Source organism: Nasonia vitripennis (genome assembly GCF_009193385.2).
Source record: "Nasonia vitripennis strain AsymCx chromosome 3 unlocalized genomic scaffold, Nvit_psr_1.1 chr3_random0005, whole genome shotgun sequence".
NCBI lineage: Eukaryota > Metazoa > Arthropoda > Insecta > Hymenoptera > Pteromalidae > Nasonia > Nasonia vitripennis.
This window is the reverse complement of record NW_022279624.1, coordinates 782,082-854,170: the sequence shown is the minus strand read 5'-3', so window position 1 is coordinate 854,170 and position 72,089 is coordinate 782,082.

The following is a 72,089-nucleotide window of genomic DNA, read 5'->3' as shown; positions in this document are numbered from 1 at the left end:
GTATCCGGTCCATATAAGGCTTATTAGATTATGAATAAATTAATAAATTTTATCAGGATATTTAGTCTAGGTCAGCTCCGTTTGTTCAAAGTTGATGTACTGTCGTTCGTATCCGGTCCTCAAGTACAACACTTGAGTAAATGCAAAATGTCGTCATTATCCGGTTAGAATTATCATATGACAATATACTATTGTAATAAGCCTAATGTTATAGTGACGACGTTGCAATTTGAGATACTAAATTGTCTTTCTTATCCCGGATTAGTTTTTTTCCGTTATAATTGAAAATGTCGTTAGTATGCGGTCCTTAAAGGGCTTATTAGATTATGAATAAATTAATAAATTTTATCAGGATATTTAGTCCAGATCATGTCCGTTTGTTCAAAGTTGATGTACTGTCGTTCGTTTCCGGTCCTCAAGTACAACACTGGAGTAAATGCAAAATGTCGTCATTATCCGGTTAGTATTATTATATGACAATATACTATTGTAATAAGCGTAAAGTTATAGTTACGACGTGCCAATTTGATATACTATATTGTCTTTCTTATCCTGGATCAGTTTTTTTCCGTCATAATTGAAAATGTCGTTAGTATCCGGTCATTAAAGGGATTATAAGATTATAAATAAAATAATAAATTTTATTAGTAGATTTAGTCTAGGTCAGCTCCGTTTGTTCAAAGTTGATGTACTGACGTTCGTTTCCGGTCCTCAAGTATAACACTTGTGTAAATGCAAAACGTCGTTATCCGGTTTGAATTATTTTACGAAAATATAGTATTGTAACACGCCTAATTTAATAGTTACGACGTTTCAATTTGAGATACTATATTGTCGTTCTTATCCTGGATCAGTTTTTTTCTGTCATAATTGAAAATGTCGTTAGTATCCGGTCCTTAAAGAGCTTATTAGATTATGAATAAATTAATAAATTTTATCAGTAGATTTAGTCTAGGTCAGCTCCGTTTGTTCAAAGTTGATGTACTGTCGTTCGTTTCCGGTCCTCAAGTACAACACTTGAATAAATGAAAAATGTCGTCATTATCTGGTTTGAATTATTTTTCGAAAATATACTATTGTAATAAGCCTAATGTTATAGTGACGACGTTGCAATTTGAGATACTATATTGTCGTTCTTATCCTGGATCAGTTTTTTTCTGTCATAATTGAAAATGTCGTTAGTATCCGGTCCTTAAAGAGCTTATTAGATTATGAATAAATTAATAAATTTTATCAGGATATTTAGTCTAGATCAGCTCCGTTTGTTCAATGTTGATGTACTGTCGTTCGTTTCCGGTCCTAAAGTACAACACTTGAGCAAATGCAAAATGTCGACATTATTCGGTTAGAATTATTATATGACAATATACTATTGTAATAAGCCTAATGTTATAGTGACGACATTGCAATTTGAGATACTATATTGTCGATCTTATCCTGGATCAGTTTTTTTCTGTCATAATTGAAAATGTCGTTAGTATCCGGTCCTTAAAGAGCTTATCAGATTATGAATAAATTAATAAAATTTATCAGTAGATTTAGTCTACGTCAGCTCCGTTTGTTGAAAGTTGATGTACTGTCGTTCGTTTCCGGTCCTCAAGTACAACACTTGTGTAAATGCAAAACATCGTTATCCGGTTTGAATTATTTTTCGAAAATATAGTATTGTAAAACGCCTAATGTTATAGTTACGTCGTTTCAATTTGAGATACTATATTGTCGTTCTTATCCTGGATCAGTTTTTTTCTGTCATAATTGAAAATGTCGTTAGTATCCGGTCCTTAAAGAGCTTATTAGATTATGAATAAATTAATAAATTTTATCAGGATATTTAGTCTAGATCAGCTCCGTTTGTTCAATGTTGATGTACTGTCGTTCGTTTCCGGTCCTAAAGTACAACACTTGAGCAAATGCAAAATGTCGTCATTATCCGGTTAGAATTATTATATGACAATATACTATTGTAATAAGCCTAATGTTATAGTGACGACATTGCAATTTGAGATACTATATTGTCGTTCTTATCCTGGATCAGTTTTTTCCTGTCATAATTGAAAATGTCGTTAGTATCCGGTCCTTAAAGAGCTTATTAGATTATGAATAAATTAATAAATTTTATCAGGATATTTAGTCCAGATCATGTCCGTTTGTTCAAAGTTGATGTACTGTCGTTCGTTTCCGGTCCTCAAGTACAACACTGGAGTAAATGCAAAATGTCGTCATTATCCGGTTAGAATTATTATATGACAATATACTATTGTAATAAGCGTAAAGTTATAGTTACGACGTGCCAATTTGATATACTATATTGTCTTTCTTATCCTGGATCAGTTTTTTTCCGTCATAATTGAAAATGTCGTTAGTATCCGGTCATTAAAGGGATTATAAGATTATAAATAAAATAATAAATTTTATTAGTAGATTTAGTCTAGGTCAGCTCCGTTTGTTCAAAGTTGATGTACTGACGTTCGTTTCCGGTCCTCAAGTATAACACTTGTGTAAATGCAAAACGTCGTTATCCGGTTTGAATTATTTTACGAAAATATAGTATTGTAACACGCCTAATTTAATAGTTACGACGTTTCAATTTGAGATACTATATTGTCGTTCTTATCCTGGATCAGTTTTTTTCTGTCATAATTGAAAATGTCTTTAGTATCCGGTCCTTAAAGAGCTTATTAGATTATGAATAAATTAATAAATTTTATCAGTAGATTTAGTCTAGGTCAGCTCCGTTTGTTCAAAGTTGATGTACTGTCGTTCGTTTCCGGTCCTCAAGTACAACACTTGAATAAATGAAAAATGTCGTCATTATCTGGTTTGAATTATTTTTCGAAAATATACTATTGTAATAAGCCTAATGTTATAGTGACGACGTTGCAATTTGAGATACTATATTGTCGTTCTTATCCTGGATCAGTTTTTTTCTGTCATAATTGAAAATGTCGTTAGTATCCGGTCCTTAAAGAGCTTATTAGATTATGAATAAATTAATAAATTTTATCAGGATATTTAGTCTAGATCAGCTCCGTTTGTTCAATGTTGATGTACTGTCGTTCGTTTCCGGTCCTAAAGTACAACACTTGAGCAAATGCAAAATGTCGACATTATTCGGTTAGAATTATTATATGACAATATACTATTGTAATAAGCCTAATGTTATAGTGACGACATTGCAATTTGAGATACTATATTGTCGTTCTTATCCTGGATCAGTTTTTTTCTGTCATAATTGAAAATGTCGTTAGTATCCGGTCCTTAAAGAGCTTATCAGATTATGAATAAATTAATAAATTTTATCAGGATATTTAGTCTATGTCAGCTCCGTTTGTTCAAAGTTGATGTACTGACGTTCGTTTCCGGTCCTCAAGTACAACACTTGTGTAAATGCAAAACGTCGTTATCCGGTTTGAATTATTTTTCGAAAATATTGTATTGTAAAACGCATAATGTTATAGTTACGTCGTTTCAATTTGAGATACTAAATTGTCGTTTTTATCCTGGATTATTTTTTTTCCATTATAATTGAAAATGTCGTTAGTGTCCGGTCCTTAAAGAGCTTATTAGATTATGAATAAATTAATAAATTATATCAGGATATTTAGTCTACGTCAGCTCCGTTTGTTGATAGTTGATGTACTGTCGTTCGTTTCCGGTCCTTAAGTACAACACTTGTGTAAATGCAAAACGTCATTATCCGGTTAGAATTATTATATGACAATATACTATTGTAATAAGCCTAATGTTTCAGTTACGACGTGCCAATTTGAGATACTATATTGTCGTTCTTATCCTGGATCAGTTTTTTTCCGTTATAACTGAAAATGTCGTTAGTATCCGGTCCTTATAGGGCTTATTAGATTATGAATAAATTAATAAATTTTATCAGGATATTTAGTCTAGGTCAGCTCCGTTTGTTCAAAGTTGATGTACTGTCGTTCGTTTCCGGTCCTCAAGTCAACACTTGAGTAAATGCAAAATGTCGTCATTATCCGGTTTGAATTATTTTAGGAAATATAGTATTGTAACACGCCTAATTTATAGTTACGACGTGCCAATTTGAGATACTATATTGTCGTTCTTATCCTGGATCAGTTTTTTCCGTTATAATGAAAATGTCGTTAGTATCCGGTCCTTAAAGGCTTATTAGATTATGAATAAATTAATAAATTTTATCAGGATATTTAGTCTAGATCAGCTCCGTTTGTTCAAAGTTGATGTACTGTCGTTCGTTTCCGGTCCTCAAGTACAACACTTGAGTAAATGCAAAATGTCGTCATTATCGGTTTGAATTATTATTGAAATATACTATTGTAATAAGCCTAATGTTATAGTGACGACGTTGCAATTTGAGATACTATATTGTCGTTCTTATCCTGGATAGTTTTCTTCTGTCATAATTGAAAATGTCGTTAGTATCCGGTCCTTAAAGAGCTTATTAGATTATGAATAAATTAATAAATTTTATCAGGATATTTAGTCCAGATCATGTCCGTTTGTTCAAAGTTGATGTACTGTCGTTCGTTTCCGGTCCTCAAGTACAACACTTGTGTAAATGCAAAACGTCATTATCCGGTTAGAATTATTATATGACAATATACTATTGTAATAAGCCTAATGTTTCAGTTACGACGTGCCAATTTGAGATACTATATTGTCGTTCTTATCCTGGATCAGTTTTTTTCCGTTATAACTGAAAATGTCGTTAGTATCCGGTCAATATAAGGCTTATTAGATTATGAATAAATTAATAAATTTTATCAGGATATTTAGTCTAGGTCAGCTCCGTTTGTTCAAAGTTGATGTACTGTCGTTCGTATCCGGTCCTCAAGTACAACACTTGAGTAAATGCAAAATGTCGTCATTATCCGGTTAGAATTATTATATGACAATATACTATTGTAATAAGCCTAATGTTATAGTGACGACGTTGCAATTTGAGATACTAAATTGTCTTTCTTATCCGGATTAGTTTTTTTTCCGTTATAATTGAAAATGTCGTTAGTATCCGGTCCTTAAAGGGCTTATTAGATTATGAATAAATTAATAAATTTTATCAGTAGATTTAGTCCAGTCAGTCCGTTTGTTCAAAGTTGATGTACTGTCGTTCGTTTCCGGTCCTCAAGTACAACACTGGAGTAAATGCAAAATGTCGTCATTATCCGGTTAGAATTATTATATGACAATATACTATTGTAATAAGCTAATGTTATAGTTACGACGTGCCAATTTGAGATACTATATTGTCTTTCTTATCCTGGATCAGTTTTTTTCCGTCATAATTGAAAATGTCGTTAGTATCCGGTCTTAAAGGATTATAGATTATAAATAAATAATAAATTTATTAGTAGATTTAGTCTAGGTCAGCTCCGTTTGTTCAAAGTTGATGTACTGACGTTCGTTTCCGGTCCTCAAGTAAACACTTGTGTAAATGCAAAACGTCGTTATCCGGTTTGAATTATTTTCGAAATATAGTATTGTAAACGCCTAATGTTAATAGTTACGACGTTTCAATTTGAGATACTATATTGTCGTTCTTATCCTGGATCAGTTTTTTCTGTCATAATTGAAAATGTCGTTAGTATCCGGTCCTTAAAGAGCTTATTAGATTGTGAATAAATTAATAAATTTTATCAGTAGATTTAGTCTAGGTCAGCTCCGTTTGTTCAAAGTTGATGTACTGTCGTTCGTTTCCGGTCCTCAAGTACAACACTTGATAAATGCAAAATGTCGTCATTATCCGGTTTGAATTATTTTCGAAATATACTATTGTAATAAGCCTAATGTTATAGTGACGACGTTGCAATTTGAGATACTATATTGTCGTTCTTATCCTGGATCAGTTTTTTTCTGTCATAATTGAAAATGTCGTTAGTATCCGGTCCTTAAAGAGCTTATTAGATTATGAATAAATTAATAAATTTTATCAGGATATTTAGTCTAGATCAGCTCCGTTTGTTCGAAGTTGATGTACTGTCGTTCGTTTCCGGTCCTCAAGTACAACACTTGAGTAAATGCAAAATGTCGCATTATCCGGTTGAATTATTTTTGACAATATATATTGTAATAAGCCTAATGTTATAGTGACGACATTGCAATTTGAGATACTATATTGTCGTTCTTATCCTGGATCAGTTTTTTTCCTGTCATAATTGAAAATGTCGTTAGTATCCGGTCCTTAAAGAGCTTATCAGATTATGAATAAATTAATAAATTTATCAGTAGATTTAGTCTACGTCAGCTCCGTTTGTTGAAAGTTGATGTACTGTCGTTCGTTTCCGGTCCTCAAGTACAACACTTGTGTAAATGCAAAACGTCGTTATCCGGTTTGAATTATTTTTCGAAAATATAGTATTGTAAAACGCCTAATGTTATAGTTACGTCGTTTCAATTTGAGATACTAAATTGTAGTTCTTATCCTGGATCAGTTTTTTTCTGTCATAATTGAAAATGTCGTTAATATCCGGTCATTAAAGGGATTATTAGATTATAATAAAATAATAAATTTTATCAGTAGATTTAGTCCACGTCAGCTCCGTTTGTTCAAAGTTGATGTACTGTCGTTCGTTTCCGGTCCTCAAGTACAACACTTGAGTAAATGCAAAATGTCGTCATTATCCGGTTAGAATTATTATATGACAATATACTATTGTAATAAGCCTAATGTTATAGTGACGACTTGCAATTTGAGATACTATATTGTCGTTCTTATCCTGGATCAGTTTTTTCCGTCATAATTGAAAATGTCGTTAGTATCCGGTCCTTAAAGAGCTTATTAGATTATGAATAAATTAATAAATTTTATCAGGATATTTAGTCTAGGTCAGCTCCGTTTGTTCAAAGTTGATGTACTGTCGTTCGTTTCCGGTCCTCAAGTACAACACTTGAGTAAATGCAAAATGTCGTCATTATCCGGTTTGAATTTTTTCGAAATATAGTATTGTAACACGCCTAATTTATAGTTACGACGTTGCAATATGAGATACTATATTGTCGTTCTTATCCTGGATCAGTTTTTTTCTGTCATAATTGAAAATGTCGTTAGTATCCGATCCTTAAAGAGCTTATTAGATTATGAATAAATTAATAAATTTTATCAGATATTTAGTCTAGGTCAGCTCCGTTTGTTCAAAGTTGATGTACTGTCGTTCGTTTCCGGTCCTCAAGTACAACACTTGAGTAAATGCAAAATGTCGTCATTATCCGGTTAGAATTATTATTTGACAATATACTATTGTAATAAGCCTAATGTTATAGTGACGACGTTGCAATTTGAGATACTATATTGTCGTTCTTATCCTGGATCAGTTTTTTCCTGTCATAATTGAAAATGTCGTTAGTATCCGATCCTTAAAGAGCTTATTAGATATGAATAAATTAATAAATTTATCAGGATATTTAGTCAGTCAGCTACGTTTGTTCAAAGTTGATGTACTGTCGTTCGTTTCCGGTCCTCAAGTACAACACTTGAGTAAATGCAAAATGTCGTCATTATCCGGTTAGAATTATTATATGACAATATACTATTGTAATAAGCCTAATGTTATAGTGACGACGTTGCAATTTGAGATACTATATTGTCGTTCTTATCCTGGATCAGTTTTTTTCTGTCATAATTGAAAATGTCGTTAGTATCCGGTCTTAAAGGCTTATTAGATTATGAATAAATTAATAAATTTTATCAGTAGATTTAGTCCAGTCAGCTCCGTTTGTTCAAAGTTGATGTACTGTCGTTCTTTTCCGGTCCTCAAGTACAACACTTGAGTAAATGCAAAATGTCGTCATTATCCGGTTAGAATTATTATATGACAATATACTATTGTAATAAGCCTAATGTTATAGTGACGACGTTGCAATTTGAGATACTATATTGTCGTTCTTATCCTGGATCAGTTTTTTCTGTCATAATTGAAAATGTCGTTAGTATCCGGTCCTTAAAGAGCTTATCAGATTATGAATAAATTAATAAAATTTATCAGTAGATTTAGTCTACATCAGCTCCGTTTGTTGAAAGTTGATGTACTGTCGTTCGTTTCCGGTCCTCAAGTACAACACTTGAGTAAATGCAAAATGTCGTCATTATCCGGTTAGAATTATTATATGACAATATACTATTGTAATAAGCCTAATGTTATAGTGACGACGTTGCAATTTGAGATACTATATTGTCGTTCTTATCCTGGATCTGTTTTTTTCTGTCATAATTGAAAATGTCGTTAGTATCCGGTCCTTAAAGGGCTTATTAGATTATGAATAAATTAATAAATTTTATCAGTAGATTTAGTCCACGATCAGCTCCGTTTGTTCAAAGTTGATGTACTGTCGTTCGTTTCCGGTCCGCAAGTACAACACTTGAGTAAATGCAAAATGTCGTCATTATCCGGTTAGAATTATTATTGACAATATACTATTGTAATAAGCCTAATGTTATAGTACGACGTGCAATTTGAGATACTATATTGTCGTTCTTATCCTGGATCAGTTTTTTTCTGTCATAATTGAAAATGTCGTTAGTATCCGTCCTTAAAGAGCTTATTAGATTATGAATAAATTAATAAATTTTATCAGTAGATTTAGTCAGATCAGCTCGTTTGTTCAAAGTTGATGTACTGTCGTTCTTTCCGGTCCTCAAGTACAACACTTGAGTAAATGCAAAATGTCGTCATTATCCGGTTAGAATTATTATATGACAATATACTATTGTAATAAGCCTAATGTTATAGTGACGACGTTGCAATTTGAGATACTATATTGTCGTTCTTATCCTGGATCTGTTTTTTCTGTCATAATTGAAAATGTCGTTAGTATCCGGTCATTAAAGGGATTATTAGATTATAATAAATTAATAAATTTTATCAGTAGATTTAGTCACGTCAGCTCCGTTTGTTCAAAGTTGATGTACTGTCGTTCTTTTCCGGTCCTCAAGTACAACACTTGAGTAAATGCAAAATGTCGTCATTATCCGGTTAGAATTATTATATGACAATATACTATTGTAATAAGCCTAATGTTATAGTTACGTCGTTTCAATTTGAGATACTAAATTGTAGTTCTTATCCTGGATCAGTTTTTTTCTGTCATAATTGAAAATGTCGTTAGTATCCGGTCATTAAAGGGATTATTAGATTATAAATAAAATAATAAATTTTATCAGTAGATTTAGTCCACGTCAGCTCCGTTTGTTCAAAGTTGATGTACTGTCGTTCTTTCCGGTCCTCAAGTACAACACTTGAGTAAATGCAAAATGTCGTCATTATCCGGTTAGAATTATTATATGACAATATACTATTGTAATAAGCCTAATGTTATAGTGACGACGTTGCAATTTGAGATACTATATTGTCGTTCTTATCCTGGATCAGTTTTTTTCTGTCATAATTGAAAATGTCGTTAGTATCCGGTCCTTAAAGAGCTTATCAGATTATGAATAAATTAATAAAATTTATCAGTAGATTTAGTCTACGTCAGCTCCGTTTGTTGAAAGTTGATGTACTGTCGTTCGTTTCCGGTCCTCAAGTACAACACTTGTGTAAATGCAAAACGTCGTCATTATCCGGTTAGAATTATTATTTGACAATATACTATTGTAATAAGCCTAATGTTATAGTGACGACGTTGCAATTTGAGATACTATATTGTCGTTCTTATCCTGGATCAGTTTTTTCCTGTCATAATTGAAAATGTCGTTAGTATCCGATCCTTAAAGAGCTTATTAGATTATGAATAAATTAATAAATTTTATCAGGATATTTAGTCAAGATCAGCTACGTTTGTTCAAAGTTGATGTACTGTCGTTCGTTTCCGGTCCTCAAGTACAACACTTGAGTAAATGCAAAATGTCGTCATTATCCGGTTAGAATTATTATATGACAATATACTATTGTAATAAGCCTAATGTTATAGTGACGACGTTGCAATTTGAGATACTATATTGTCGTTCTTATCCTGGATCTGTTTTTTTCTGTCATAATTGAAAATGTCGTTAGTATCCGGTCATTAAAGGGATTATTAGATTATAAATAAAATAATAAATTTTATCAGTAGATTTAGTCCACGTCAGCTCCGTTTCTTCAAAGTTGATGTACTGTCGTTCTTTTCCGGTCCTCAAGTACAACACTTGAGTAAATGCAAAATGTCGTCATTATCCGGTTAGAATTATTATATGACAATATACTATTGTAATAAGCCTAATGTTATAGTGACGACATTGCAATTTGAGATACTATATTGTCGTTCTTATCCTGGATCAGTTTTTTTCTGTCATAATTGAAAATGTCGTTAGTATCCGGTCCTTAAAGAGCTTATCAGATTATGAATAAATTAATAAAATTTATCAGTAGATTTAGTCTACGTCAGCTCCGTTTGTTGAAAGTTGATGTACTGTCGTTCGTTTCCGGTCCTCAAGTACAACACTTGTGTAAATGCAAAACGTCGTCATTATCCGGTTAGAATTATTATTTGACAATATACTATTGTAATAAGCCTAATGTTATAGTGACGACGTTGCAATTTGAGATACTATATTGTCGTTCTTATCCTGGATCAGTTTTTTCCTGTCATAATTGAAAATGTCGTTAGTATCCGGTCCTTAAAGAGCTTATTAGATTATGAATAAATTAATAAATTTTATCAGGATATTTAGTCAAGATCAGCTACGTTTGTTCAAAGTTGATGTACTGTCGTTCGTTTCCGGTCCTCAAGTACAACACTTGAGTAAATGCAAAATGTCGTCATTATCCGGTTTGAATTATTTATGACAATATACTATTGTAATAAGCCTAATGTTATAGTGACGACGTTGCAATTTGAGATACTATATTGTCGTTCTTATCCTGGATCTGTTTTTTTCTGTCATAATTGAAAATGTCGTTAGTATCCGGTCATTAAAGGGATTATTAGATTATAAATAAATAATAAATTTTATCAGTAGATTTAGTCCACGTCAGCTCCGTTGATTCAAAGTTGATGTACTGTCGTTCTTTTCCGGTCCTCAAGTACAACACTTGAGTAAATGCAAAATGTCGTCATTATCCGGTTAGAATTATTATATGACAATATACTATTGTAATAAGCCTAATGTTATAGTGACGACGTTGCAATTTGAGATACTATATTGTCGTTCTTATCCTGGATCAGTTTTTTTCTGTCATAATTGAAAATGTCGTTAGTATCCGGTCCTTAAAGAGCTTATCAGATTATGAATAAATTAATAAAATTTATCAGTAGATTTAGTCTACATCAGCTCCGTTTGTTGAAAGTTGATGTACTGTCGTTCGTTTCCGGTCCTCAAGTACAACACTTGTGTAAATGCAAAACATCGTTATCCGGTTTGAATTATTTTTCGAAAATATAGTATTGTAAAACGCCTAATGTTATAGTTACGTCGTTTCAATTTGAGATACTAAATTGTAGTTCTTATCCTGGATCAGTTTTTTCCTGTCATAATTGAAAATGTCGTTAGTATCCGATCCTTAAAGAGCTTATTAGATTATGAATAAATTAATAAATTTTATCAGGATATTTAGTCAAGATCAGCTACGTTTGTTCAAAGTTGATGTACTGTCGTTCGTTTCCGGTCCTCAAGTACAACACTTGAGTAAATGCAAAATGTCGTCATTATCCGGTTAGAATTATTATATGACAATATACTATTGTAATAAGCCTAATGTTATAGTGACGACGTTGCAATTTGAGATACTATATTGTCGTTCTTATCCTGGATCTGTTTTTTTCTGTCATAATTGAAAATGTCGTTAGTATCCGGTCATTAAAGGGATTATTAGATTATAAATAAAATAATAAATTTTATCAGTAGATTTAGTCCACGTCAGCTCCGTTTCTTCAAAGTTGATGTACTGTCGTTCTTTTCCGGTCCTCAAGTACAACACTTGAGTAAATGCAAAATGTCGTCATTATCCGGTTAGAATTATTATATGACAATATACTATTGTAATAAGCCTAATGTTATAGTGACGACGTTGCAATTTGAGATACTATATTGTCGTTCTTATCCTGGATCAGTTTTTTTCTGTCATAATTGAAAATGTCGTTAGTATCCGGTCATTAAAGGGTTATTAGATTATAATAAATTAATAAATTTTATCAGTAGATTTAGTCACGTCAGCTCCGTTGTTCAAAGTTGATGTACTGTCGTTCTTTTCCGGTCCTCAAGTACAACACTTGAGTAAATGCAAAATGTCGTCATTATCCGGTTAGAATTATTATATGACAATATACTATTGTAAAAGCCTAATGTTATAGTGACGACGTTGCAATTTGAGATACTATATTGTCGTTCTTATCCTGGATCAGTTTTTTTCTGTCATAATTGAAAATGTCGTTAGTATCCGGTCCTTAAAGAGCTTATCAGATTATGAATAAATTAATAAAATTTATCAGTAGATTTAGTCTACATCAGCTCCGTTTGTTGAAAGTTGATGTACTGTCGTTCGTTTCCGGTACTCAAGTACAACACTTGTGTAAATGCAAAACATCGTTATCCGGTTTGAATTATTTTTCGAAAATATAGTATTGTAAAACGCCTAATGTTATAGTTACGTCGTTTCAATTTGAGATACTATATTGTCGTTCTTATCCTGGATCAGTTTTTCCTGTCATAATTGAAAATGTCGTTAGTATCCGATCCTTAAAGAGCTTATTAGATTATGAATAAATTAATAAATTTTATCAGGATATTTAGTCAAGATCAGCTACGTTTGTTCAAAGTTGATGTACTGTCGTTCGTTTCCGGTCCTCAAGTACAACACTTGAGTAAATGCAAAATGTCGTCATTATCCGGTTAGAATTATTATATGACAATATACTATTGTAATAAGCCTAATGTTATAGTGACGACGTTGCAATTTGAGATACTATATTGTCGTTCTTATCCTGGATCTGTTTTTTTCTGTCATAATTGAAAATGTCGTTAGTATCCGGTCATTAAAGGGATTATTAGATTATAAATAAAATAATAAATTTTATCAGTAGATTTAGTCCACGTCAGCTCCGTTTATTCAAAGTTGATGTACTGTCGTTCTTTTCCGGTCCTCAAGTACAACACTTGAGTAAATGCAAAATGTCGTCATTATCCGGTTAGAATTATTATATGACAATATACTATTGTAATAAGCCTAATGTTATAGTGACGACGTTGCAATTTGAGATACTATATTGTCGTTCTTATCCTGGATCAGTTTTTTTCTGTCATAATTGAAAATGTCGTTAGTATCCGGTCCTTAAAGAGCTTATCAGATTATGAATAAATTAATAAAATTTATCAGTAGATTTAGTCTACATCAGCTCCGTTTGTTGAAAGTTGATGTACTGTCGTTCGTTTCCGGTCCTCAAGTACAACACTTGTGTAAATGCAAAACATCGTTATCCGGTTTGAATTATTTTTCGAAAATATAGTATTGTAAAACGCCTAATGTTATAGTTACGTCGTTTCAATTTGAGATACTAAATTGTAGTTCTTATCCTGGATCAGTTTTTTCTGTCATAATTGAAAATGTCGTTAGTATCCGGTCATTAAGGACTTATTAGATTATAAATAAAATAATAAATTTTATCAGTAGATTTAGTCACGTCAGCTCGTTTTTCAAAGTTGATGTACTGTCGTTCGTTTCCGGTCCTCAAGTACAACACTTGAGTAAATGCAAAATGTCGTCATTATCCGGTTAGAATTATTATATGACAATATACTATTGTAATAAGCCTAATGTTATAGTGACGACGTTGCAATTTGAGATACTATATTGTCGTTCTTATCCTGGATCAGTTTTTTTCTGTCATAATTGAAAATGTCGTTAGTATCCGGTCCTTAAAGGATTATAGATTATAAATAAATTAATAAATTTTATCAGTAGATTTAGTCACGTCAGCTCCGTTTGTTCAAAGTTGATGTACTGTGTTCGTTTCCGGTCCTCAAGTACAACACTTGAGTAAATGCAAAACATCGTTATCCGGTTTGAATTATTTTTCGAAAATATAGTATTGTAAAACGCCTAATGTTATAGTTACGTCGTTTCAATTTGAGATACTAAATTGTAGTTCTTATCCTGGATCAGTTTTTTCCTGTCATAATTGAAAATGTCGTTAGTATCCGGTCTTAAAGGCTTATTAGATTATGAATAAATAATAAATTTTATCAGATATTTAGTCCAGTCAGCTCCGTTTGTTCAAAGTTGATGTACTGTCGTTCGTTTCCCGGTCCTCAAGTACAACACTTGAGTAAATGCAAAATGTCGTCATTATCCGGTTAGAATTATTATATGACAATATACTATTGTAATAAGCCTAATGTTATAGTGACGACGTTGCAATTTGAGATACTATATTGTCGTTCTTATCCTGGATCGTTTTTTCTGTCATAATTGAAAATGTCGTTAGTATCCGGTCCTTAAAGAGCTTATCAGATTATAATAAATAATAAATTTATCAGTAGATTTAGTCTACGTCAGCTCCGTTTGTTCAAAGTTGATGTACTGTCGTTCGTTTCCGGTCCTCAAGTACAACACTTGGTAAATGCAAAATGTCGTCGTTATCCGGTTTGAATTATTTTTCGAAAATATAGTATTGTAAACGCCTAATGTTATAGTTACGTCGTTTCAATTTGAGATACTAAATTGTTCTTTCTATCCTGGATTAGTTTTTTCCGTTATAATTGAAAATGTCGTTAGTATCCGGTCCTTAAAGAGCTTATTAGATTATGAATAAATTAATAAATTTTATCAGGATATTTAGTCTAGATCAGCTCGTTTGTTCAAAGTTGATGTACTGTCGTTCGTTTCCGGTCCTCAAGTACAACACTTGAGTAAATGCAAAATGTCGTCATTATCCGGTTAAATTATTTTATGACAATATACTATTGTAAAAGCCTAATGTTATAGTGACGACGTTGCAATTTGAGATACTATATTGTCGTTCTTATCCTGGATCGTTTTTTTCGTCATAATGAAAATGTCGTTAGTATCCGGTCCTTAAAGGCATTATTAGATTATAAATAAATAATAAATTTTATCAGGAATTTAGTCCAGTCAGCTCCGTTTGTTCAAAGTTGATGTACTGTCGTTCTTTTCCGGTCCTCAAGTACAACACTTGAGTAAATGCAAAATGTCGTCATTATCCGGTTTGAATTATTTTCGACAATATACTATTGTAATAACGCTTAATGTTATAGTTACGACGTTTCAATTTGGATACTAAATTTTCTTTCTATCCTGGATTAGTTTTTTTCCGTTATAATTGAAAATGTCGTTAGTATCCGGTCCTTAAAGGGCTTATTAGATTATGAATAAATTAATAAATTTTATCAGGATATTTAGTCTAGTCAGCTCCGTTTGTTCAAAGTTGATGTACTGTCGTTCGTTTCCGGTCCTCAAGTACAACACTTGAGTAAATGCAAAATGTCGTCATTATCCGGTTTGAATTTTTTTTTCGTAAAATAATGTATTGTAACGACGTTAATGATCTATAGTTATCGGACAGTTTTTTGCATATTGAAATTCGTATATCGTCAAGTTAATTAGAATAATTAATATTCAGGATATTTAGTCTAGGTCAGCTACGTTTGTTCAAAGTTGATGTACTGTCGTTCGTTTCCGGTCTCAAGTACACACTTGAGTAAATGCAAAATGTCGTCATTATCCGGTTTGAATTATTATTGACAATATACTATTGTAAAAGCCTAATGTTATAGTACGACGTTTCAATTTGAGATACTATATTGTCTTCATATCCTGGATTGTTTTTTTCCGTTATAATTGAAAATGTCGTTAGTATCCGGTCTTAAAGGGCTTATTAGATTATGAATAAAATTAATAAATTTTATCAGGATATTTAGTCTAGGTCAGCTCCGTTTGTTCAAGTTGATGTACTGTCGTTCGTTTCCGGTCCTCAAGTACAACACTTGAGTAAATGCAAAATGTCGTCATTATCCGGTTTGAATTATTTAGAAAATATACTATTGTAAAAGCCTAATTTATAGTGACGACGTTGCAATTTGAGATACTATATTGTCGTTCTTATCCTGGATCAGTTTTTTTCCGTTATAATGAAAATGTCGTTAGTATCCGGTCCTTAAAGGCTTATTAGATTATGAATAAATTAATAAATTTTATCAGTAGATTTAGTCTAGGTCAGCTCCGTTTGTTCAAAGTTGATGTACTGTCGTTCGTTTCCGGTCCTCAGTACAACACTTGAGTAAATGCAAAATGTCGTCATATCCGGTTTGAATTATTATATGACAATATACTATTGTAATAAGCCTAATGTTATAGTACGACGTTGCAATTTGAGATACTATATTGTCGTTCTTATCCTGGATCAGTTTTTTCTGTCATAATTGAAAATGTCGTTAGTATCCGGTCCTTAAAGAGCTTATTAGATTATGAATAAATTAATAAATTTATCAGTAGATTTAGTCTAGATCAGCTCCGTTTGTTCAAAGTTGATGTACTGTCGTTCGTTTCCGGTCCTCAAGTACAACACTTGAGTAAATGCAAAAATCGTTATCCGGTTTGAATTATTATTGAAAATATATATTGTAAAAGCCTAATGTTATAGTACGACGTTGCAATTTGAGATACTATATTGTCGTTCTTATCCTGGATCAGTTTTTTCCTGTCATAATTGAAAATGTCGTTAGTATCCGTCCTTAAAGAGCTTATTAGATTATGAATAAATTAATAAATTTTATCAGGATATTTAGTCTAGATCAGCTCCGTTTGTTCAAAGTTGATGTACTGTCGTTCGTTTCCGGTCCTCAAGTACAACACTTGAGTAAATGCAAAATGTCGTCATTATCCGGTTGAATTATTTATGACAATATACTATTGTAATAAGCCTAATGTTATAGTGACGACGTTGCAATTTGAGATACTATATTGTCGTTCTTATCCTGGATCAGTTTTTTTCTGTCATAATTGAAAATGTCGTTAGTATCCGGTCCTTAAAGAGCTTATTAGATTATGAATAAATTAATAAATTTATCAGTAGATTTAGTCAAGTCAGCTCCGTGTTCAAGTTGATGTACTGTCGTTCGTTTCCGGTCCTCAAGTACAACACTTGAGTAAATGCAAAATGTCGTCATTATCCGGTTAGAATTATTATATGACAATATACTATTGTAATAAGCCTAATGTTATAGTGACGACGTTGCAATTTGAGATACTATATTGTCGTTCTTATCCTGGATCTGTTTTTTCTGTCATAATTGAAAATGTCGTTAGTATCCGGTCTTAAAGGGTTATTAGATTATAAATAAAATAATAAATTTTATCAGTAGATTTAGTCCACGTCAGCTCCGTTTGTTCAAAGTTGATGTACTGTCGTTCTTTCCGGTCCTCAAGTACAACACTTGAGTAAATGCAAAATGTCGTCATTATCCGGTTAGAATTATTATATGACAATATACTATTGTAATAAGCCTAATGTTATAGTGACGACGTTGCAATTTGAGATACTATATTGTCGTTCTTATCCTGGATCAGTTTTTTCCTGTCGTAATTGAAAATGTCGTTAGTATCCTGTCCTTAAAGAGCTTATTAGATTATGAATAAATTAATAAATTTTATCAGGATATTTAGTCAAGATCAGCTCCGTTTGTTCAAAGTTGATGTACTGTCGTTCGTTTCCGGTCCGCAAGTACAACACTTGAGTAAATGCAAAATGTCGTCATTATCCGGTTTGAATTTTTTTTCGAAAATATAGTATTGTAACACGCCTAATGTTATAGTTACGACGTTGCAATTTGAGATACTATATTGTCGTTAAAATTATATCAGGATATTTAGTCTAGGTCAGCTACGTTTGTTCAAAGTTGATGTACTGTCGTTCGTTTCCGGTACTCAAGTACCACACTTGAGTAAATGCAAAATGTCGTCGTTATCCGGTTTGAATTATTTTTCGAAAATATAGTATTGTAACACGCTTAATGTTATAGTTACGTCGTTTCATTGTGATACTAAATTTTCTTTCTCATCCTGGATTAGTTTTTTTCCGTTATAATTGAAAATGTCGTTAGTATCCGGTCCTAAAGGGCTTATTAGATTATGAATAAATTAATAAATTTATCAGGATATTTAGTCTAGATCAGCTCCGTTTGTTCAAAGTTGATGTACTGTCGTTCGTTTCCGGTCCTCAAGTACAACACTTGAGTAAATGCAAAATGTCGTCATTATCCGGTTTGAATTTTTTTTCGAAAATATAGTATTGTAACACGCCTAATGTTATAGTTACGACGTTGCAATTTGAGATACTATATTGTCGTTAATAAATTATATCAGGATATTTAGTCTAGGTCAGCTACGTTTGTTCAAAGTTGATGTACTGTCGTTCGTTTCCGGTCCTCAAGTACAACACTTGAGTAAATGCAAAATGTCGTCATTATCCGGTTTGAATTATTTTTCGAAAATATAGTATTGTAACACGCTTAATGTTATAGTTACGTCGTTTTAATTTGTGATACTAAATTTTCTTTCTCATCCTGGATTAGTTTTTTTCCGTTATAATTGAAAATGTCGTTATTATCCGGTCCTTAAAGGGCTTATTAGATTATGAATAAATTAATAAATTTTATCAGGATATTTAGTCTAGATCAGCTCCGTTTGTTCAAAGTTGATGTACTGTCGTTCGTTTCCGGTCCTCAAGTACAACACTTGAGTAAATGCAAAATGTCGTCATTATCCGGTTTGAATTTTTTTTCGAAAATATAGTATTGTAACACGCCTAATGTTATAGTTACGACGTTGCAATTTGAGATACTATATTGTCGTTAATAAATTATATCAGGATATTTAGTCTAGGTCAGCTACGTTTGTTCAAAGTTGATGTACTGTCGTTCGTTTCCGGTACTGAAGTACCACACTTGAGTAAATGCAAAATGTCGTCGTTATCCGGTTTGAATTATTTTTCGAAATATAGTATTGTAACACGCTTAATGTTATAGTTACGTCGTTTCAATTTGTGATACTAAATTTTCTTTCACATCCTGGATTAGTTTTTTTCCGTTATAATTGAAAATGTCGTTAGTATCCGGTCCTTAAAGAGCTTATTAGATTATGAATAAATTAATAAATTTTATCAGGATATTTAGTCTAGGTCAGCTCCATTTGTTCAAAGTTGATGTACTGTCGTTCGTTTCCGGTCCTCAAGTACAACACTTGAGTAAATGCAAAATGTCGTCATTATCCGGTTTGAATTATTTTACGAAAATATAGTATTGTAACACGCCTAATTTAATAGTTACGACGTTTCTATTTGAGATACTATATTGTCGTTCTTATCCTGGATCAGTTTTTTTCCGTTATAACTGAAAATGTCGTTAGTATCCGGTCCTTATAAGGCTTATTAGATTATGAATAAATTAATAAATTTTATCAGGATATTTAGTCTAGGTCAGCTCCGTTTGTTCAAAGTTGATGTACTGTCGTTCGTTTCCGGTCCTCAAGTACAACACTTGAGTAAATGCAAAACGTCGTCATTATCCGGTTAGAATTATTATTTGACAATATACTATTGTAATAAGCCTAATGTTATAGTGACGACGTTGCAATTTGAGATACTATATTGTCGTTCTTATCCTGGATCAGTTTTTTCCTGTCATAATTGAAAATGTCGTTAGTATCCGGTCCTTAAAGAGCTTATTAGATTATGAATAAATTAATAAATTTTATCAGGATATTTAGTCTAGATCAACTCCGTTTGTTCAAAGTTGTTGTACTGTCGTTCGTTTCCGGTCCTCAAGTACAACACTTGAGTAAATGCAAAATGTCGTCATTATCCGGTTTGAATTTTTTTTCGAAAATATAGTATTGTAACACGCCTAATGTTATAGTTACGACGTTGCAATTTGAGATACTATATTGTCGTTCTTATCCTGGATCAGTTTTTTTCTGTCATAATTGAAAATGTCGTTAGTATCCGATCCTTAAAGAGCTTATTAGATTATGAATAAATTAATAAATTTTATCAGTAGATTTAGTCTAGGTCAGCACCGTTTGTTCAAAGTTGATGTACTGTCGTTCTTTTCCGGTCCTCAAGTACAACACTTGAGTAAATGCAAAACGTCGTCATTATCCGGTTAGAATTATTATTTGACAATATACTATTGTAATAAGCCTAATGTTATAGTGACGACGTTGCAATTTGAGATACTATATTGTCGTTCTTATCCTGGATCAGTTTTTTCCTGTCATAATTGAAAATGTCGTTAGTATCCGATCCTTAAAGAGCTTATTAGATTATGAATAAATTAATAAATTTTATCAGGATATTTAGTCAAGATCAGCTACGTTTGTTCAAAGTTGATGTACTGTCGTTCGTTTCCGGTCCTCAAGTACAACACTTGAGTAAATGCAAAATGTCGTCATTATCCGGTTAGAATTATTATATGACAATATACTATTGTAATAAGCCTAATGTTATAGTGACGACGTTGCAATTTGAGATACTATATTGTCGTTCTTATCCTGGATCTGTTTTTTTCTGTCATAATTGAAAATGTCGTTAGTATCCGGTCATTAAAGGGATTATTAGATTATAAATAAAATAATAAATTTTATCAGTAGATTTAGTCCACGTCAGCTCCGTTTGTTCAAAGTTGATGTACTGTCGTTCTTTTCCGGTCCTCAAGTACAACACTTGAGTAAATGCAAAATGTCGTCATTATCCGGTTAGAATTATTATATGACAATATACTATTGTAATAAGCCTAATGTTATAGTGACGACGTTGCAATTTGAGATACTATATTGTCGTTCTTATCCTGGATCAGTTTTTTCCTGTCATAATTGAAAATGTCGTTAGTATCCTGTCCTTAAAGAGCTAATTAGATTATGAATAAATTAATAAATTTTATCAGGATATTTAGTCAAGATCAGCTACGTTTGTTCAAAGTTGATGTACTGTCGTTCGTTTCCGGTACTCAAGTACCACACTTGAGTAAATGCAAAACGTCGTCATTATCCGATTAGAATTATTATTTGACAATATACTATTGTAATAAGCCTAATGTTATAGTGACGACGTTGCAATTTGAGATACTATATTGTCGTTCTTATCCTGGATCAGTTTTTTTCTGTCATAATTGAAAATGTCGTTAGTATCCGATCCTTAAAGAGCTTATTAGATTATGAATAAATTAATAAATTTTATCAGGATATTTAGTCAAGATCAGCTACGTTTGTTCAAAGTTGATGTACTGTCGTTCGTTTCCGGTCCTCAAGTACAACACTTGAGTAAATGCAAAATGTCGTCATTATCCGGTTAGAATTATTATATGACAATATACTATTGTAATAAGCCTAATGTTATAGTGACGACGTTGCAATTTGAGATACTATATTGTCGTTCTTATCCTGGAATAGTTTTTTTCCGTTATAATTGAAAATGTCGTTAGTATCCGGTCCTTAAAGAGCTTATCAGATTATGAATAAATTAATAAATTTTATCAGGATATTTAGTCTAGATCAGCTCCGTTTGTTCAAAGTTGATGTACTGTCGTTCGTTTCCGGTCCTCAAGTACAACACTTGAGTAAATGCAAAATGTCGTCATTATCCGGTTAGAATTATTATATGACAATATACTATTGTAATAAGCCTAATGTTATAGTGACGACGTTGCAATTTGAGATACTATATTGTCGTTCTTATCCTGGATCAGTTTTTTCCTGTCATAATTGAAAATGTCGTTAGTATCCTGTCCTTAAAGAGCTTATTAGATTATGAATAAATTAATAAATTTTATCAGGATATTTAGTCTAGATCAGCTCCGTTTGTTCAAAGTTGATGTACTGTCGTTCGTTTCCGGTCCTCAAGTACAACACTTGAGTAAATGCAAAATGTCGTCATTATCCGGTTTGAATTTTTTTTCGAAAATATAGTATTGTAACACGCCTAATGTTATAGTTACGACGTTGCAATTTGAGATACTATATTGTCGTTCTTATCCTGGATCAGTTTTTTTCTGTCATAATTGAAAATGTCGTTAGTATCCGGTCCTTAAAGAGCTTATCAGATTATGAATAAATTAATAAATTTTATCAGGATATTTAGTCTAGATCAGCTCCGTTTGTTCAAAGTTGATGTACTGTCGTTCGTTTCCGGTCCTCAAGTACAACACTTGAGTAAATGCAAAATGTCGTCATTATCCGGTTAGAATTATTATATGACAATATACTATTGTAATAAGCCTAATGTTATAGTGACGACGTTGCAATTTGAGATACTATATTGTCGTTCTTATCCTGGATCAGTTTTTTCCTGTCATAATTGAAAATGTCGTTAGTATCCTGTCCTTAAAGAGCTTATTAGATTATGAATAAATTAATAAATTTTATCAGGATATTTAGTCTAGATCAGCTCCGTTTGTTCAAAGTTGATGTACTGTCGTTCGTTTCCGGTCCTCAAGTACAACACTTGAGTAAATGCAAAATGTCGTCATTATCCGGTTTGAATTTTTTTTCGAAAATATAGTATTGTAACACGCCTAATGTTATAGTTACGACGTTGCAATTTGAGATACTATATTGTCGTTCTTATCCTGGATCAGTTTTTTTCTGTCATAATTGAAAATGTCGTTAGTATCCGATCCTTAAAGAGCTTATTAGATTATGAATAAATTAATAAATTTTATCAGTAGATTTAGTCTAGGTCAGCACCGTTTGTTCAAAGTTGATGTACTGTCGTTCTTTTCCGGTCCTCAAGTACAACACTTGAGTAAATGCAAAACGTCGTCATTATCCGGTTAGAATTATTATTTGACAATATACTATTGTAATAAGCCTAATGTTATAGTGACGACGTTGCAATTTGAGATACTATATTGTCGTTCTTATCCTGGATCAGTTTTTTCCTGTCATAATTGAAAATGTCGTTAGTATCCGATCCTTAAAGAGCTTATTAGATTATGAATAAATTAATAAATTTTATCAGGATATTTAGTCAAGATCAGCTACGTTTGTTCAAAGTTGATGTACTGTCGTTCGTTTCCGGTCCTCAAGTACAACACTTGAGTAAATGCAAAATGTCGTCATTATCCGGTTAGAATTATTATATGACAATATACTATTGTAATAAGCCTAATGTTATAGTGACGACGTTGCAATTTGAGATACTATATTGTCGTTCTTATCCTGGATCTGTTTTTTTCTGTCATAATTGAAAATGTCGTTAGTATCCGGTCATTAAAGGGATTATTAGATTATAAATAAAATAATAAATTTTATCAGTAGATTTAGTCCACGTCAGCTCCGTTTGTTCAAAGTTGATGTACTGTCGTTCTTTTCCGGTCCTCAAGTACAACACTTGAGTAAATGCAAAATGTCGTCATTATCCGGTTAGAATTATTATATGACAATATACTATTGTAATAAGCCTAATGTTATAGTGACGACGTTGCAATTTGAGATACTATATTGTCGTTCTTATCCTGGATCAGTTTTTTCCTGTCATAATTGAAAATGTCGTTAGTATCCTGTCCTTAAAGAGCTAATTAGATTATGAATAAATTAATAAATTTTATCAGGATATTTAGTCAAGATCAGCTACGTTTGTTCAAAGTTGATGTACTGTCGTTCGTTTCCGGTACTCAAGTACCACACTTGAGTAAATGCAAAACGTCGTCATTATCCGATTAGAATTATTATTTGACAATATACTATTGTAATAAGCCTAATGTTATAGTGACGACGTTGCAATTTGAGATACTATATTGTCGTTCTTATCCTGGATCAGTTTTTTTCTGTCATAATTGAAAATGTCGTTAGTATCCGATCCTTAAAGAGCTTATTAGATTATGAATAAATTAATAAATTTTATCAGGATATTTAGTCAAGATAAGCTACGTTTGTTCAAAGTTGATGTACTGTCGTTCGTTTCCGGTCCTCAAGTACAACACTTGAGTAAATGCAAAATGTCGTCATTATCCGGTTAGAATTATTATATGACAATATACTATTGTAATAAGCCTAATGTTATAGTGACGACGTTGCAATTTGAGATACTATATTGTCGTTCTTATCCTGGAATAGTTTTTTTCCGTTATAATTGAAAATGTCGTTAGTATCCGGTCCTTAAAGAGCTTATCAGATTATGAATAAATTAATAAATTTTATCAGGATATTTAGTCTAGATCAGCTCCGTTTGTTCAAAGTTGATGTACTGTCGTTCGTTTCCGGTCCTCAAGTACAACACTTGAGTAAATGCAAAATGTCGTCATTATCCGGTTAGAATTATTATATGACAATATACTATTGTAATAAGCCTAATGTTATAGTGACGACGTTGCAATTTGAGATACTATATTGTCGTTCTTATCCTGGATCTGTTTTTTTCTGTCATAATTGAAAATGTCGTTAGTATCCGGTCATTAAAGGGATTATTAGATTATAAATAAAATAATAAATTTTATCAGTAGATTTAGTCCACGTCAGCTCCGTTTCTTCAAAGTTGATGTACTGTCGTTCTTTTCCGGTCCTCAAGTACAACACTTGAGTAAATGCAAAACATCGTTATCCGGTTTGAATTATTTTTCGAAAATATAGTATTGTAAAACGCCTAATGTTATAGTTACGTCGTTTCAATTTGAGATACTAAATTGTAGTTCTTATCCTGGATCAGTTTTTTTCTGTCATGATTGAAAATGTCGTTAATATCCGGTCATTAAAGGGATTATTAGATTATAAATAAAATAATAAATTTTATCAGTAGATTTAGTCCACGTCAGCTCCGTTTCTTCAAAGTTGATGTACTGTCGTTCTTTTCCGGTCCTCAAGTACAACACTTGAGTAAATGCAAAATGTCGTCATTATCCGGTTAGAATTATTATATGACAATATACTATTGTAATAAGCCTAATGTTATAGTGACGACATTGCAATTTGAGATACTATATTGTCGTTCTTATCCTGGATCAGTTTTTTTCTGTCATAATTGAAAATGTCGTTAGTATCCGGTCCTTAAAGAGCTTATCAGATTATGAATAAATTAATCAAATTTATCAGTAGATTTAGTCTACGTCAGCTCCGTTTGTTGAAAGTTGATGTACTGTAGTTCGTTTCCGGTCCTCAAGTACAACACTTGTGTAAATGCAAAACATCGTTATCCGGTTTGAATTATTTTTCGAAAATATAGTATTGTAAAACGCCTAATGTTATAGTTACGTCGTTTCAATTTGAGATACTAAATTGTAGTTCTTATCCTGGATCAGTTTTTTCCTGTCATAATTGAAAATGTCGTTAGTATCCGATCCTTAAAGAGCTTATTAGATTATGAATAAATTAATAAATTTTATCAGGATATTTAGTCAAGATCAGCTACGTTTGTTCAAAGTTGATGTACTGTCGTTCGTTTCCGGTCCTCAAGTACAACACTTGAGTAAATGCAAAATGTCGTCATTATCCGGTTAGAATTATTATATGACAATATACTATTGTAATAAGCCTAATGTTATAGTGACGACGTTGCAATTTGAGATACTATATTGTCGTTCTTATCCTGGATCTGTTTTTTTCTGTCATAATTGAAAATGTCGTTAGTATCCGGTCATTAAAGGGATTATTAGATTATAAATAAAATAATAAATTTTATCAGTAGATTTAGTCCACGTCAGCTCCGTTTCTTCAAAGTTGATGTACTGTCGTTCTTTTCCGGTCCTCAAGTACAACACTTGAGTAAATGCAAAATGTCGTCGTTATCCGGTTTGAATTATTTTTCGAAAATATAGTATTGTAACACGCTTAATGTTATAGTTACGTCGTTTCAATTTGTGATACTAAATTTTCTTTCTCATCCTGGATTAGTTTTTTTCCGTTATAATTGAAAATGTCGTTAGTATCCGGTCCTTAAAGGGCTTATTAGATTATGAATAAATTAATAAATTTTATCAGGATATTTAGTCTAGATCAGCTCCGTTTGTTCAAAGTTGTTGTACTGTCGTTCGTTTCCGGTCCTCAAGTACAACACTTGAGTAAATGCAAAATGTCGTCATTATCCGGTTTGAATTTTTTTTCGAAAATATAGTATTGTAACACGCCTAATGTTATAGTTACGACGTTGCAATTTGAGATACTATATTGTCGTTAATAAATTATATCAGGATATTTAGTCTAGGTCAGCTACGTTTGTTCAAAGTTGATGTACTGTCGTTCGTTGCCGGTACTCAAGTACCACACTTGAGTAAATGCAAAATGTCGTCGTTATCCGGTTTGAATTATTTTTCGAAAATATAGTATTGTAACACGCTTAATGTTATAGTTACGTCGTTTCAATTTGTGATACTAAATTTTCTTTCACATCCTGGATTAGTTTTTTTCCGTTATAATTGAAAATGTCGTTAGTATCCGGTCCTTAAAGAGCTTATTAGATTATGAATAAATTAATAAATTTTATCAGGATATTTAGTCTAGGTCAGCTCCATTTGTTCACAGTTGATGTACTGTCGTTCGTTTCCGGTCCTCAAGTACAACACTTGAGTAAATGCAAAATGTCGTCATTATCCGGTTTGAATTATTTTACGAAAATATAGTATTGTAACACGCCTAATTTAATAGTTACGACGTTTCTATTTGAGATACTATATTGTCGTTCTTATCCTGGATCAGTTTTTTTCCGTTATAACTGAAAATGTCGTTAGTATCCGGTCCTTATAAGGCTTATTAGATTATGAATAAATTAATAAATTTTATCAGGATATTTAGTCTAGGTCAGCTCCGTTTGTTCAAAGTTGATGTACTGTCGTTCGTTTACGGTCCTCAAGTACAACACTTGAGTAAATGCAAAATGTCGTCATTATCCGGTTAGAATTATTATATGACAATATACTATTGTAATAAGCCTAATGTTTCAGTTACGACGTGCCAATTTGAGATACTATATTGTCGTTCTTATCCTGGATCAGTTTTTTTCTGTCATAATTGAAAATGTCGTTAGTATCCGGTCCTTAAAGAGCTTATCAGATTATGAATAAATTAATAAAATTTATCAGTAGATTTAGTCTACGTCAGCTCCGTTTGTTGAAAGTTGATGTACTGTCGTTCGTTTCCGGTCCTCAAGTACAACACTTGTGTAAATGCAAAACATCGTTATCCGGTTTGAATTATTTTTCGAAAATATAGTATTGTAAAACGCCTAATGTTATAGTTACGTCGTTTCAATTTGAGATACTATATTGTCGTTCTTATCCTGGATCAGTTTTTTCCTGTCATAATTGAAAATGTCGTTAGTATCCGGTCCTTAAAGAGCTTATTAGATTATGAATAAATTAATAAATTTTATCAGGATATTTAGTCTAGATCAGCTCCGTTTGTTCAAAGTTGTTGTACTGTCGTTCGTTTCCGGTCCTCAAGTACAACACTTGAGTAAATGCAAAATGTCGTCATTATCCGGTTTGAATTTTTTTTCGAAAATATAGTATTGTAACACGCCTAATGTTATAGTTACGACGTTGCAATATGAGATACTATATTGTCGTTCTTATCCTGGATCAGTTTTTTTCTGTCATAATTGAAAATGTCGTTAGTATCCGATCCTTAAAGAGCTTATTAGATTATGAATAAATTAATAAATTTTATCAGTAGATTTAGTCAAGATCAGCTACGTTTGTTCGATGTACTGTCGTTCGTTTCCGGTCCTCAAGTACAACACTTGAGTAAATGCAAAATGTCGTCATTATCCGGTTAGAATTATTATATGACAATATACTATTGTAATAAGCCTAATGTTATAGTGACGACGTTGCAATTTGAGATACTATATTGTCGTTCTTATCCTGGATCTGTTTTCTTCTGTCATAATTGAAAATGTCGTTAGTATCCGGTCATTAAAGGGATTATTAGATTATAAATAAAATAATAAATTTTATCAGTAGATTTAGTCCACGTCAGCTCCGTTTGTTCAAAGTTGATGTACTGTCGTTCTTTTCCGGTCCTCAAGTACAACACTTGAGTAAATGCAAAATGTCGTCATTATCCGGTTAGAATTATTATATGACAATATACTATTGTAATAAGCCTAATGTTATAGTGACGACGTTGCAATTTGAGATACTATATTGTCGTTCTTATCCTGGATCAGTTTTTTCCTGTCGTAATTGAAAATGTCGTTAGTATCCTGTCCTTAAAGAGCTTATTAGATTATGAATAAATTAATAAATTTTATCAGGATATTTAGTCAAGATCAGCTCCGTTTGTTCAAAGTTGATGTACTGTCGTTCGTTTCCGGTCCGCAAGTACAACACTTGAGTAAATGCAAAATGTCGTCATTATCCGGTTTGAATTTTTTTTTCGAAAATATAGTATTGTAACACGCCTAATGTTATAGTTACGACGTTGCAATTTGAGATACTATATTGTCGTTAATAAATTATATCAGGATATTTAGTCTAGGTCAGCTACGTTTGTTCAAAGTTGATGTACTGTCGTTCGTTTCCGGTACTCAAGTACCACACTTGAGTAAATGCAAAATGTCGTCGTTATCCGGTTTGAATTATTTTTCGAAAATATAGTATTGTAACACGCTTAATGTTATAGTTACGTCGTTTCAATTTGTGATACTAAATTTTCTTTCTCATCCTGGATTAGTTTTTTTCCGTTATAATTGAAAATGTCGTTAGTATCCGGTCCTTAAAGGGCTTATTAGATTATGAATAAATTAATAAATTTTATCAGGATATTTAGTCTAGATCAGCTCCGTTTGTTCAAAGTTGATGTACTGTCGTTCGTTTCCGGTCCTCAAGTACAACACTTGAGTAAATGCAAAATGTCGTCATTATCCGGTTTGAATTTTTTTTCGAAAATATAGTATTGTAACACGCCTAATGTTATAGTTACGACGTTGCAATTTGAGATACTATATTGTCGTTAATAAATTATATCAGGATATTTAGTCTAGGTCAGCTACGTTTGTTCAAAGTTGATGTACTGTCGTTCGTTTCCGGTCCTCAAGTACAACACTTGAGTAAATGCAAAATGTCGTCATTATCCGGTTTGAATTATTTTTCGAAAATATAGTATTGTAACACGCTTAATGTTATAGTTACGTCGTTTCAATTTGTGATACTAAATTTTCTTTCTCATCCTGGATTAGTTTTTTTCCGTTATAATTGAAAATGTCGTTATTATCCGGTCCTTAAAGGGCTTATTAGATTATGAATAAATTAATAAATTTTATCAGGATATTTAGTCTAGATCAGCTCCGTTTGTTCAAAGTTGATGTACTGTCGTTCGTTTCCGGTCCTCAAGTACAACACTTGAGTAAATGCAAAATGTCGTCATTATCCGGTTTGAATTTTTTTTCGAAAATATAGTATTGTAACACGCCTAATGTTATAGTTACGACGTTGCAATTTGAGATACTATATTGTCGTTAATAAATTATATCAGGATATTTAGTCTAGGTCAGCTACGTTTGTTCAAAGTTGATGTACTGTCGTTCGTTTCCGGTACTGAAGTACCACACTTGAGTAAATGCAAAATGTCGTCGTTATCCGGTTTGAATTATTTTTCGAAAATATAGTATTGTAACACGCTTAATGTTATAGTTACGTCGTTTCAATTTGTGATACTAAATTTTCTTTCACATCCTGGATTAGTTTTTTTCCGTTATAATTGAAAATGTCGTTAGTATCCGGTCCTTAAAGAGCTTATTAGATTATGAATAAATTAATAAATTTTATCAGGATATTTAGTCTAGGTCAGCTCCGTTTGTTCAAAGTTGATGTACTGTCGTTCGTTTACGGTCCTCAAGTACAACACTTGAGTAAATGCAAAATGTCGTCATTATCCGGTTAGAATTATTATATGACAATATACTATTGTAATAAGCCTAATGTTTCAGTTACGACGTGCCAATTTGAGATACTATATTGTCGTTCTTATCCTGGATCAGTTTTTTTCTGTCATAATTGAAAATGTCGTTAGTATCCGGTCCTTAAAGAGCTTATCAGATTATGAATAAATTAATAAAATTTATCAGTAGATTTAGTCTACGTCAGCTCCGTTTGTTGAAAGTTGATGTACTGTCGTTCGTTTCCGGTCCTCAAGTACAACACTTGTGTAAATGCAAAACATCGTTATCCGGTTTGAATTATTTTTCGAAAATATAGTATTGTAAAACGCCTAATGTTATAGTTACGTCGTTTCAATTTGAGATACTATATTGTCGTTCTTATCCTGGATCAGTTTTTTCCTGTCATAATTGAAAATGTCGTTAGTATCCGGTCCTTAAAGAGCTTATTAGATTATGAATAAATTAATAAATTTTATCAGGATATTTAGTCTAGATCAGCTCCGTTTGTTCAAAGTTGTTGTACTGTCGTTCGTTTCCGGTCCTCAAGTACAACACTTGAGTAAATGCAAAATGTCGTCATTATCCGGTTTGAATTTTTTTTCGAAAATATAGTATTGTAACACGCCTAATGTTATAGTTACGACGTTGCAATATGAGATACTATATTGTCGTTCTTATCCTGGATCAGTTTTTTTCTGTCATAATTGAAAATGTCGTTAGTATCCGATCCTTAAAGAGCTTATTAGATTATGAATAAATTAATAAATTTTATCAGTAGATTTAGTCAAGATCAGCTACGTTTGTTCGATGTACTGTCGTTCGTTTCCGGTCCTCAAGTACAACACTTGAGTAAATGCAAAATGTCGTCATTATCCGGTTAGAATTATTATATGACAATATACTATTGTAATAAGCCTAATGTTATAGTGACGACGTTGCAATTTGAGATACTATATTGTCGTTCTTATCCTGGATCTGTTTTCTTCTGTCATAATTGAAAATGTCGTTAGTATCCGGTCATTAAAGGGATTATTAGATTATAAATAAAATAATAAATTTTATCAGTAGATTTAGTCCACGTCAGCTCCGTTTGTTCAAAGTTGATGTACTGTCGTTCTTTTCCGGTCCTCAAGTACAACACTTGAGTAAATGCAAAATGTCGTCATTATCCGGTTAGAATTATTATATGACAATATACTATTGTAATAAGCCTAATGTTATAGTGACGACGTTGCAATTTGAGATACTATATTGTCGTTCTTATCCTGGATCAGTTTTTTCCTGTCGTAATTGAAAATGTCGTTAGTATCCTGTCCTTAAAGAGCTTATTAGATTATGAATAAATTAATAAATTTTATCAGGATATTTAGTCAAGATCAGCTCCGTTTGTTCAAAGTTGATGTACTGTCGTTCGTTTCCGGTCCGCAAGTACAACACTTGAGTAAATGCAAAATGTCGTCATTATCCGGTTTGAATTTTTTTTTCGAAAATATAGTATTGTAACACGCCTAATGTTATAGTTACGACGTTGCAATTTGAGATACTATATTGTCGTTAATAAATTATATCAGGATATTTAGTCTAGGTCAGCTACGTTTGTTCAAAGTTGATGTACTGTCGTTCGTTTCCGGTACTCAAGTACCACACTTGAGTAAATGCAAAATGTCGTCGTTATCCGGTTTGAATTATTTTTCGAAAATATAGTATTGTAACACGCTTAATGTTATAGTTACGTCGTTTCAATTTGTGATACTAAATTTTCTTTCTCATCCTGGATTAGTTTTTTTCCGTTATAATTGAAAATGTCGTTAGTATCCGGTCCTTAAAGGGCTTATTAGATTATGAATAAATTAATAAATTTTATCAGGATATTTAGTCTAGATCAGCTCCGTTTGTTCAAAGTTGATGTACTGTCGTTCGTTTCCGGTCCTCAAGTACAACACTTGAGTAAATGCAAAATGTCGTCATTATCCGGTTTGAATTTTTTTTCGAAAATATAGTATTGTAACACGCCTAATGTTATAGTTACGACGTTGCAATTTGAGATACTATATTGTCGTTAATAAATTATATCAGGATATTTAGTCTAGGTCAGCTACGTTTGTTCAAAGTTGATGTACTGTCGTTCGTTTCCGGTCCTCAAGTACAACACTTGAGTAAATGCAAAATGTCGTCATTATCCGGTTTGAATTATTTTTCGAAAATATAGTATTGTAACACGCTTAATGTTATAGTTACGTCGTTTCAATTTGTGATACTAAATTTTCTTTCTCATCCTGGATTAGTTTTTTTCCGTTATAATTGAAAATGTCGTTATTATCCGGTCCTTAAAGGGCTTATTAGATTATGAATAAATTAATAAATTTTATCAGGATATTTAGTCTAGATCAGCTCCGTTTGTTCAAAGTTGATGTACTGTCGTTCGTTTCCGGTCCTCAAGTACAACACTTGAGTAAATGCAAAATGTCGTCATTATCCGGTTTGAATTTTTTTTCGAAAATATAGTATTGTAACACGCCTAATGTTATAGTTACGACGTTGCAATTTGAGATACTATATTGTCGTTAATAAATTATATCAGGATATTTAGTCTAGGTCAGCTACGTTTGTTCAAAGTTGATGTACTGTCGTTCGTTTCCGGTACTGAAGTACCACACTTGAGTAAATGCAAAATGTCGTCGTTATCCGGTTTGAATTATTTTTCGAAAATATAGTATTGTAACACGCTTAATGTTATAGTTACGTCGTTTCAATTTGTGATACTAAATTTTCTTTCACATCCTGGATTAGTTTTTTTCCGTTATAATTGAAAATGTCGTTAGTATCCGGTCCTTAAAGAGCTTATTAGATTATGAATAAATTAATAAATTTTATCAGGATATTTAGTCTAGGTCAGCTCCATTTGTTCAAAGTTGATGTACTGTCGTTCGTTTCCGGTCCTCAAGTACAACACTTGAGTAAATGCAAAATGTCGTCATTATCCGGTTTGAATTATTTTACGAAAATATAGTATTGTAACACGCCTAATTTAATAGTTACGACGTTTCTATTTGAGATACTATATTGTCGTTCTTATCCTGGATCAGTTTTTTTCCGTTATAACTGAAAATGTCGTTAGTATCCGGTCCTTATAAGGCTTATTAGATTATGAATAAATTAATAAATTTTATCAGGATATTTAGTCTAGGTCAGCTCCGTTTGTTCAAAGTTGATGTACTGTCGTTCGTTTCCGGTCCTCAAGTACAACACTTGAGTAAATGCAAAATGTCGTCATTATCCGGTTAGAATTATTATATGACAATATACTATTGTAATAAGCCTAATGTTTCAGTTACGACGTGCCAATTTTATATACTATATTGTCTTTCTTATCCTGGATCGGTTTTTTTCCGTCATAATTGAAAATGTCGTTAGTATCAGGCCATTAAAGGGATTATTAGATTATAAATAAAATAATAAATTTTATCAGTAGATTTAGTCTAGGTGAGCTCCGTTTGTTCAAAGTTGATGTACTGTCGTTCTTTTCCGGTCCTCAAGTACAACACTTGAGTAAATGCAAAATGTCGTCATTATCCGGTTTGAATTATTTTACGAAAATATAGTATTGTAACACGCCTAATTTAATAGTTACGACGTTTCAATTTGAGATACTATATTGTCGTTCTTATCCTGGATCAGTTTTTTTCCGTTATAACTGAAAATGTCGTTAGTATCCGGTCCTTAAAGGGCTTATTAGATTATGAATAAATTAATAAATTTTATCAGGATATTTAGTCCAGATCATGTCCGTTTGTTCAAAGTTGATGTACTGTCGTTCGTTTCCGGTCCTCAAGTACAACACTTGAGTAAATGCAAAATGTCGTCATTATCCGGTTTGAATTATTTTTCGAAAATATACTATTGTAATAAGCCTAATGTTATAGTGACGACGTTGCAATTTGAGATACTAAATTGTCTTTCTTATCCCGGATTAGTTTTTTTCCGTTATAATTGAAAATGTCGTTAGTATCCGGTCCTTAAAAGGCTTATTAGATTATGAATAAATTAATAAATTTTATCAGGATATTTAGTCCAGATCATGTCCGTTTGTTCAAAGTTGATGTACTGTCGTTCGTTTCCGGTCCTCAAGTACAACACTTGAGTAAATGCAAAATGTCGTCATTATCCGGTTTGAATTATTTTTCGAAAATATACTATTGTAATAAGCCTAATGTTATAGTGACGACGTTGCAATTTGAGATACTAAATTGTCTTTCTTATCCCGGATTAGTTTTTTTCCGTTATAATTGAAAATGTCGTTAGTATGCGGTCCTTAAAGGGCTTATTAGATTATGAATAAATTAATAAATTTTATCAGGATATTTAGTCCAGATCATGTCCGTTTGTTCAAAGTTGATGTACTGTCGTTCGTTTCCGGTCCTCAAGTACAACACTTGAGTAAATGCAAAATGTCGTCATTATCCGGTTTGAATTATTTTTCGAAAATATACTATTGTAATAAGCCTAATGTTATAGTGACGACGTTGCAATTTGAGATACTAAATTGTCTTTCTTATCCCGGATTAGTTTTTTTCCGTTATAATTGAAAATGTCGTTAGTATGCGGTCCTTAAAGGGCTTATTAGATTATGAATAAATTAATAAATTTTATCAGGATATTTAGTCCAGATCAGCTCCGTTTGTTCAAAGTTGATGTACTGACGTTCGTTTCCGGTCCTCAAGTATAACACTTGTGTAAATGCAAAACGTCGTTATCCGGTTTGAATTATTTTACGAAAATATAGTATTGTAACACGCCTAATTTAATAGTTACGACGTTTCAATTTGAGATACTATATTGTCGTTAATAAATTATATCAGGATATTTAGTCTAGGTCAGCTACGTTTGTTCAAAGTTGATGTACTGTCGTTCGTTTCCGGTCCTCAAGTACAACACTTGAGTAAATGCAAAATGTCGTCATTATCCGGTTTGAATTTTTTTTCGAAAATATAGTATTGTAACACGCTTAATGTTATAGTTACGTCGTTTCAATTTGTGTTACTAAATTTTCTTTCTCATCCTGGATTAGTTTTTTTCCGTTATAATTGAAAATGTCGTTATTATCCGGTCCTTAAAGGGCTTATTAGATTATGAATAAATTAATAAATTTTATCAGGATATTTAGTCCAGATCATGTCCGTTTGTTCAAAGTTGATGTACTGTCGTTCGTTTCCGGTCCTCAAGTACAACACTTGAGTAAATGCAAAATGTCGTCATTATCCGGTTTGAATTATTTTTCGAAAATATACTATTGTAATAAGCCTAATGTTATAGTGACGACGTTGCAATTTGAGATACTAAATTGTCTTTCTTATCCCGGATTAGTTTTTTTCCGTTATAATTGAAAATGTCGTTAGTATGCGGTCCTTAAAGGGCTTATTAGATTATGAATAAATTAATAAATTTTATCAGGATATTTAGTCCAGATCAGCTCCGTTTGTTCAAAGTTGATGTACTGACGTTCGTTTCCGGTCCTCAAGTATAACACTTGTGTAAATGCAAAACGTCGTTATCCGGTTTGAATTATTTTACGAAAATATAGTATTGTAACACGCCTAATTTAATAGTTACGACGTTTCAATTTGAGATACTATATTGTCGTTAATAAATTATATCAGGATATTTAGTCTAGGTCAGCTACGTTTGTTCAAAGTTGATGTACTGTCGTTCGTTTCCGGTCCTCAAGTACAACACTTGAGTAAATGCAAAATGTCGTCATTATCCGGTTTGAATTTTTTTTCGAAAATATAGTATTGTAACACGCTTAATGTTATAGTTACGTCGTTTCAATTTGTGTTACTAAATTTTCTTTCTCATCCTGGATTAGTTTTTTTCCGTTATAATTGAAAATGTCGTTATTATCCGGTCCTTAAAGGGCTTATTAGATTATGAATAAATTAATAAATTTTATCAGGATATTTAGTCTAGATCAGCTCCGTTTGTTCAAAGTTGATGTACTGTCGTTCGTTTCCGGTCCTCAAGTACAACACTTGAGTAAATGCAAAATGTCGTCATTATCCGGTTTGAATTTTTTTTCGAAAATATAGTATTGTAACACGCCTAATGTTATAGTTACGACGTTGCAATTTGAGATACTATATTGTCGTTAATAAATTATATCAGGATATTTAGTCTAGGTCAGCTACGTTTGTTCAAAGTTGATGTACTGTCGTTCGTTTCCGGTACTCAAGTACCACACTTGAGTAAATGCAAAATGTCGTCGTTATCCGGTTTGAATTATTTTTCGAAAATATAGTATTGTAACACGCTTAATGTTATAGTTACGTCGTTTCAATTTGTGATACTAAATTTTCTTTCTCATCCTGGATTAGTTTTTTTCCGTTATAATTGAAAATGTCGTTATTATCCGGTCCTTAAAGGGCTTATTAGATTATGAATAAATTAATAAATTTTATCAGGATATTTAGTCTAGATCAGCTCCGTTTGTTCAAAGTTGATGTACTGTCGTTCGTTTCCGGTCCTCAAGTACAACACTTGAGTAAATGCAAAATGTCGTCATTATCCGGTTTGAATTTTTTTTCGAAAATATAGTATTGTAACACGCTTAATGTTATAGTTACGTCGTTTCAATTTGTGATACTAAATTTTCTTTCTCATCCTGGATTAGTTTTTTTCCGTTATAATTGAAAATGTCGTTATTATCCGGTCCTTAAAGGGCTTATTAGATTATGAATAAATTAATAAATTTTATCAGGATATTTAGTCTAGATCAGCTCCGTTTGTTCAAAGTTGATGTACTGTCGTTCGTTTCCGGTCCTCAAGTACAACACTTGAGTAAATGCAAAATGTCGTCATTATCCGGTTTGAATTTTTTTTCGAAAATATAGTATTGTAACACGCTTAATGTTATAGTTACGTCGTTTCAATTTGTGATACTAAATTTTCTTTCTCATCCTGGATTAGTTTTTTTCCGTTATAATTGAAAATGTCGTTATTATCCGGTCCTTAAAGGGCTTATTAGATTATGAATAAATTAATAAATTTTATCAGGATATTTAGTCTAGATCAGCTCCGTTTGTTCAAAGTTGATGTACTGTCGTTCGTTTCCGGTCCTCAAGTACAACACTTGAGTAAATGCAAAATGTCGTCATTATCCGGTTTGAATTTTTTTTCGAAAATAAAGTATTGTAACACGCCTAATGTTATAGTTACGACGTTGCAATTTGAGATACTATATTGTCGTTAATAAATTATATCAGGATATTTAGTCTAGGTCAGCTACGTTTGTTCAAAGTTGATGTACTGTCGTTCGTTTCCGGTCCTCAAGTACAACACTTGAGTAAATGCAAAATGTCGTCATTATCCGGTTTGAATTATTTTTCGAAAATATAGTATTGTAACACGCTTAATGTTATAGTTACGTCGTTTCAATTTGTGATACTAAATTTTCTTTCTCATCCTGGATTAGTTTTTTTCCGTTATAATTGAAAATGTCGTTATTATCCGGTCCTTAAAGGGCTTATTAGATTATGAATAAATTAATAAATTTTATCAGGATATTTAGTCTAGATCAGCTCCGTTTGTTCAAAGTTGATGTACTGTAGTTCTTTTCCGGTCCTCAAGTACAACACTTGAGTAAATGCAAAACGTCGTCATTATCCGGTTAGAATTATTATTTGACAATATACTATTGTAATAAGCCTAATGTTATAGTGACGACGTTGCAATTTGAGATACTATATTGTCGTTCTTATCCTGGATCAGTTTTTTCCTGTCATAATTGAAAATGTCGTTAGTATCCGGTCCTTAAAGAGCTTATTAGATTATGAATAAATTAATAAATTTTATCAGGATATTTAGTCTAGATCAACTCCGTTTGTTCAAAGTTGTTGTACTGTCGTTCGTTTCCGGTCCTCAAGTACAACACTTGAGTAAATGCAAAATGTCGTCATTATCCGGTTTGAATTTTTTTTCGAAAATATAGTATTGTAACACGCCTAATGTTATAGTTACGACGTTGCAATTTGAGATACTATATTGTCGTTCTTATCCTGGATCAGTTTTTTTCTGTCATAATTGAAAATGTCGTTAGTATCCGATCCTTAAAGAGCTTATTAGATTATGAATAAATTAATAAATTTTATCAGTAGATTTAGTCTAGGTCAGCACCGTTTGTTCAAAGTTGATGTACTGTCGTTCTTTTCCGGTCCTCAAGTACAACACTTGAGTAAATGCAAAACGTCGTCATTATCCGGTTAGAATTATTATTTGACAATATACTATTGTAATAAGCCTAATGTTATAGTGACGACGTTGCAATTTGAGATACTATATTGTCGTTCTTATCCTGGATCAGTTTTTTCCTGTCATAATTGAAAATGTCGTTAGTATCCGATCCTTAAAGAGCTTATTAGATTATGAATAAATTAATAAATTTTATCAGGATATTTAGTCAAGATCAGCTACGTTTGTTCAAAGTTGATGTACTGTCGTTCGTTTCCGGTCCTCAAGTACAACACTTGAGTAAATGCAAAATGTCGTCATTATCCGGTTAGAATTATTATATGACAATATACTATTGTAATAAGCCTAATGTTATAGTGACGACGTTGCAATTTGAGATACTATATTGTCGTTCTTATCCTGGATCTGTTTTTTTCTGTCATAATTGAAAATGTCGTTAGTATCCGGTCATTAAAGGGATTATTAGATTATAAATAAAATAATAAATTTTATCAGTAGATTTAGTCCACGTCAGCTCCGTTTGTTCAAAGTTGATGTACTGTCGTTCTTTTCCGGTCCTCAAGTACAACACTTGAGTAAATGCAAAATGTCGTCATTATCCGGTTAGAATTATTATATGACAATATACTATTGTAATAAGCCTAATGTTATAGTGACGACGTTGCAATTTGAGATACTATATTGTCGTTCTTATCCTGGATCAGTTTTTTCCTGTCATAATTGAAAATGTCGTTAGTATCCTGTCCTTAAAGAGCTAATTAGATTATGAATAAATTAATAAATTTTATCAGGATATTTAGTCAAGATCAGCTACGTTTGTTCAAAGTTGATGTACTGTCGTTCGTTTCCGGTACTCAAGTACACACTTGAGTAAATGCAAAACGTCGTCATTATCCGATTAGAATTATTATTTGACAATATACTATTGTAATAAGCCTAATGTTATAGTGACGACGTTGCAATTTGAGATACTATATTGTCGTTCTTATCCTGGATCAGTTTTTTTCTGTCATAATTGAAAATGTCGTTAGTATCCGATCCTTAAAGAGCTTATTAGATTATGAATAAATTAATAAATTTTATCAGGATATTTAGTCAAGATCAGCTACGTTTGTTCAAAGTTGATGTACTGTCGTTCGTTTCCGGTCCTCAAGTACAACACTTGAGTAAATGCAAAATGTCGTCATTATCCGGTTAGAATTATTATATGACAATATACTATTGTAATAAGCCTAATGTTATAGTGACGACGTTGCAATTTGAGATACTATATTGTCGTTCTTATCCTGGAATAGTTTTTTTCCGTTATAATTGAAAATGTCGTTAGTATCCGGTCCTTAAAGAGCTTATCAGATTATGAATAAATTAATAAATTTTATCAGGATATTTAGTCTAGATCAGCTCCGTTTGTTCAAAGTTGATGTACTGTCGTTCGTTTCCGGTCCTCAAGTACAACACTTGAGTAAATGCAAAATGTCGTCATTATCCGGTTAGAATTATTATATGACAATATACTATTGTAATAAGCCTAATGTTATAGTGACGACGTTGCAATTTGAGATACTATATTGTCGTTCTTATCCTGGATCAGTTTTTTCCTGTCATAATTGAAAATGTCGTTAGTATCCTGTCCTTAAAGAGCTTATTAGATTATGAATAAATTAATAAATTTTATCAGGATATTTAGTCTAGATCAGCTCCGTTTGTTCAAAGTTGATGTACTGTCGTTCGTTTCCGGTCCTCAAGTACAACACTTGAGTAAATGCAAAATGTCGTCATTATCCGGTTTGAATTTTTTTCGAAAATATAGTATTGTAACACGCCTAATGTTATAGTTACGACGTTGCAATTTGAGATACTATATTGTCGTTCTTATCCTGGATCAGTTTTTTTCTGTCATAATTGAAAATGTCGTTAGTATCCGATCCTTAAAGAGCTTATTAGATTATGAATAAATTAATAAATTTTATCAGTAGATTTAGTCTAGTCAGCACCGTTTGTTCAAAGTTGATGTACTGTCGTTCTTTTCCGGTCCTCAAGTACAACACTTGAGTAAATGCAAAATGTCGTCATTATCCGGTTAGAATTATTATTGACAATATACTATTGTAATAAGCCTAATGTTATAGTGACGACGTTGCAATTTGAGATACTATATTGTCGTTCTTATCCTGGATCAGTTTTTTCCTGTCATAATTGAAAATGTCGTTAGTATCCGTCCTTAAAGAGCTTATTAGATTATGAATAAATTAATAAATTTTATCAGGATATTTAGTCAAGATCAGCTACGTTTGTTCAAAGTTGATGTACTGTCGTTCGTTTCCGGTCCTCAAGTACAACACTTGAGTAAATGCAAAATGTCGTCATTATCCGTTAGAATTATTATTTGACAATATACTATTGTAATAAGCCTAATGTTATAGTGACGACGTTGCAATTTGAGATACTATATTGTCGTTCTTATCCTGGATCAGTTTTTTTCTGTCATAATTGAAAATGTCGTTAGTATCCGATCCTTAAAGAGCTTATTAGATTATGAATAAATTAATAAATTTTATCAGGATATTTAGTCAAGATCAGCTACGTTTGTTCAAAGTTGATGTACTGTCGTTCGTTTCCGGTCCTCAAGTACAACACTTGAGTAAATGCAAAATGTCGTCATTATCCGGTTAGAATTATTATATGACAATATACTATTGTAATAAGCCTAATGTTATAGTGACGACGTTGCAATTTGAGATACTATATTGTCGTTCTTATCCTGGATAGTTTTTTTCCGTTATAATTGAAAATGTCGTTAGTATCCGGTCCTTAAAGAGCTTATAGATTATGAATAATTAATAAATTTTATCAGGATATTTAGTCTAGATCAGCTCGTTTGTTCAAAGTTGATGTACTGTCGTTCGTTTCCGGTCCTCAAGTACAACACTTGAGTAAATGCAAAATGTCGTCATTATCCGGTTAGAATTATTATATGACAATATACTATTGTAATAAGCCTAATGTTATAGTCACGACGTTGCAATTTGAGATACTATATTGTCGTTCTTATCCTGGATCAGTTTTTTCCTGTCATAATTGAAAATGTCGTTAGTATCCTGTCCTTAAAGAGCTTATTAGATTATGAATAAATTAATAAATTTTATCAGGATATTTAGTCTAGATCAGCTCCGTTTGTTCAAAGTTGATGTACTGTCGTTCGTTTCCGGTCCTCAAGTACAACACTTGAGTAAATGCAAAATGTCGTCATTATCCGGTTTGAATTTTTTTTCGAAAATATAGTATTGTAACACGCCTAATGTTATAGTTACGACGTTGCAATTTGAGATACTATATTGTCGTTAATAAATTATATCAGGATATTTAGTCTAGGTCAGCTACGTTTGTTCAAAGTTGATGTACTGTCGTTCGTTTCCGGTACTCAAGTACCACACTTGAGTAAATGCAAAATGTCGTCGTTATCCGGTTTGAATTATTTTTCGAAAATATAGTATTGTAACACGCTTAATGTTATAGTTACGTCGTTTCAATTTGTGATACTAAATTTTCTTTCTCATCCTGGATTAGTTTTTTTCCGTTATAATTGAAAATGTCGTTATTATCCGGTCCTTAAAGGGCTTATTAGATTATGAATAAATTAATAAATTTTATCAGGATATTTAGTCTAGATCAGCTCCGTTTGTTCAAAGTTGATGTACTGTCGTTCGTTTCCGGTCCTCAAGTACAACACTTGAGTAAATGCAAAATGTCGTCATTATCCGGTTAGAATTATTATATGACAATATACTATTGTAATAAGCCTAATGTTATAGTGACGACGTTGCAATTTGAGATACTATATTGTCGTTCTTATCCTGGATCAGTTTTTTCTGTCATAATTGAAAATGTCGTTAGTATCCGTCCTTAAAGAGCTTATTAGATTATGAATAAATTAATAAATTTTATCAGGATATTTAGTCAGATCAGCTACGTTTGTTCAAAGTTGATGTACTGTCGTTCGTTTCCGGTCTCAAGTACACACTTGAGTAAATGCAAAATGTCGTCATTATCCGTTAGAATTATTATTGACAATATACTATTGTAATAAGCCTAATGTTATAGTGACGACGTTGCAATTTGAGATACTATATTGTCGTTCTTATCCTGGATCAGTTTTTTTCTGTCATAATTGAAAATGTCGTTAGTATCCTGTCCTTAAAGAGCTTATTAGATTATGAATAAATTAATAAATTTTATCAGGATATTTAGTCAAGATCAGCTACGTTTGTTCAAAGTTGATGTACTGTCGTTCGTTTCCGGTCCTCAAGTACAACACTTGAGTAAATGCAAAATGTCGTCATTATCCGGTTAGAATTATTATATGACAATATACTATTGTAATAAGCCTAATGTTATAGTGACGACGTTGCAATTTGAGATACTATATTGTCGTTCTTATCCTGGAATAGTTTTTTTCCGTTATAATTGAAAATGTCGTTAGTATCCGGTCCTTAAAGAGCTTATCAGATTATGAATAAATTAATAAATTTTATCAGGATATTTAGTCTAGATCAGCTCCGTTTGTTCAAAGTTGATGTACTGTCGTTCGTTTCCGGTCCTCAAGTACAACACTTGAGTAAATGCAAAATGTCGTCATTATCCGGTTAGAATTATTATATGACAATATACTATTGTAATAAGCCTAATGTTATAGTCACGACGTTGCAATTTGAGATACTATATTGTCGTTCTTATCCTGGATCAGTTTTTTCCTGTCATAATTGAAAATGTCGTTAGTATCCTGTCCTTAAAGAGCTTATTAGATTATGAATAAATTAATAAATTTTATCAGGATATTTAGTCTAGATCAGCTCCGTTTGTTCAAAGTTGATGTACTGTCGTTCGTTTCCGGTCCTCAAGTACAACACTTGAGTAAATGCAAAATGTCGTCATTATCCGGTTTGAATTTTTTTTCGAAAATATAGTATTGTAACACGCCTAATGTTATAGTTACGACGTTGCAATTTGAGATACTATATTGTCGTTAATAAATTATATCAGGATATTTAGTCTAGGTCAGCTACGTTTGTTCAAAGTTGATGTACTGTCGTTCGTTTCCGGTACTCAAGTACCACACTTGAGTAAATGCAAAATGTCGTCGTTATCCGGTTTGAATTATTTTTCGAAAATATAGTATTGTAACACGCTTAATGTTATAGTTACGTCGTTTCAATTTGTGATACTAAATTTTCTTTCTCATCCTGGATTAGTTTTTTTCCGTTATAATTGAAAATGTCGTTATTATCCGGTCCTTAAAGGGCTTATTAGATTATGAATAAATTAATAAATTTTATCAGGATATTTAGTCTAGATCAGCTCCGTTTGTTCAAAGTTGATGTACTGTCGTTCTTTTCCGGTCCTCAAGTACAACACTTGAGTAAATGCAAAATGTCGACATTATTCGGTTAGAATTATTATATGACAATATACTATTGTAATAAGCCTAATGTTATAGTGACGACGTTGCAATTTGAGATACTATATTGTCGTTCTTATCCTGGAATAGTTTTTTTCCGTTATAATTGAAAATGTCGTTAGTATCCGGTCCTTAAAGAGCTTATCAGATTATGAATAAATTAATAAATTTTATCAGGATATTTAGTCTAGATCAGCTCCGTTTGTTCAAAGTTGATGTACTGTCGTTCGTTTCCGGTCCTCAAGTACAACACTTGAGTAAATGCAAAATGTCGTCATTATCCGGTTTGAATTTTTTTTCGAAAATATAGTATTGTAACACGCTTAATGTTATAGTTACGTCGTTTCAATTTGTGATACTAAATTTTCTTTCTCATCCTGGATTAGTTTTTTTCCGTTATAATTGAAAATGTCGTTATTATCCGGTCCTTAAAGGGCTTATTAGATTATGAATAAATTAATAAATTTTATCAGGATATTTAGTCTAGATCAGCTCCGTTTGTTCAAAGTTGATGTACTGTCGTTCGTTTCCGGTCCTCAAGTACAACACTTGAGTAAATGCAAAATGTCGTCATTATCCGGTTTGAATTTTTTTTCGAAAATATAGTATTGTAACACGCCTAATGTTATAGTTACGACGTTGCAATTTGAGATACTATATTGTCGTTAATAAATTATATCAGGATATTTAGTCTAGGTCAGCTACGTTTGTTCAAAGTTGATGTACTGACGTTCGTTTCCGGTACTCAAGTACCACACTTGAGTAAATGCAAAATGTCGTCGTTATCCGGTTTGAATTATTTTTCGAAAATATAGTATTGTAACACGCTTAATGTTATAGTTACGTCGTTTCAATTTGTGATACTAAATTTTCTTTCTCATCCTGGATTAGTTTTTTTCCGTTATAATTGAAAATGTCGTTATTATCCGGTCCTTAAAGGGCTTATTAGATTATGAATAAATTAATAAATTTTATCAGGATATTTAGTCTAGATCAGCTCCGTTTGTTCAAAGTTGATGTACTGTCGTTCTTTTCCGGTCCTCAAGTACAACACTTGAGTAAATGCAAAATGTCGACATTATTCGGTTAGAATTATTATATGACAATATACTATTGTAATAAGCCTAATGTTATAGTGACGACGTTGCAATTTGAGATACTATATTGTCGTTCTTATCCTGGAATAGTTTTTTTCCGTTATAATTGAAAATGTCGTTAGTATCCGGTCCTTAAAGAGCTTATCAGATTATGAATAAATTAATAAATTATATAAGGATATTTGTCTAGGTCAGCTCCGTTTGTTCAAAGTTGATGTACTGTCGTTCGTTTCCGGTCCTCAAGTACCACACTTGAGTAAATGCAAAATGACGTCGTTATCCGGTTTGAATTATTTTTCGAAAATATAGTATTGTAACACGCTTAATGTTATAGTTACGTCGTTTCAATTTGTGATACTAAATTTTCTTTCTCATCCTGGATTAGTTTTTTTCCGTTATAATTGAAAATGTCGTTATTATCCGGTCCTTAAAGGGCTTATTAGATTATGAATAAATTAATAAATTTTATCAGGATATTTAGTCTAGATCAGCTCCGTTTGTTCAAAGTTGATGTACTGTCGTTCGTTTCCGGTCCGCAAGTACAACACTTGAGTAAATGCAAAATGTCGTCATTATCCGGTTTGAATTTTTTTTCGAAAATATAGTATTGTAACACGCCTAATGTTATAGTTACGACGTTGCAATTTGAGATACTATATTGTCGTTAATAAATTATATCAGGATATTTAGTCTAGGTCAGCTACGTTTGTTCAAAGTTGATGTACTGTCGTTCGTTTCCGGTACTCAAGTACCACACTTGAGTAAATGCAAAATGTCGTCGTTATCCGGTTTGAATTATTTTTCGAAAATATAGTATTGTAACACGCTTAATGTTATAGTTACGTCGTTTCAATTTGTGATACTAAATTTTCTTTCTCATCCTGGATTAGTTTTTTTCCGTTATAATTGAAAATGTCGTTATTATCCGGTCCTTAAAGGGCTTATTAGATTATGAATAAATTAATAAATTTTATCAGGATATTTAGTCTAGATCAGCTCCGTTTGTTCAAAGTTGATGTACTTTCGTTCGTTTCCGGTCCTCAAGTACAACACTTGAGTAAATGCAAAATGTCGTCATTATCCGGTTTGAATTTTTTTTCGAAAATATAGTATTGTAACACGCCTAATGTTATAGTTACGACGTTGCAATTTGAGATACTATATTGTCGTTAATAAATTATATCAGGATATTTAGTCTAGGTCAGCTACGTTTGTTCAAAGTTGATGTACTGTCGTTCGTTTCCGGTCCTCAAGTACAACACTTGAGTAAATGCAAAATGTCGTCATTATCCGGTTTGAATTTTTTTTCGAAAATATAGTATTGTAACACGCTTAATGTTATAGTTACGTCGTTTCAATTTGTGATACTAAATTTTCTTTCTCATCCTGGATTAGTTTTTTTCCGTTATAATTGAAAATGTCGTTATTATCCGGTCCTTAAAGGGCTTATTAGATTATGAATAAATTAATAAATTTTATCAGGATATTTAGTCTAGATCAGCTCCGTTTGTTCAAAGTTGATGTACTGTCGTTCGTTTCCGGTCCTCAAGTACAACACTTGAGTAAATGCAAAATGTCGTCATTATCCGGTTTGAATTTTTTTTCGAAAATATAGTATTGTAATAAGCCTAATGTTATAGTGACGACGTTGCAATTTGAGATACTATATTGTCGTTCTTATCCTGGATCAGTTTTTTTCTGTCATAATTGAAAATGTCGTTAGTATCCGATCCTTAAAGAGCTTATTAGATTATGAATAAATTAATAAATTTTATCAGTAGATTTAGTCTAGGTCAGCACCGTTTGTTCAAAGTTGATGTACTGTCGTTCTTTTCCGGTCCTCAAGTACAACACTTGAGTAAATGCAAAACGTCGTCATTATCCGGTTAGAATTATTATTTGACAATATACTATTGTAATAAGCCTAATGTTATAGTGACGACGTTGCAATTTGAGATACTATATTGTCGTTCTTATCCTGGATCAGTTTTTTCCTGTCATAATTGAAAATGTCGTTAGTATCCTGTCCTTAAAGAGCTTATTAGATTATGAATAAATTAATAAATTTTATCAGGATATTTAGTCTAGATCAGCTCCGTTTTTTCAAAGTTGATGTACTGTCGTTCGTTTCCGGTCCTCAAGTACAACACTTGAGTAAATGCAAAATGTCGTCATTATCCGGTTTGAATTTTTTTTCGAAAATATAGTATTGTAATAAGCCTAATGTTATAGTGACGACGTTGCAATTTGAGATACTATATTATCGTTCTTATCCTGGAATAGTTTTTTTCCGTTATAATTGAAAATGTCGTTATTATCCGGTCCTTAAAGAGCTTATTAGATTATGAATAAATTAATAAATTATATCAGGATATTTGTCTAGGTCAGCTCCGTTTGTTCAAAGTTGATGTACTGTCGTTCGTTTCCGGTCCTCAAGTACCACACTTGAGTAAATGCAAAATGACGTCGTTATCCGGTTTGAATTATTTTTCGAAAATATAGTATTGTAACACGCTTAATGTTATAGTTACGTCGTTTCAATTTGTGATACTAAATTTTCTTTCTCATCCTGGATTAGTTTTTTTCCGTTATAATTGAAAATGTCGTTATTATCCGGTCCTTAAAGGGCTTATTAGATTATGAATAAATTAATAAATTTTATCAGGATATTTAGTCTAGATCAGCTCCGTTTGTTCAAAGTTGATGTACTGTCGTTCGTTTCCGGTCCGCAAGTACAACACTTGAGTAAATGCAAAATGTCGTCATTATCCGGTTTGAATTTTTTTTCGAAAATATAGTATTGTAACACGCCTAATGTTATAGTTACGACGTTGCAATTTGAGATACTATATTGTCGTTAATAAATTATATCAGGATATTTAGTCTAGGTCAGCTACGTTTGTTCAAAGTTGATGTACTGTCGTTCGTTTCCGGTACTCAAGTACCACACTTGAGTAAATGCAAAATGTCGTCGTTATCCGGTTTGAATTATTTTTCGAAAATATAGTATTGTAACACGCTTAATGTTATAGTTACGTCGTTTCAATTTGTGATACTAAATTTTCTTTCTCATCCTGGATTAGTTTTTTTCCGTTATAATTGAAAATGTCGTTAGTATCCGGTCCTTAAAGGGCTTATTAGATTATGAATAAATTAATAAATTTTATCAGGATATTTAGTCTAGATCAGCTCCGTTTGTTCAAAGTTGATGTACTGTCGTTCGTTTCCGGTCCTCAAGTACAACACTTGAGTAAATGCAAAATGTCGTCATTATCCGGTTTGAATTTTTTTTCGAAAATATAGTATTGTAACACGCCTAATGTTATAGTTACGACGTTGCAATTTGAGATACTATATTGTCGTTAATAAATTATATCAGGATATTTAGTCTAGGTCAGCTACGTTTGTTCAAAGTTGATGTACTGTCGTTCGTTTCCGGTCCTCAAGTACAACACTTGAGTAAATGCAAAATGTCGTCATTATCCGGTTTGAATTATTTTTCGAAAATATAGTATTGTAACACGCTTAATGTTATAGTTACGTCGTTTCAATTTGTGATACTAAATTTTCTTTCTCATCCTGGATTAGTTTTTTTCCGTTATAATTGAAAATGTCGTTATTATCCGGTCCTTAAAGGGCTTATTAGATTATGAATAAATTAATAAATTTTATCAGGATATTTAGTCTAGATCAGCTCCGTTTGTTCAAAGTTGATGTACTGTCGTTCGTTTCCGGTCCTCAAGTACAACACTTGAGTAAATGCAAAATGTCGTCATTATCCGGTTTGAATTTTTTTTCGAAAATATAGTATTGTAACACGCTTAATGTTATAGTTACGTCGTTTCAATTTGTGATACTAAATTTTCTTTCTCATCCTGGATTAGTTTTTTTCCGTTATAATTGAAAATGTCGTTATTATCCGGTCCTTAAAGGGCTTATTAGATTATGAATAAATTAATAAATTTTATCAGGATATTTAGTCTAGATCAGCTCCGTTTGTTCAAAGTTGATGTACTGTCGTTCGTTTCCGGTCCTCAAGTACAACACTTGAGTAAATGCAAAATGTCGTCATTATCCGGTTTGAATTTTTTTTCGAAAATATAGTATTGTAACACGCCTAATGTTATAGTTACGACGTTGCAATTTGAGATACTATATTATCGTTCTTATCCTGGAATAGTTTTTTTCCGTTATAATTGAAAATGTCGTTATTATCCGGTCCTTAAAGAGCTTATTAGATTATGAATAAATTAATAAATTATATCAGGATATTTGTCTAGGTCAGCTCCGTTTGTTCAAAGTTGATGTACTGTCGTTCGTTTCCGGTCCTCAAGTACCACACTTGAGTAAATGCAAAATGACGTCGTTATCCGGTTTGAATTATTTTTCGAAAATATAGTATTGTAACACGCTTAATGTTATAGTTACGTCGTTTCAATTTGTGATACTAAATTTTCTTTCTCATCCTGGATTAGTTTTTTTCCGTTATAATTGAAAATGTCGTTATTATCCGGTCCTTAAAGGGCTTATTAGATTATGAATAAATTAATAAATTTTATCAGGATATTTAGTCTAGATCAGCTCCGTTTGTTCAAAGTTGATGTACTGTCGTTCGTTTCCGGTCCGCAAGTACAACACTTGAGTAAATGCAAAATGTCGTCATTATCCGGTTTGAATTTTTTTTCGAAAATATAGTATTGTAACACGCCTAATGTTATAGTTACGACGTTGCAATTTGAGATACTATATTGTCGTTAATAAATTATATCAGGATATTTAGTCTAGGTCAGCTACGTTTGTTCAAAGTTGATGTACTGTCGTTCGTTTCCGGTCCTCAAGTACAACACTTGAGTAAATGCAAAATGTCGTCATTATCCGGTTTGAATTCTTTTTCGAAAATATAGTATTGTAACACGCTTAATGTTATAGTTACGTCGTTTCAATTTGTGATACTAAATTTTCTTTCTCATCCTGGATTAGTTTTTTTCCGTTATAATTGAAAATGTCGTTATTATCCGGTCCTTAAAGGGCTTATTAGATTATGAATAAATTAATAAATTTTATCAGGATATTTAGTCTAGATCAGCTCCGTTTGTTCAAAGTTGATGTACTGTCGTTCGTTTCCGGTCCTCAAGTACAACACTTGAGTAAATGCAAAATGTCGTCATTATCCGGTTTGAATTATTTTTCGAAAATATAGTATTGTAACACGCTTAATGTTATAGTTACGTCGTTTCAATTTGTGATACTAAATTTTCTTTCTCATCCTGGATTAGTTTTTTTCCGTTATAATTGAAAATGTCGTTATTATCCGGTCCTTAAAGGGCTTATTAGATTATGAATAAATTAATAAATTTTATCAGGATATTTAGTCTAGATCAGCTCCGTTTGTTCAAAGTTGATGTACTGTCGTTCGTTTCCGGTCCTCAAGTACAACACTTGAGTAAATGCAAAATGTCGTCATTATCCGGTTTGAATTTTTTTTCGAAAATATAGTATTGTAACACGCCTAATGTTATAGTTACGACGTTGCAATTTGAGATACTATATTGTCGTTAATAAATTATATCAGGATATTTAGTCTAGGTCAGCTACGTTTGTTCAAAGTTGATGTACTGTCGTTCGTTTCCGGTCCTCAAGTACAACACTTGAGTAAATGCAAAATGTCGTCATTATCCGGTTTGAATTATTTTTCGAAAATATAGTATTGTAACACGCTTAATGTTATAGTTACGTCGTTTCAATTTGTGATACTAAATTTTCTTTCTCATCCTGGATTAGTTTTTTTCCGTTATAATTGAAAATGTCGTTATTATCCGGTCCTTAAAGGGCTTATTAGATTATGAATAAATTAATAAATTTTATCAGGATATTTAGTCTAGATCAGCTCCGTTTGTTCAAAGTTGATGTACTGTCGTTCGTTTCCGGTCCTCAAGTACAACACTTGAGTAAATGCAAAATGTCGTCATTATCCGGTTTGAATTATTTTTCGAAAATATAGTATTGTAACACGCTTAATGTTATAGTTACGTCGTTTCAATTTGTGATACTAAATTTTCTTTCTCATCCTGGATTAGTTTTTTTCCGTTATAATTGAAAATGTCGTTATTATCCGGTCCTTAAAGGGCTTATTAGATTATGAATAAATTAATAAATTTTATCAGGATATTTAGTCTAGATCAGCTCCGTTTGTTCAAAGTTGATGTACTGTCGTTCGTTTCCGGTCCTCAAGTACAACACTTGAGTAAATGCAAAATGTCGTCATTATCCGGTTTGAATTTTTTTTCGAAAATATACTATTGTAATAAGCCTAATGTTATAGTGACGACGTTGCAATTTGAGATACTATATTGTCGTTCTTATCCTGGATCTGTTTTTTTCTGTCATAATTGAAAATGTCGTTAGTATCCTGTCCTTAAAGAGCTTATTAGATTATGAATAAATTAATAAATTTTATCAGGATATTTAGTCTAGATCAGCTCCGTTTGTTCAAAGTTGTTGTACTGTCGTTCGTTTCCGGTCCTCAAGTACAACACTTGAGTAAATGCAAAAAGTCGTCATTATCCGGTTTGAATTTTTTTTCGAAAATATAGTATTGTAACACGCCTAATGTTATAGTTACGACGTTGCAATTTGAGATACTATATTGTCGTTCTTATCCTGGATCAGTTTTTTTCTGTCATAATTGAAAATGTCGTTAGTATCCGATCCTTAAAGAGCTTATTAGATTATGAATAAATTAATAAATTTTATCAGTAGATTTAGTCTAGGTCAGCACCGTTTGTTCAAAGTTGATGTACTGTCGTTCTTTTCCGGTCCTCAAGTACAACACTTGAGTAAATGCAAAACGTCGTCATTATCCGGTTAGAATTATTATTTGACAATATACTATTGTAATAAGCCTAATGTTATAGTTACGACGTTGCAATTTGAGATACTATATTATCGTTCTTATCCTGGAATAGTTTTTTTCCGTTATAATTGAAAATGTCATTATTATCCGGTCCTTAAAGAGCTTATTAGATTATGAATAAATTAATAAATTATATCAGGATATTTGTCTAGGTCAGCTCCGTTTGTTCAAAGTTGATGTACTGTCGTTCGTTTCCGGTCCTCAAGTACCACACTTGAGTAAATGCAAAATGACGTCGTTATCCGGTTTGAATTTTTTTTCGAAAATATAGTATTGTAATAAGCCTAATGTTATAGTGACGACGTTGCAATTTGAGATACTATATTATCGTTCTTATCCTGGAATAGTTTTTTTCCGTTATAATTGAAAATGTCGTTATTATCCGGTCCTTAAAGAGCTTATTAGATTATGAATAAATTAATAAATTATATCAGGATATTTGTCTAGGTCAGCTCCGTTTGTTCAAAGTTGATGTACTGTCGTTCGTTTCCGGTCCTCAAGTACCACACTTGAGTAAATGCAAAATGACGTCGTTATCCGGTTTGAATTATTTTTCGAAAATATAGTATTGTAACACGCTTAATGTTATAGTTACGTCGTTTCAATTTGTGATACTAAATTTTCTTTCTCATCCTGGATTAGTTTTTTTCCGTTATAATTGAAAATGTCGTTATTATCCGGTCCTTAAAGGGCTTATTAGATTATGAATAAATTAATAAATTTTATCAGGATATTTAGTCTAGATCAGCTCCGTTTGTTCAAAGTTGATGTACTGTCGTTCGTTTCCGGTCCGCAAGTACAACACTTGAGTAAATGCAAAAAGTCGTCATTATCCGGTTTGAATTTTTTTTCGAAAATATAGTATTGTAACACGCCTAATGTTATAGTTACGACGTTGCAATTTGAGATACTATATTGTCGTTAATAAATTATATCAGGATATTTAGTCTAGGTCAGCTACGTTTGTTCAAAGTTGATGTACTGTCGTTCGTTTCCGGTCCTCAAGTACAACACTTGAGTAAATGCAAAATGTCGTCATTATCCGGTTTGAATTATTTTTCGAAAATATAGTATTGTAACACGCTTAATGTTATAGTTACGTCGTTTCAATTTGTGATACTAAATTTTCTTTCTCATCCTGGATTAGTTTTTTTCCGTTATAATTGAAAATGTCGTTATTATCCGGTCCTTAAAGGGCTTATTAGATTATGAATAAATTAATAAATTTTATCAGGATATTTAGTCTAGATCAGCTCCGTTTGTTCAAAGTTGATGTACTGTCGTTCGTTTCCGGTCCGCAAGTACAACACTTGAGTAAATGCAAAATGTCGTCATTATCCGGTTTGAATTTTTTTTCGAAAATATAGTATTGTAACACGCCTAATGTTATAGTTACGACGTTGCAATTTGAGATACTATATTGTCGTTAATAAATTATATCAGGATATTTAGTCTAGGTCAGCTACGTTTGTTCAAAGTTGATGTACTGTCGTTCGTTTCCGGTCCTCAAGTACAACACTTGAGTAAATGCAAAATGTCGTCATTATCCGGTTTGAATTATTTTTCGAAAATATAGTATTGTAACACGCTTAATGTTATAGTTACGTCGTTTCAATTTGTGATACTAAATTTTCTTTCTCATCCTGGATTAGTTTTTTTCCGTTATAATTGAAAATGTCGTTATTATCCGGTCCTTAAAGGGCTTATTAGATTATGAATAAATTAATAAATTTTATCAGGATATTTAGTCTAGATCAGCTCCGTTTGTTCAAAGTTGATGTACTGTCGTTCGTTTCCGGTCCTCAAGTACAACACTTGAGTAAATGCAAAATGTCGTCATTATCCGGTTTGAATTTTTTTTCGAAAATATAGTATTGTAACACGCTTAATGTTATAGTTACGTCGTTTCAATTTGTGATACTAAATTTCTTTCTCATCCTGGATTAGTTTTTTTCCGTTATAATTGAAAATGTCGTTATTATCCGGTCCTTAAAGGGCTTATTAGATTATGAATAAATTAATAAATTTTATCAGGATATTTAGTCTAGATCAGCTCCGTTTGTTCAAAGTTGATGTACTGTCGTTCGTTTCCGGTCCTCAAGTACAACACTTGAGTAAATGCAAAATGTCGTCATTATCCGGTTTGAATTTTTTTTCGAAAATATACTATTGTAATAAGCCTAATGTTATAGTGACGACGTTGCAATTTGAGATACTATATTGTCGTTCTTATCCTGGATCTGTTTTTTTCTGTCATAATTGAAAATGTCGTTAGTATCCTGTCCTTAAAGAGCTTATTAGATTATGAATAAATTAATAAATTTTATCAGGATATTTAGTCTAGATCAGCTCCGTTTGTTCAAAGTTGTGTACTGTCGTTCGTTTCCGGTCCTCAAGTACAACACTTGAGTAAATGCAAAAAGTCGTCATTATCCGGTTTGAATTTTTTTTCGAAAATATAGTATTGTAACACGCCTAATGTTATAGTTACGACGTTGCAATTTGAGATACTATATTGTCGTTCTTATCCTGGATAAGTTTTTTTCTGTCATAATTGAAAATGTCGTTAGTATCCGATCCTTAAAGAGCTTATTAGATTATGAATAAATTAATAAATTTTATCAGTAGATTTAGTGTAGGTCAGCACCGTTTGTTCAAAGTTGATGTACTGTCGTTCTTTTCCGGTCCTCAAGTACAACACTTGAGTAAATGCAAAACGTCGTCATTATCCGGTTAGAATTATTATTTGACAATATACTATTGTAATAAGCCTAATGTTATAGTTACGACGTTGCAATTTGAGATACTATATTATCGTTCTTATCCTGGAATAGTTTTTTTCCGTTATAATTGAAAATGTCATTATTATCCGGTCCTTAAAGAGCTTATTAGATTATGAATAAATTAATAAATTATATCAGGATATTTGTCTAGGTCAGCTCCGTTTGTTCAAAGTTGATGTACTGTCGTTCGTTTCCGGTCCTCAAGTACCACACTTGAGTAAATGCAAAATGACGTCGTTATCCGGTTTGAATTTTTTTCGAAAATATAGTATTGTAATAAGCCTAATGTTATAGTGACGACGTTGCAATTTGAGATACTATATTATCGTTCTTATCCTGGAATAGTTTTTTTCCGTTATAATTGAAAATGTCGTTATTATCCGGTCCTTAAAGAGCTTATTAGATTATGAATAAATTAATAAATTATATCAGGATATTTGTCTAGGTCAGCTCCGTTTGTTCAAAGTTGATGTACTGTCGTTCGTTTCCGGTCCTCAAGTACCACACTTGAGTAAATGCAAAATGACGTCGTTATCCGGTTTGAATTATTTTTCGAAAATATAGTATTGTAACACGCTTAATGTTATAGTTACGTCGTTTCAATTTGTGATACTAAATTTTCTTTCTCATCCTGGATTAGTTTTTTTCCGTTATAATTGAAAATGTCGTTATTATCCGGTCCTTAAAGGGCTTATTAGATTATGAATAAATTAATAAATTTTATCAGGATATTTAGTCTAGATCAGCTCCGTTTGTTCAAAGTTGATGTACTGTCGTTCGTTTCCGGTCCGCAAGTACAACACTTGAGTAAATGCAAAAAGTCGTCATTATCCGGTTTGAATTTTTTTTCGAAAATATAGTATTGTAACACGCCTAATGTTATAGTTACGACGTTGCAATTTGAGATACTATATTGTCGTTAATAAATTATATCAGGATATTTAGTCTAGGTCAGCTACGTTTGTTCAAAGTTGATGTACTGTCGTTCGTTTCCGGTCCTCAAGTACAACACTTGAGTAAATGCAAAATGTCGTCATTATCCGGTTTGAATTATTTTTCGAAATATAGTATTGTAAACAGCTTAATGTTATAGTTACGTCGTTTCAATTTGTGATACTAATTTTCTTTCTCATCCTGGATTAGTTTTTTTCCGTTATAATTGAAAATGTCGTTATTATCCGGTCCTTAAAGGGCTTATTAGATTATGAATAAATTAATAAATTTTATCAGGATATTTAGTCTAGATCAGCTCCGTTTGTTCAAAGTTGATGTACTGTCGTTCGTTTCCGGTCCGCAAGTACAACACTTGAGTAAATGCAAAATGTCGTCATTATCCGGTTTGAATTTTTTTTCGAAAATATAGTATTGTAACACGCCTAATGTTATAGTTACGACGTTGCAATTTGAGATACTATATTGTCGTTAATAAATTATATCAGGATATTTAGTCTAGGTCAGCTACGTTTGTTCAAAGTTGATGTACTGTCGTTCGTTTCCGGTCCTCAAGTACAACACTTGAGTAAATGCAAAATGTCGTCATTATCCGGTTTGAATTATTTTTCGAAAATATAGTATTGTAACACGCTTAATGTTATAGTTACGTCGTTTCAATTTGTGATACTAAATTTTCTTTCTCATCCTGGATTAGTTTTTTTCCGTTATAATTGAAAATGTCGTTATTATCCGGTCCTTAAAGGGCTTATTAGATTATGAATAAATTAATAAATTTTATCAGGATATTTAGTCTAGATCAGCTCCGTTTGTTCAAAGTTGATGTACTGTCGTTCGTTTCCGGTCCTCAAGTACAACACTTGAGTAAATGCAAAATGTCGTCATTATCCGGTTTGAATTTTTTTTCGAAAATATAGTATTGTAACACGCTTAATGTTATAGTTACGTCGTTTCAATTTGTGATACTAAATTTTCTTTCTCATCCTGGATTAGTTTTTTTCCGTTATAATTGAAAATGTCGTTATTATCCGGTCCTTAAAGGGCTTATTAGATTATGAATAAATTAATAAATTTTATCAGGATATTTAGTCTAGATCAGCTCCGTTTGTTCAAAGTTGATGTACTGTCGTTCGTTTCCGGTCCTCAAGTACAACACTTGAGTAAATGCAAAATGTCGTCATTATCCGGTTTGAATTTTTTTTCGAAAATATAGTATTGTAACACGCCTAATGTTATAGTTACGACGTTGCAATTTGAGATACTATATTGTCGTTAATAAATTATATCAGGATATTTAGTCTAGGTCAGCTACGTTTGTTCAAAGTTGATGTACTGTCGTTCGTTTCCGGTACTCAAGTACCACACTTGAGTAAATGCAAAATGTCGTCGTTATCCGGTTTGAATTATTTTTCGAAAATATAGTATTGTAACACGCTTAATGTTATAGTTACGTCGTTTCAATTTGTGATACTAAATTTTCTTTCTCATCCTGGATTAGTTTTTTTCCGTTATAATTGAAAATGTCGTTAGTATCCGGTCCTTAAAGGGCTTATTAGATTATGAATAAATTAATAAATTTTATCAGGATATTTAGTCTAGATCAGCTCCGTTTGTTCAAAGTTGATGTACTGTCGTTCGTTTCCGGTCCTCAAGTACAACACTTGAGTAAATGCAAAATGTCGTCATTATCCGGTTTGAATTATTTTTCGAAAATATAGTATTGTAACACGCTAATGTTATAGTTATCGACGTTGCAATTTGTCGATATTCTATATTGTTTAATAAATTATTATCAGGATATTTAGTCTAGTCAGCTCGTTTGTTCAAAGTTGATGTACTGTCGTTCGTTTCCGGTCCTCAAGTACAACACTTGAGTAAATGCAAAATGTCGTCATTATCCGGTTTGAATTATTTTCGAAATATATATTGTAAACGCTAATGTTATAGTTACGTCGTTTCAATTTGGATACTATATTTCTTCTCATCCTGGATTAGTTTTTTTCCGTATAATTGAAAATGTCGTTAGTATCCGGTCCTTAAAGGCTTATTAGATTATGAATAAATTAATAAATTTTATCAGGATATTTAGTCTAGATCAGCTCCGTTTGTTCAAAGTTGATGTACTGTCGTTCGTTTCCGGTCCTCAAGTACAACACTTGAGTAAATGCAAAATGTCGTCATTATCCGGTTTGAATTTTTTTCGAAAATATAGTATTGTAACACGCTTAATGTTATAGTTACGTCGTTTCAATTTGAGATACTAAATTTCTTCTCATCCTGGATTAGTTTTTTTCCGTTATAATTGAAAATGTCGTTATTATCCGGTCCTTAAAGGCTTATTAGATTATGAATAAATTAATAAATTTTATCAGGATATTTAGTCTAGATCAGCTCCGTTTGTTCAAAGTTGATGTACTGTCGTTCGTTTCCGGTCCTCAAGTACAACACTTGAGTAAATGCAAAATGTCGTCATTATCCGGTTTGAATTATTATTGACAATATACTATTGTAATAAGCCTAATGTTATAGTGACGACGTTGCAATTTGAGATACTATATTGTCGTTCTTATCCTGGATCTGTTTTTTTCTGTCATAATTGAAAATGTCGTTAGTATCCGGTCTTAAAGGGTTATTAGATTATAATAAATAATAAATTTTATCAGTAGATTTAGTCACGTCAGCTCCGTTTGTTCAAAGTTGATGTACTGTCGTTCTTTTCCGGTCCTCAAGTACAACACTTGAGTAAATGCAAAATGTCGTCATTATCCGGTTAGAATTATTATTGACAATATACTATTGTAATAAGCCTAATGTTATAGTGACGACGTTGCAATTTGAGATACTATATTGTCGTTCTTATCCTGGATCAGTTTTTTTCCTGTCATAATTGAAAATGTCGTTAGTATCCTGTCCTTAAAGAGCTTATTAGATTATGAATAAATTAATAAATTTTATCAGGATATTTAGTCTAGATCAGCTCCGTTTGTTCAAAGTTGATGTACTGTCGTTCGTTTCCGGTCCTCAAGTACAACACTTGAGTAAATGCAAAATGTCGTCATTATCCGGTTTGAATTTTTTTTCGAAAATATAGTATTGTAATAAGCCTAATGTTATAGTGACGACGTTGCAATTTGAGATACTATATTATCGTTCTTATCCTGGAATAGTTTTTTTCCGTTATAATTGAAAATGTCGTTATTATCCGGTCCTTAAAGAGCTTATTAGATTATGAATAAATTAATAAATTATATCAGGATATTTGTCTAGGTCAGCTCCGTTTGTTCAAAGTTGATGTACTGTCGTTCGTTTCCGGTCCTCAAGTACCACACTTGAGTAAATGCAAAATGACGTCGTTATCCGGTTTGAATTATTTTTCGAAAATATAGTATTGTAACACGCTTAATGTTATAGTTACGTCGTTTCAATTTGTGATACTAAATTTTCTTTCTCATCCTGGATTAGTTTTTTTCCGTTATAATTGAAAATGTCGTTATTATCCGGTCCTTAAAGGGCTTATTAGATTATGAATAAATTAATAAATTTTATCAGGATATTTAGTCTAGATCAGCTCCGTTTGTTCAAAGTTGATGTACTGTCGTTCGTTTCCGGTCCGCAAGTACAACACTTGAGTAAATGCAAAATGTCGTCATTATCCGGTTTGAATTTTTTTTCGAAAATATAGTATTGTAACACGCCTAATGTTATAGTTACGACGTTGCAATTTGAGATACTATATTGTCGTTAATAAATTATATCAGGATATTTAGTCTAGGTCAGCTACGTTTGTTCAAAGTTGATGTACTGTCGTTCGTTTCCGGTCCTCAAGTACAACACTTGAGTAAATGCAAAATGTCGTCATTATCCGGTTTGAATTATTTTTCGAAAATATAGTATTGTAACACGCTTAATGTTATAGTTACGTCGTTTCAATTTGTGATACTAAATTTTCTTTCTCATCCTGGATTAGTTTTTTTCCGTTATAATTGAAAATGTCGTTAGTATCCGGTCCTTAAAGGCTTATTAGATTATGAATAAATTAATAAATTTTATCAGGATATTTAGTCTAGATCAGCTCCGTTTGTTCAAAGTTGATGTACTGTCGTTCGTTTCCGGTCCTCAAGTACAACACTTGAGTAAATGCAAAATGTCGTCATTATCCGGTTTGAATTTTTTTTCGAAAATATAGTATTGTAACACGCCTAATGTTATAGTTACGACGTTGCAATTTGAGATACTATATTGTCGTTAATAAATTATATCAGGATATTTAGTCTAGGTCAGCTACGTTTGTTCAAAGTTGATGTACTGTCGTTCGTTTCCGGTCCTCAAGTACAACACTTGAGTAAATGCAAAATGTCGTCATTATCCGGTTTGAATTATTTTTCGAAAATATAGTATTGTAACACGCTTAATGTTATAGTTACGTCGTTTCAATTTGTGATACTAAATTTTCTTTCTCATCCTGGATTAGTTTTTTTCCGTTATAATTGAAAATGTCGTTATTATCCGGTCCTTAAAGGGCTTATTAGATTATGAATAAATTAATAAATTTTATCAGGATATTTAGTCTAGATCAGCTCCGTTTGTTCAAAGTTGATGTACTGTCGTTCGTTTCCGGTCCTCAAGTACAACACTTGAGTAAATGCAAAATGTCGTCATTATCCGGTTTGAATTTTTTTTCGAAAATATAGTATTGTAACACGCTTAATGTTATAGTTACGTCGTTTCAATTTGTGATACTAAATTTTCTTTCTCATCCTGGATTAGTTTTTTTCCGTTATAATTGAAAATGTCGTTATTATCCGGTCCTTAAAGGCTTATTAGATTATGAATAAATTAATAAATTTTATCAGGATATTTAGTCTAGATCAGCTCCGTTTGTTCAAAGTTGATGTACTGTCGTTCGTTTCCGGTCCTCAAGTACAACACTTGAGTAAATGCAAAATGTCGTCATTATCCGGTTTGAATTTTTTTTCGAAAATATAGTATTGTAACACGCCTAATGTTATAGTTACGACGTTGCAATTTGAGATACTATATTGTCGTTAATAAATTATATCAGGATATTTAGTCTAGGTCAGCTACGTTTGTTCAAAGTTGATGTACTGTCGTTCGTTTCCGGTCCTCAAGTACCACACTTGAGTAAATGCAAAATGTCGTCGTTATCCGGTTTGAATTATTTTTCGAAAATATAGTATTGTAACACGCTTAATGTTATAGTTACGTCGTTTCAATTTGTGATACTAAATTTCTTTCTCATCCTGGATTAGTTTTTTTCCGTTATAATTGAAAATGTCGTTATATCCGGTCCTTAAAGGGCTTATTAGATTATGAATAAATTAATAAATTTTATCAGGATATTTAGTCTAGATCAGCTCCGTTTGTTCAAAGTTGATGTACTGTCGTTCGTTTCCGGTCCTCAAGTACAACACTTGAGTAAATGCAAAATGTCGTCGTTATCCGGTTTGAATTATTTTTCGAAAATATAGTATTGTAACACGCTTAATGTTATAGTTACGTCGTTTCAATTTGTGATACTAAATTTTCTTTCTCATCCTGGATTAGTTTTTTTCCGTTATAATTGAAAATGTCGTTATTATCCGGTCCTTAAAGGGCTTATTAGATTATGAATAAATTAATAAATTTTATCAGGATATTTAGTCTAGATCAGCTCCGTTTGTTCAAAGTTGATGTACTGTCGTTCGTTTCCGGTCCTCAAGTACAACACTTGAGTAAATGCAAAATGTCGTCATTATCCGGTTTGAATTTTTTTTCGAAAATATAGTATTGTAACACGCCTAATGTTATAGTGACGACGTTTCAATTTGAGATACTATTTTCGTTCTATCCTGGATTAGTTTTTTTCTGTCATAATTGAAAATGTCGTTAGTATCCGGTCCTTAAAGAGCTTATTAGATTATGAATAAATTAATAAATTTTATCAGGATATTTAGTCTAGATCAGCTCCGTTTGTTCAAAGTTGATGTACTGTCGTTCGTTTCCGGTCCTCAAGTACAACACTTGAGTAAATGCAAAATGTCGTCATTATCCGGTTTGAATTTTTTTTCGAAAATATAGTATTGTAACACGCCTAATGTTATAGTTACGACGTTGCAATTTGAGATACTATTTTTTTATTGGATTTTTTTCGTTAATTGAAATGTTATATCGTCTTAAATATTAGATTATAATAAATTAATAATTTATCAGTATTTAGTCTAGGTCAGCTACCGTTTGTTCAAAGTTGATGTACTGTCGTTCGTTTCCGGTCCTCAAGTACAACACTTGAGTAAATGCAAAATGTCGTCATTATCCGGTTGAATTATTATTGAAATATACTATTGTAATAAGCTAATGTTATAGTGACGACGTTGCAATTTGAGATACTATATTGTCGTTCTATCCTGGATCAGTTTTTTCCGTATAATTGAAAATGTCGTTAGTATCCGGTCCTTAAAGGCTTATTAGATTATGAATAAATTAATAAATTTTATCAGGATATTTAGTCAGATCAGCTCCGTTTGTTCAAAGTTGATGTACTGTCGTTCGTTTCCGGTCCTCAAGTACAACACTTGAGTAAATGCAAAATGTCGTCATTATCCGGTTTGAATTTTTTTCGAAATATAGTATTGTAATAAGCTAATGTTATAGTGACGACGTTGCAATTTGAGATACTATATTTCGTTCTATCCTGGATAGTTTTTTTCCGTTATAATTGAAAATGTCGTTATTATCCGGTCCTTAAAGAGCTTATTAGATTATGAATAAATTAATAAATTTATCAGGATATTTAGTCTAGATCAGCTCCGTTTGTTCAAAGTTGATGTACTGTCGTTCGTTTCCGGTCCTCAAGTACAACACTTGAGTAAATGCAAAATGTCGTCATTATCCGGTTTGAATTTTTTTGAAATATATATTGTAATAAGCCTAATGTTATAGTGACGACGTTGCAATTTGAGATACTATATTGTCGTTCTTATCCTGGATCGTTTTTTTCTGTCATAATTGAAAATGTCGTTAGTATCCGGTCCTTAAAGGCTTATTAGATTATGAATAAATAATAAATTTTATCAGGATATTTAGTCTAGTCAGCTCCGTTTGTTCAAAGTTGATGTACTGTCGTTCGTTTCCGGTCCTCAAGTACAACACTTGAGTAAATGCAAAATGTCGTCATTATCCGGTTAGAATTATTTTTGAAATATACTATTGTAATAAGCCTAATGTTATAGTGACGACGTTGCAATTTGAGATACTATATTGTCGTTCTTATCCTGGATCAGTTTTTTCCTGTCATAATTGAAAATGTCGTTAGTATCCGTCCTTAAAGAGCTTATTAGATTATGAATAAATTAATAAATTTTATCAGGATATTTAGTCTAGATCAGCTCCGTTTGTTCAAAGTTGATGTACTGTCGTTCGTTTCCGGTCCTCAAGTACAACACTTGAGTAAATGCAAAATGTCGTCATTATCCGGTTTGAATTTTTTTCGAAAATATAGTATTGTAATAAGCCTAATGTTATAGTGACGACGTTGCAATTTGAGATACTATATTTCGTTCTTATCCTGGATAGTTTTTTTCCGTTATAATTGAAAATGTCGTTATATCCGGTCCTTAAAGAGCTTATTAGATTATGAATAAATTAATAAATTTTATCAGGATATTTAGTCTAGGTCAGCTCCGTTTGTTCAAAGTTGATGTACTGTCGTTCGTTTCCGGTCCTCAAGTACAACACTTGAGTAAATGCAAAATGTCGTCATTATCCGGTTTGAATTATTTTTCGAAAATATAGTATTGTAAACGCTAATGTTATAGTTACGTCGTTTCAATTTGTGATACTAATTTCTTTCTCATCCTGGATAGTTTTTTCCGTTATAATTGAAAATGTCGTTATTATCCGGTCCTTAAAGGGCTTATTAGATTATGAATAAATTAATAAATTATATCAGGATATTTGTCTAGGTCAGCTCCGTTTGTTCAAAGTTGATGTACTGTCGTTCGTTTCCGGTCCTCAAGTACAACACTTGAGTAAATGCAAAATGTCGTCATTATCCGGTTAGAATTATTATATGACAATATACTATTGTAATAAGCCTAATGTTATAGTGACGACGTTGCAATTTGAGATACTATATTGTCGTTCTTATCCTGGAATAGTTTTTTTCCGTTATAATTGAAAATGTCGTTATTATCCGGTCTTTAAAGAGCTTATTAGATTATGAATAAATTAATAAATTATATCAGGATATTTGTCTAGGTCAGCTCCGTTTGTTCAAAGTTGATGTACTGTCGTTCTTTTCCGGTCCTCAAGTACAACACTTGAGTAAATGCAAAATGTCGTCATTATCCGGTTTGAATTATTATATGACAATATACTATTGTAATAAGCCTAATGTTATAGTGACGACGTTGCAATTTGAGATACTATATTGTCGTTCTTATCCTGGATCAGTTTTTTCCTGTCATAATTGAAAATGTCGTTAGTATCCTGTCCTTAAAGAGCTTATTAGATTATGAATAAATTAATAAATTTTATCAGGATATTTAGTCTAGATCAGCTCCGTTTTTTCAAAGTTGATGTACTGTCGTTCGTTTCCGGTCCTCAAGTACAACACTTGAGTAAATGCAAAATGTCGTCATTATCCGGTTTGAATTTTTTTTCGAAAATATAGTATTGTAATAAGCCTAATGTTATAGTGACGACGTTGCAATTTGAGATACTATATTTCGTTCTTATCCTGGAATAGTTTTTTTCCGTTATAATTGAAAATGTCGTTATTATCCGGTCTTAAAGAGCTTATTAGATTATGAATAAATTAATAAATTATATCAGGATATTTGTCTAGGTCAGCTCCGTTTGTTCAAAGTTGATGTACTGTCGTTCGTTTCCGGTCCTCAAGTACCACACTTGAGTAAATGCAAAATGTCGTCATTATCCGGTTTGAATTATTTTTCGAAAATATAGTATTGTAACACGCTTAATGTTATAGTTACGTCGTTTCAATTTGTGATACTAAATTTTCTTTCTATCCTGGATTAGTTTTTTTCCGTTATAATTGAAAATGTCGTTATTATCCGGTCCTTAAAGGCTTATTAGATTATGAATAAATTAATAAATTTTATCAGGATATTTAGTCTAGATCAGCTCCGTTTGTTCAAAGTTGATGTACTGTCGTTCGTTTCCGGTCCTCAAGTACAACACTTGAGTAAATGCAAAATGTCGTCATTATCCGGTTTGAATTTTTTTTCGAAAATATAGTATTGTAACACGCCTAATGTTATAGTTACGACGTTGCAATTTGAGATACTATATTGTCGTTCTTATCCTGGATAGTTTTTTTCTGTATAATTGAAAATGTCGTTAGTATCCGTCCTTAAAGAGCTTATTAGATTATGAATAAATTAATAAATTTATCAGGATTTAGTCTAGGTCAGCACCGTTTGTTCAAAGTTGATGTACTGTCGTTCTTTTCCGGTCCTCAAGTACAACACTTGAGTAAATGCAAAATGTCGTCATTATCCGGTTAGAATTATTATTTGACAATATACTATTGTAATAAGCCTAATGTTATAGTTACGACGTTGCAATTTGAGATACTATATTTCGTTCTTATCCTGGATAGTTTTTTTCCGTTATAATTGAAAATGTCGTTATTATCCGGTCCTTAAAGAGCTTATTAGATTATGAATAAATTAATAAATTTATCAGGATATTTAGTCTAGGTCAGCTCCGTTTGTTCAAAGTTGATGTACTGTCGTTCGTTTCCGGTCCTCAAGTACACACTTGAGTAAATGCAAAATGTCGTCATTATCCGGTTTGAATTTTTTTCGAAAATATAGTATTGTAATAAGCCTAATGTTATAGTGACGACGTTGCAATTTGAGATACTATATTTCGTTCTTATCCTGGAATAGTTTTTTTCCGTTATAATTGAAAATGTCGTTATTATCCGGTCCTTAAAGAGCTTATTAGATTATGAATAAATTAATAAATTATATCAGGATATTTGTCTAGGTCAGCTCCGTTTGTTCAAAGTTGATGTACTGTCGTTCGTTTCCGGTCCTCAAGTACAACACTTGAGTAAATGCAAAATGTCGTCATTATCCGGTTTGAATTATTTTTCGAAAATATAGTATTGTAACACGCTTAATGTTATAGTTACGTCGTTTCAATTTGTGATACTAAATTTTCTTTCTCATCCTGGATTAGTTTTTTTCCGTTATAATTGAAAATGTCGTTATTATCCGGTCCTTAAAGGGCTTATTAGATTATGAATAAATTAATAAATTTTATCAGGATATTTAGTCTAGATCAGCTCCGTTTGTTCAAAGTTGATGTACTGTCGTTCGTTTCCGGTCCGCAAGTACAACACTTGAGTAAATGCAAAATGTCGTCATTATCCGGTTTGAATTTTTTTTCGAAAATATAGTATTGTAACACGCCTAATGTTATAGTTACGACGTTGCAATTTGAGATACTATATTGTCGTTAATAAATTATATCAGGATATTTAGTCTAGGTCAGCTACGTTTGTTCAAAGTTGATGTACTGTCGTTCGTTTCCGGTCCTCAAGTACAACACTTGAGTAAATGCAAAATGTCGTCATTATCCGGTTTGAATTTTTTTCGAAATATAGTATTGTAACACGCTTAATGTTATAGTTACGTCGTTTCAATTTGTGATACTAAATTTCTTTCTCATCCTGGATAGTTTTTTTCCGTTATAATTGAAAATGTCGTTATTATCCGGTCCTTAAAGGCTTATTAGATTATGAATAAATTAATAAATTTTATCAGGATATTTAGTCTAGATCAGCTCCGTTTGTTCAAAGTTGATGTACTGTCGTTCGTTTCCGGTCCTCAAGTACAACACTTGAGTAAATGCAAAATGTCGTCATTATCCGGTTTGAATTTTTTTCGAAAATAAAGTATTGTAACACGCCTAATGTTATAGTTACGACGTTGCAATTTGAGATACTATATTGTCGTTAATAAATTATATCAGGATATTTAGTCTAGGTCAGCTACGTTTGTTCAAAGTTGATGTACTGTCGTTCGTTTCCGGTCCTCAAGTACAACACTTGAGTAAATGCAAAATGTCGTCATTATCCGGTTTGAATTATTTTTCGAAAATATAGTATTGTAACACGCTTAATGTTATAGTTACGTCGTTTCAATTTGTGATACTAAATTTTCTTTCTCATCCTGGATTAGTTTTTTTCCGTTATAATTGAAAATGTCGTTATTATCCGGTCCTTAAAGGGCTTATTAGATTATGAATAAATTAATAAATTTTATCAGGATATTTAGTCTAGATCAGCTCCGTTTGTTCAAAGTTGATGTACTGTCGTTCGTTTCCGGTCCTCAAGTACAACACTTGAGTAAATGCAAAATGTCGTCATTATCCGGTTTGAATTTTTTTTCGAAAATATAGTATTGTAACACGCTTAATGTTATAGTTACGTCGTTTCAATTTGTGATACTAAATTTTCTTTCTCATCCTGGATTAGTTTTTTTCCGTTATAATTGAAAATGTCGTTATTATCCGGTCCTTAAAGGGCTTATTAGATTATGAATAAATTAATAAATTTTATCAGGATATTTAGTCTAGATCAGCTCCGTTTGTTCAAAGTTGATGTACTGTCGTTCGTTTCCGGTCCTCAAGTACAACACTTGAGTAAATGCAAAATGTCGTCATTATCCGGTTTGAATTTTTTTTCGAAAATATAGTATTGTAACACGCCTAATGTTATAGTTACGACGTTGCAATTTGAGATACTATATTGTCGTTAATAAATTATATCAGGATATTTAGTCTAGGTCAGCTACGTTTGTTCAAAGTTGATGTACTGTCGTTCGTTTCCGGTCCTCAAGTACAACACTTGAGTAAATGCAAAATGTCGTCATTATCCGGTTTGAATTATTTTTCGAAAATATAGTATTGTAACACGCTTAATGTTATAGTTACGTCGTTTCAATTTGTGATACTAAATTTTCTTTCTCATCCTGGATTAGTTTTTTTCCGTTATAATTGAAAATGTCGTTATTATCCGGTCCTTAAAGGGCTTATTAGATTATGAATAAATTAATAAATTTTATCAGGATATTTAGTCTAGATCAGCTCCGTTTGTTCAAAGTTGATGTACTGTCGTTCGTTTCCGGTCCTCAAGTACAACACTTGAGTAAATGCAAAATGTCGTCGTTATCCGGTTTGAATTATTTTTCGAAAATATAGTATTGTAACACGCTTAATGTTATAGTTACGTCGTTTCAATTTGTGATACTAAATTTTCTTTCTCATCCTGGATTAGTTTTTTTCCGTTATAATTGAAAATGTCGTTATTATCCGGTCCTTAAAAGGCTTATTAGATTATGAATAAATTAATAAATTTTATCAGGATATTTAGTCTAGATCAGCTCCGTTTGTTCAAAGTTGATGTACTGTCGTTCGTTTCCGGTCCTCAAGTACAACACTTGAGTAAATGCAAAATGTCGTCATTATCCGGTTTGAATTTTTTTTCGAAAATATAGTATTGTAACACGCCTAATGTTATAGTTACGACGTTTGCAATTTGAGATACTATATTTCGTTCTTATCCTGGATTAGTTTTTTCCGTATAATTGAAAATGTCGTTAGTATCCGGTCCTTAAAGGCTTATTAGATTATGAATAAATTAATAAATTTTATCAGGATATTTAGTCTAGATCAGCTCCGTTTGTTCAAAGTTGATGTACTGTCGTTCGTTTCCGGTCCTCAAGTACAACACTTGAGTAAATGCAAAATGTCGTCATTATCCGGTTTGAATTTTTTTCGAAAATATAGTATTGTAACACGCCTAATGTTATAGTTACGACGTTGCAATTTGAGATACTATTTCGTTTATCCTGGATAGTTTTTCGTATAATTGAAATTCGTTATATCGTCCTAAAGACTTATAGATATAATAAATAATAATTTATCAGGATATTTAGTCTAGGTCAGCTACCGTTTGTTCAAAGTTGATGTACTGTCGTTCGTTTCCGGTCCTCAAGTACAACACTTGAGTAAATGCAAAATGTCGTCATTATCCGGTTAGAATTATTTTTGACAATATACTATTGTAATAAGCCTAATGTTATAGTGACGACGTTGCAATTTGAGATACTATATTGTCGTTCTTATCCTGGATCAGTTTTTTTCCTGTCATAATTGAAAATGTCGTTAGTATCCGGTCCTTAAAGGGCTTATTAGATTATGAATAAATTAATAAATTTTATCAGGATATTTAGTCTAGATCAGCTCCGTTTGTTCAAAGTTGATGTACTGTCGTTCTTTCCGGTCCTCAAGTACAACACTTGAGTAAATGCAAAATGTCGTCATTATCCGGTTAGAATTATTATTGACAATATACTATTGTAATAAGCCTAATGTTATAGTGACGACGTTGCAATTTGAGATACTATATTGTCGTTCTTATCCTGGATCAGTTTTTTCCTGTCATAATTGAAAATGTCGTTAGTATCCGGTCCTTAAAGAGCTTATTAGATTATGAATAAATTAATAAATTTTATCAGGATATTTAGTCTAGATCAGCTCCGTTTGTTCAAAGTTGATGTACTGTCGTTCGTTTCCGGTCCTCAAGTACAACACTTGAGTAAATGCAAAATGTCGTCATTATCCGGTTTGAATTTTTTTCGAAAATATAGTATTGTAACACGCCTAATGTTATAGTTACGACGTTGCAATTTGAGATACTATATTGTCGTTCTTATCCTGGATAGTTTTTTTCTGTCATAATTGAAAATGTCGTTAGTATCCGTCCTTAAAGAGCTTATTAGATTATGAATAAATAATAAATTTATCAGGATATTTAGTCTAGGTCAGCTCCGTTTGTTCAAAGTTGATGTACTGTCGTTCGTTTCCGGTCCTCAAGTACAACACTTGAGTAAATGCAAAATGTCGTCATTATCCGGTTGAATTATTATTTGACAATATACTATTGTAATAAGCCTAATGTTATAGTGACGACGTTGCAATTTGAGATACTATATTGTCGTTCTTATCCTGGATAGTTTTTTCCGTCATAATTGAAAATGTCGTTAGTATCCGTCCTTAAAGGCTTATTAGATTATGAATAAATTAATAAATTTATCAGGATATTTAGTCTAGGTCAGCTCCGTTTGTTCAAAGTTGATGTACTGTCGTTCGTTTCCGGTCCTCAAGTACAACACTTGAGTAAATGCAAAATGTCGTCATTATCCGGTTAGAATTATTATATGACAATATACTATTGTAATAAGCCTAATGTTATAGTGACGACGTTGCAATTTGAGATACTATATTGTCGTTCTTATCCTGGATCGTTTTTTCTGTCATAATTGAAAATGTCGTTAGTATCCGGTCTTAAAGGCTTATTAGATTATAAATAAATAATAAATTTTATCAGTAGATTTAGTCCAGTCAGCTCCGTTTGTTCAAAGTTGATGTACTGTCGTTCTTTTCCGGTCCTCAAGTACAACACTTGAGTAAATGCAAAATGTCGTCATTATCCGGTTAGAATTATTATATGACAATATACTATTGTAATAAGCCTAATGTTATAGTGACGACGTTGCAATTTGAGATACTATATTGTCGTTCTTATCCTGGATCAGTTTTTTCCTGTCATAATTGAAAATGTCGTTAGTATCCTGTCCTTAAAGAGCTTATTAGATTATGAATAAATTAATAAATTTTATCAGGATATTTAGTCTAGATCAGCTCCGTTTGTTCAAAGTTGATGTACTGTCGTTCGTTTCCGGTCCTCAAGTACAACACTTGAGTAAATGCAAAATGTCGTCATTATCCGGTTGAATTATTTTCGAAAATATACTATTGTAATAAGCCTAATGTTATAGTGACGACGTTGCAATTTGAGATACTATATTTCGTTCTTATCCTGGAATAGTTTTTTTCCGTTATAATTGAAAATGTCGTTATATCCGGTCCTTAAAGAGCTTATCAGATTATGAATAAATTAATAAATTTATCAGGATATTTAGTCTAGATCAGCTCCGTTTGTTCAAAGTTGATGTACTGTCGTTCGTTTCCGGTCCTCAAGTACAACACTTGAGTAAATGCAAAATGTCGTCATTATCCGGTTAGAATTATTTTGAAATATACTATTGTAAAAGCCTAATGTTATAGTACGACGTTGCAATTTGAGATACTATATTTCTTTCTTATCCTGGATCAGTTTTTTCCTTATAATTGAAAATGTCGTTAGTATCCTGTCCTTAAAGAGCTTATTAGATTATGAATAAATTAATAAATTTTATCAGGATATTTAGTCTAGATCAGCTCCGTTTGTTCAAAGTTGATGTACTGTCGTTCGTTTCCGGTCCTCAAGTACAACACTTGAGTAAATGCAAAATGTCGTCATTATCCGGTTTGAATTTTTTTCGAAAATAAAGTATTGTAACACGCCTAATGTTATAGTTACGACGTTGCAATTTGAGATACTATATTGTCGTTAATAAATTATATCAGGATATTTAGTCTAGGTCAGCTACGTTTGTTCAAAGTTGATGTACTGTCGTTCGTTTCCGGTACTCAAGTACCACACTTGAGTAAATGCAAAATGTCGTCGTTATCCGGTTTGAATTATTTTTCGAAAATATAGTATTGTAACACGCTTAATGTTATAGTTACGTCGTTTCAATTTGTGATACTAAATTTTCTTTCTCATCCTGGATTAGTTTTTTTCCGTTATAATTGAAAATGTCGTTATTATCCGGTCCTTAAAGGGCTTATTAGATTATGAATAAATTAATAAATTTTATCAGGATATTTAGTCTAGATCAGCTCCGTTTGTTCAAAGTTGATGTACTGTCGTTCTTTTCCGGTCCTCAAGTACAACACTTGAGTAAATGCAAAATGTCGACATTATTCGGTTAGAATTATTATATGACAATATACTATTGTAATAAGCCTAATGTTATAGTGACGACGTTGCAATTTGAGATACTATATTGTCGTTCTTATCCTGGAATAGTTTTTTTCCGTTATAATTGAAAATGTCGTTAGTATCCGGTCCTTAAAGAGCTTATCAGATTATGAATAAATTAATAAATTTTATCAGGATATTTAGTCTAGATCAGCTCCGTTTGTTCAATGTTGATGTACTGTCGTTCGTTTCCGGTCCTCAAGTACAACACTTGAGTAAATGCAAAATGTCGTCATTATCCGGTTTGAATTTTTTTTCGAAAATATAGTATTGTAACACGCTTAATGTTATAGTTACGTCGTTTCAATTTGTGATACTAAATTTTCTTTCTCATCCTGGATTAGTTTTTTTCCGTTATAATTGAAAATGTCGTTATTATCCGGTCCTTAAAGGGCTTATTAGATTATGAATAAATTAATAAATTTTATCAGGATATTTAGTCTAGATCAGCTCCGTTTGTTCAAAGTTGATGTACTGTCGTTCGTTTCCGGTCCGCAAGTACAACACTTGAGTAAACGCAAAATGTCGTCATTATCCGGTTTGAATTTTTTTTCGAAAATATAGTATTGTAACACGCCTAATGTTATAGTTACGACGTTGCAATTTGAGATACTATATTGTCGTTAATAAATTATATCAGGATATTTAGTCTAGGTCAGCTACGTTTGTTCAAAGTTGATGTACTGTCGTTCGTTTCCGGTCCTCAAGTACAACACTTGAGTAAATGCAAAATGTCGTCATTATCCGGTTAGAATTATTATATGACAATATACTATTGTAATAAGCCTAATGTTATAGTGACGACGTTGCAATTTGAGATACTATATTGTCGTTCTTATCCTGGATCAGTTTTTTCCTGTCATAATTGAAAATGTCGTTAGTATCCTGTCCTTAA